This window comes from Papaver somniferum, chromosome 2 (genome assembly GCF_003573695.1).
Source record: "Papaver somniferum cultivar HN1 chromosome 2, ASM357369v1, whole genome shotgun sequence".
Lineage (NCBI taxonomy): Eukaryota > Viridiplantae > Streptophyta > Magnoliopsida > Ranunculales > Papaveraceae > Papaver > Papaver somniferum.
This window is the reverse complement of record NC_039359.1, coordinates 47,594,392-47,666,480: the sequence shown is the minus strand read 5'-3', so window position 1 is coordinate 47,666,480 and position 72,089 is coordinate 47,594,392. Positions and strand designations below refer to the sequence as shown.

Genomic DNA, 72,089 nt, shown 5'->3' with positions numbered 1-72,089 from the left:
TCTATCAAAAGGGTTGAATCTAACAAAGCATTCACCTCATTAATCACATCGCTATCATCAAAATCCATCCCAAAGTAGTCTAGGCATTTCTCTAATGGATCTTCTAACAAAGTGTTTGGTAATGACTCCTCGACTAATGTTCCTATCATGTTCACCTCTTCTATGCTTGAATCATCTAGTTCAGAGGGCAGCTTACTAATATTAAAAATGTTCATCTCAATAGTCATATTACCAAAAGACAAATTCATAATACCATTTCGACCATTAATGATCGCATTGGATGTAGCTAAAAACCGGCGACCTAAAATCACTGGTATTTTGTTTTCTGGGTCAGGGACAGGTTGGGTATCTAGGATAACAAAATCCACTAGATAAATAAACTTTTCGACCTCAATAAGAACGTCCTCGATAACATCACGAGGAATTTTAACGGACCTATCAGCTAACTGAAGTGTCATCTGGGTAGGTTTCATCTCACCAATTTCTAGCTTGAGGTACACATGGGATGGGAGTAAGTTCACACTGGCTCCTAAGTCAAGCAAAGCTTTCTCGACACGGTATTTACCTATTGTGCAAGAAATAGTAGGGGACCCTGGGTCTTTATACTTAGGAGTAGTGGTATTCTGAATAATATAACTCACATGACTAGTTAGGAAGGCTTTCTTCCGGACGCTATGTTTTCGCTTTCTCGTACACATATCCTTAATAAACTTGGCATAAGAGGGAATCTGCTTAATCGCATCTAACAATGGGAGGTTGATAGTAACCTGCTTAAAAACCTCCAATATATCATTAAAGTTGGACTCCCTCTTAGTTGGAACTAGAAGCTGGGGGATCGAGGCTCTGGGAACAAAGCCGTGCTCAGCAGGACCCTCATTGGTCTCTTTGGAGACTCTATCAGTCTCTTCATTTTCTGGATCAGAAGGGTGAACTACAGCATGTTCACTATCAAGCATGGCAACCTTATTGTCAACTTTCTTTCCACTCCTAAGAGTTTTAATAGAATTCACATGATTGTACGATTTCTCTCCTTTAGGGTTAGGATCACTTTGACTAGAGAACCTTCCATCTTCTCTTTCACTAAGAAACTTAGCTATTTGGCTGACTTGAAGTTCTAATTTAGCAAGAGACTAGGAATTATTCTTAAAATTCTGCCTGGTTTCTTCTTGAAAACCATAGTGGTTCTTTGATAACAACTCATGGTTCTTTGCTAACATAGTAAGGGTTTATTCTAAGGTGGAGATATTTTTCTCATTATGAAACTGGGGTTGACCTGAAGAGTTCTTAACATAACCAAAACCTGGGGGAGGCTGAGAATTACTAGACTGTCCTTGATTCTGACCTTTAGACCAAGAAAAGTTAGGATGGTTTCTCCAACCAGGGTTGTAAGTCTCTGAGTATGGGTCAAACTTTTGACGGTTCTCAAACCTATCATTGTTATAGACATCATGGGATTGCTCTTCACTAGCCTGATCTTCCCAAAACGAGTTATTGGGTTCTACTCCACAACTATACAATTGAGAGGCTCTAAACCTATCATCAGGTTCAACAAGAGACCTATGTTTAGGATGATTCAATTCCAAAGCTTTTAACCTTCTAGACAAAGCAGCAAACTTAGCATCTGACCGAAGCTTGTATCTACCACATTGGTGCTACTTATATTGACCAAGAGTCTTTTGGGGGGTTCAACACAAGACTCCCACTGTTGGGATTTTTCAGCGATAGCTCCTAAGAAGGTAAAAACATCATCAACTCTTTTACTAGTGAACTCACCAGCGCACATAGACTCGACCATGGCTTTGGTTGAATAGTCTAAACCATCATACATAATATCTACGAGTTTCATCTTATCAAATCCATGGTGAGGACACTGGAATATGAGATCATTGAATCTTTCTAAAAACCTATAAAGAGACTCTCCCTCTTGTTGCACACTAGCACTAATTTTCTGCCTAACAACTGCAGTTTTATGCTTAGGTTAGAATTTCATATAGAAAGCAGAAATAAGTTCCTGCCATGTTTCAATTGATTCAGATGGTAGGTTGTTCATCCAGGTCTTGGATTTATCTCTCAAGGAAAAGGGAAACATCTTAAGTTTCAAGACTTCATCAGTAAGGTCTTTTATTCTAATTGTCCCACAAATTTCCTCAAAGTCCCTAATATGAAAATAAGGGTTCTCATCATCTTTCCCTAAGAATATAAGGATCATCTGAAGAATACTAGGTTTTATCTCGAAATTAGCCGTAGTGGCTGGCAATTTAATGTATGAGGCTCGGGTGGACCTAGTTGGGAACATGTAATCTTTCAAAGTTCCCATCGCTGGCACAGCTGAAGTACTAGGGGTATTTTCCTCACGAAGAGACATATTCTCAAAACTGAATTCTCCAAAAACAGGGCTCTCAAAAGAAGAGTCTTCGAGCTCCCCGCTTCCACAAGAAGAACTACTAGGTTTTTCACTAATCAAAAATCGACCTAGATTATCTCTTTTCCAAGCCAGTTCTCTAATGACCTCGGGCATACACTAGAAAAACAAATAAAATAATCCTAAATGAAGGGAGGTTCTAAGCAAACACAAAGCAGGCTGACTCCACCAAAGCAAACAAAAAGCATGATGGCTCCACTTAGATTGTTTCTAGACCAGATTATATTATTTCGAAAAGGAACTCGTTACAACCTGAGCAAACCTCTCTGGAATTAATCCGAGTTAAAATAAGTTGAATAGAGACAAGGGAACTTGCGTGGAGTTTTAATACCCAAGGCCTCACCGCGTTACAAGGCGGCGTATTCAACTCACAGAAACCATCATGAACTTCAAAGTATGCTCAAAAGAGTAACCAATATTTTTCGAACGACTTTCCTATTAAGATCGTTACCCTATAAGTCTCGTTCTACTCAAAATATTAGTCTTAGGTTCGCGTTTGGTTTCGTTTTCTTAAGGCGGGCAAGAAGAGAACAGTGATGAAATTCGAACCCTTATCTTGTATGGCCAGTACTTTCCCTTTACTAGAAAATTAAAGCAGCCGTTTTAAACTCCTCATCATATATGCAAACGAAGGATTACAGTAAACCCGCTGACAGGGGATTCGCGGGTGTTTAGATAAACTTACCTCCCGTTCCAGATGGGGGATGAACCGCTGAAGTCGACTCGGGCCACGACTCCTATGTCATATACGAACCCGAGGGGCCGAGGCGATATCGTAATCGTCTTCCTTCTCTGCAAACAATTTATATTTAAACTACCCTTCCGTAGGGTTTAAAAAAAAAGTCCCAAAGTCCAAAGTCCATAGTCCAAAAATATATTGCAAAAGAAAAGGAAAGTCTAAAAAAAAATAAAAAAACAAAAAACTCTAAAGAATAAAAACAAAATAAAATGTCTCTCTCTCTTTTTAATTAATTTTTCTTCTTCTTTTCTTTCGCTCCTTTCGCTTTGCTTTTACTCCAAATCTTTAAGTATTCACCAAAAGCTTTGGCAAATTTTTCTTTCGCTCCGAATTCCAAAATCTGTAAGGAAAAGACAAAAACCCAAAAACGTAAAGAAGAACAAATAAAAACCTAAAAAAAGAAAAATATAAAAACTCTAGCCTAAATACAAGTCCGCGTCGGCGGCGCCAAAAATTGATGTGATTTTCAATTGAGTTGTAGTAATAGGTTCGTTGAGACTTGGGAAAGCAATAGATTCTAGATTTAATAAAAATAAAGAAAACTTAACTCAAAATTTGATTTCAAGATATTAAAGATAACCAAGACACTAGAATCCACTATTACACATGAATGAATGATGTCAAATATTTCATAACTCTAATTAGCCTTTTAATCCTTTATTTCTTAATTCACAAATAATTAAACATATTCTCAATATTAATTGTATTCCCCAAGCATAGACTATCAATTGATTAAACAAAGTATAATCTATCAAATTGAATCACAAGTAATTAAGAAAATTATGTAAACTTTTAAGAACTCTACAAAAGCAGTGATTGAGTGAATTATAATTAAAAATTAGAGAAAATGAAATAGTTACCCATTATTCATGTGTGAATAGCTTCATCCATTTCCTTGGTTATGCGAGAATTTAGTCTCTCATCATGTTGGAAACACGCTCAAAAGTTGATTTCATTTATGCTCAAAGATGGTTTACAAATGATGAAAGTATGAGAATGATTAAAATTACAGAGAATCGATATATGTTAACTGTCGTTGTTACTGTAGAAGATAAGACACTGAACTGTCGATGTCACTGTAGCTTATAAGAATGTCACAGACGCTGTAGCTTTTAAGACTGCTCGGTGAGGGTCTTATGTTCTTCGTGTCTTCGTGCAGCAGCATCAATGGAGTTTCTGCAACTTGATTTTCTCGACTCTCTGATGCTCTACAACTCTCCCAAACTCTCTATATACTTTCTAATCAACTATGTCACCTTATATACTACTCCATGCACCAGAATCACCCGTCATAACTCTCAAAAATTCTTCATTTACTCGGATTTTTTTTTTTGCCGACCACGAGATTCTTCCCTAAATTAACTTCCCTGCAGTGAACTGCATTATTTTCCCGCCAAAACAAACTTCAAATGAGGAAGGAGATGGGTGTCCTTATCCAACATCCATGGTGCCGGATAAAACAGTGGGTGTTATAGACAAATGGTCTACACATAGCCGTTGGTGCTGTTTAGCCAAATCCGGGGGTCCGTATAGCAATCGTCCTCCAGGGTGCTCCGAGCAACATTTCGAGCCGAATTTTCCAAAAATATTTTTTTTCCAAAAAATACCTACAAACACACAAAACACCATAATAAGTACGAAATCGAGTACTAACAATACGAAACATTGAGGACAAATTAGACACATAAATGCGTCTATCAATAGGCTATCAATAGACGTATTTTTATTAGAAATCTTTAAATTCAACAAAGTAAAGACTGAACTATTTACCAAAATAATAAATAGAAACATCTTTCATCTTTATTTAAAAAAAAAACAACAGAACAAAAATAACAACCATGTTTAATAGTTATACATAGACTACTAGCAAAAACATTTTGGAACAAAGATGCATAGTGCCCCTCCACTTATACCCAATCGGTTTATTGTTTTTCAAAATAATTACCATGAAAATATGTTTTTTTATTAGAAATCATTAAATTTAAAAAAGCAAGGACCAAAATTCTTACAAAAAAAAAGACACTGATGTCACAATAATATAGTGGTAAAGTTATTGGATGATGATACTAGTGACTTGAGTTCGAAACTGGTCAGCACCAAATTTTACTGATCAAAGGATATAAATAATACAATTAAGGAAATTACCACGATTATGGCTGGCTTATTTTTATAAAACACAATCAGTTTAACCTCTAGAAAATAATGGGGCCTAATTGAATGGCAAGTGTAACTTAAATTTATATTATAACATGGCAATTCGGAATATGTGTATTTGCGAGAGATCCAAACTAGCAAACGTGGTATCTATAAGGGAAAAACACAATGAGATGGCAAATGAGCACACTACAAGAAAATTTACCTATTGCTACGTCAATATAGGTGCCGCGAAAGCAAATTTCTAGGCACAATACTTTTTAGCTGCAGCTAAAATCAGGGGCGGAGCTAGGAATCTAGGAAAGGGTAGGCAAGAAAAACCCGACGAAATTTTAGGATGGGCAATACTTAAATATTAGGATTAAGGCCCATTAATCAAAAACACAAAAAAAGGCTTGGCAGCTAGCCCAGATGGGTAGGAAACTGCCTACCCTTGCCATAGGCTGCCTCCAACACTGGCTAAAAGATATAATTTACTGCTGCAAAATGAAACTTTTTCCACAAAATTGTAGCAACAATATGAAAAGAATGTGGAAAAAAAGTATAATCTCTTGCTGCAGCGATAAAGATTGGGTACAATAATAGACTTTTTGCTACACAGGTTATCGCGACACTAGTAGGGGTTTATGCCATAACTATTGGGTGTTGGAATAGGTAAAGTTTCTTGTAGTGGCAGATTTCCCATTTTCATCCCATAGTGGGACTGGAAAACAGGTGAATACGGATAAATGCTAAAAGTTTGGAAGTTTGACCACTCCATCTCTAGTTGATATGATGGTCTTAACCTTGGACGAAGGATTCAACCTGAGACACTCGGTCACATCTAGGCCGAGCATCATTTCTAATGGAAACGACATTTGTCTCATGTAGGGTCGATTATCCTAAATTGAGGTTCAATCTAACATCTCTAATAACATATTCTATAAATTCAACTATTTTCACTTTAAAAATCACATCTTCTTCACCTTTTAGACCCAATTACTTTCATGGACTGGCTCCGCTGTATATTAAACCTGTATATGAAGATATATATTTGTATTGAGTTTTTGTAGTATGTTATCTAGCTAGGGGTGAGGAATGACGGAAAAACGATTTAGTGAATTTGAGTTATTGGAACAGAATTTATGAAAACTTCTATACTGACACCGATAACCCGAACAACCTAATGCAACTGGGTTGTTCTGTGATTAACCTTTAAGAAAAAAAGCAGAAGAGTTAATTGTTTTAGTCAGGATGTCACTCGATATCTAGCTAGAGGTGAAACCAATGCTAAATTTATAGTGCGAGCTCAAGAGTAATGAGAAGATATAAGATAACACATTTTTCTTATAAAACTCATTATGCAGTCTTTAAAGATTATTTTAATAACTCAGTATGGAATGTTAAAAAGTATACATACAACTCAAGCAAGATGTTCATGATGTTGTTTTAAATTTCATTTTTTTTCTTTCTAAATAGATTAGAACAATTACATTTGTAATAATTTATATAAATAGGTTAAATCAAATTTCAATTAATTCCATTAGGTATATATAAATAAATTAAATGTCATTAAGTTTACATATGCATAATTACTCAATCTCATTCCAATTCTTGAAACACCTACCCATGCATCATAATTTTAAATCTTTCGTATGATCCTACACCTTGAGTTTCTTCACCTTGATTTCCAAATCATTGATTTAATCCTTCAGGTGAAGCGCCTTCGGAGTTTAATGATCTTCTATCATCTTGATAGTCCCGATGATGTTGTTGAGGGGATTAGTGATATGGAGATTGTTGCACTAGATGATAGCGTTCTCTTTGCATAATATTGACTTGTGAGTCTGGCACTCTATCCTGCGATGTTGGAGTTACAGTAGTGGTTAAAAAACTAGGATTGAAAATTATGATCATGTTGTTTTTCGTAAATCCTATATGTACATACGCCTAGTATTCACATTTCTTAACTCCACTGATTCAATCTCTTTACCAATTTTTCACGACTGGACGATGTCCCTATACACGAATTACGATGGTCAAGACCTAGTGAGACAATTGAAAGTCTCCAAATTTCTACACCCAAAGTAAGAGTGTCTAGCTCCCATCTCAATTCTGGCAATTCAGATCCAGCCGATGAGGATGAAGTTTTTGAAGACACCGCTAAAAATGAAGCACCTGTCGAAGGATGAGTAGTGGAATATGAAATCACTGACGGTGGATATGTTGGACATCAATGTTTGGTAATTATTTACCCACTTTGGCAACATTCGACCCATAAATATGTAGAATATCTTGAGCAATTACCGATCCTACAACCAATTTGTATCCCTGGTCCTATTGGTTTTCGCCATAAGGGGTGAGTAATGTTTCATACCTTTTCCATCCTTTTCTATTCAATGCATTGTATCTCGTTTCAAAGACGGTGGACATAGATAAAGGATTTATTGGCAGTCTAATTACGCTAACTAACTGTCAAGCGTATCTTTCTCCATAATAACAACACCAAGATCCTTTACTGGACTGTAGAACAATATGCATTGGAGTGAATAATCTTTGATTCTTTTTGGAAACATGATAGCTTATCTCAGGAAACTCCTCATACGATTTCCATTTAATAGTATGATTGTTCCTAAGCATGTGTTGGCATCTCCACACATGCATATTATATGCCTCTCATTTATTATTTATTATTTTATTTTATTTTGTTTTGTTAGTTATCATCATATCCCGCATGAGGTTTAATATCACGGGATATCTTTATTGTATTTTTGGAAAGAATGTGGTGAGATAGGAAGAGAATATACTCTGCAAGATTTACTGATATTTTTAAAAGAGTTTGCATCAAACAGAAAGCCGCGTGAGAAGAAAAAAAGGAAATAATAACCAAACTTGTCGGAACTTGGAAAAGAAAAAAAAAAAGGGTGTTCTCGGGATTTAATGACCCTGTGAAGTATATAAAAGGAGTTGGGAGGTTCAAAGGAGGATGTTGGGTAGTTTGGGGCCTTTACGTAGTTTTAGAGGAGGCTCTGGTACGAAGAAATCATGCTGCAGAGAAATTTGCAGCAGCAGGAGGAAGAAGACGAAGCTGAAGAACATTGGACGACCCAAGTCAGTCGCAGAAAAGTGTGGTTTATCCACGACACACATAGTATCGTTCCCAGCAGTCTTACATCTTCTGTATCGTTAGTAACAATCGATCTGCCACGCATATAAACGTTGCAATTGATCTGTTTTGGTGATTTTCCTTGTACTTCCATCTTTAAACTCTCTTTGAGCCATGTTTCTTTCTTTTGAGAGTTTGTACGACATCATGAGCTAAACCCCAACGCTGGGATGACGGAGGAGGCCATTTTTCATGCGTGTGGTAATTATATTTAATTCTTTCATGACTTTTTGCAAGGATTATTAGTTGTTTTATGGTTTTTATTGAACGGTTGTGATTTCAATTGATGGGTTATACTTAGGTTAAGTCTTTTGATATCCCATGCTTTAGATTTTTAGTCGTTGCTTTTCAAAAATCTACCTTGGCAAAGAAATAGATTCAATATTCTATTTGAGCTATAATTGTCTAGAATAACTATATGAATCGCATGAATGGATTTATTGGTGGAATCCTGAGTCCCAGTCTCTCGTAACATTAAGTGAAACCAAAATTAAGTCTGAAATCAAATCTTTACAAGTCTTTGAACGAACTTTTATTTACCACTTGAAAAACTACATCAGGACCTCCTCAACATCACCTGTAGGAAAGGGATCTAAAAAGAGTTTCAATCTCTGACCGTTAACCTTCTAAGAACTACTACCATCCGATGTCTCGATCTCAACAACTCCATGAGGAAAGACAATGCAAACAATAAAAGGACCCGTCCACCGAGAGCGTAACTTCCCTGGGAATAGATGCAAACGGGTATCATACAGAAGAAATTTTTGACCTTGAGAAAATGACTTTCTTAAAATATTTCTATCATGTACAAGTTTCATTTTGTTCTTATACTTCTTAGCACTATCGTATGCATCTCTACGAATCTCTTCCAACTCATTGAGCTGGAGTTTCCTATGGGCTCCTGCCTTGTCAAGCGAAAAATTTAGCTGCTTAACAACCCAATAAGTTCTATGTTCTAACTCAACAGGTAAATGACATGCCTTGCCATACACAAGCCGATAAGGCGACATTCCAATGGGGGTCTTAAACGCAGTACGGTAAGTCCATAAGGCATCAGTAAGCCTAGACGACCAGTCTTTCCGATTATGATTAACTGTTTTCTCTAATATATGTTTTATCTCCCTATTGGAAACCTCTACTTGACCACTAGTCCGTGGATGATACGGGGTAGCTACCTTATGTGTAATACCATATTTCTTCATCAAAAGCCTAAAAGGTCCATTACAAAAGTGCAACCCTACATCACTAATTATAACACGCGGTGTACCAAAACGTGCAAGTATATTATCTTTCAAGAACTCAACCACAACCCTATGGTCATTGGTTTTACACGCAACCTCCTCAATCCACTTAGCGGCATAGTCTACAGTGACAAGGATGTATAAGTTACCAAAAGAATTAGGAAACAGACCCATAAAGTCAATACCACACACATCAAAGACTTCAACAACTAAAATAGGGTTCAAGGGCATCATGTTCCTACAGGAAATGGTTCCTAATTTCTGGCAATGCTCACAAGTAACACAATGACTATGGGAGTCTTTAAACAACGAAGGCCAATAGAATCCACACTGCAATATCTTAGCAGCAGTCTTCTTAGCACTAAAGTGACCCCCACAAGCATGATCATGACAAAAGGAAATAATATTGGACTGGTCATTCTCAGGTATACATCTCCTAATAATCTGGTATGGACAATACTTACACAAATAAGGATCATCCCAAAAGAAGTGCTTCACCTCGGTTAAAAACCTAGAACAATCTTGGTTACCCCAATGTTGGGGTATTCGACCAGTAACAAGATAGTTCACTATGTTTGCATACCAAGGTAATTGGGTAACAAAGAACAGTTGTTCATCAGGAAATCCATCCCTTATATGAAAGGAATCATCAGGGGAATCAACAACTAGCCTAGACAAGTGGTCTGCTACTACATTTTCGGCACGCTTTTTATCTCTAATGTCTGGAGAAAACTCTTGCAACAAAAGGATCCACCTAATCAATCTAAGTTTTGTATCCTTTTTAGACAGAAGATATTTCAAAGCAGCATGATCAGTATATATTACGACCTTCGAACCTAAGAGAAGGGTCTAAACTTGTCTAAGGCAAACACAATGGCTAACAGTTCCTTCTCGGTAGTGGTATAGTGCAACTGGGCATCATTCAGAGTTTTTCTAGCATAGTAAATCACATGAAGTAATTTGTTTTCTCGCTGACCTAGCATCACACATGATCTCAAAAGGTAGGTTCCAGTTGGGTGCCTGGACTATGGGGGCGGTAGTGAGTAAAGTCTTAAGCTTCTCAAAATCCTCTAAATAAGCATCATGAAACACAAAATTAACATCTTTTGCAAGCAAATTTCAAAGAGGTCTATAAATCAAGATAAAATCCTTAATGAATCGACGATAAAAACCTGCATGCCCTAAGAATGACCTAATATCTCTTACGACTTTTGGGACCTGTAAAGTTTTAATAAGTCCAACTTTGTCTCTATCTACCTATATACCCTTCGAAGATACGATATTCCCTAGAACAATTCCTGAACGAACCATGAAGTGACATTTCTCCCAATTAAGCACTGAATTCTTTTCCTTACACCTAGTCAAAACTAATGACAAATGATGCAAGCACTCATCGAAAGAAAAAACAAACACTGAAAACTCATCCATAAAGACCTCTAAGAACCCTTCTACCATGTCAGAAAATATGATCAGCATACAACGCTGAAAGGTCGCAGGGGCATTACATTGCCCGAAAGGCATGCGTATATACGCAAAGGTACCAAAGGGACATGTAAAAGTGGTTTTCTCTTGATATTATGGGGCTATGACAACCTGATTATAACCGCAGTATCCATCTAAAAAGAAATAATGGCTACTTCCATCTAATCTCTCTAGCATTTGGTGTATGAAGGGAAGGGAAAAGTGGTCCTTCCTAGTGACCTTGTTCAATTTCCTATAGTCAATACAGACACGCCAACCCGTGGTCACCCGGCTTGGGATTAACTCATTGTTTCATTCTGGACTACAGTAATACCAGATTTCTTGGGAACGGCCTGAACGGGGCTGACCCACTTATTGTCTGAAATGGGGTAGATAATGCCTGCATCTAACAGCTTAAGAACCTCGGTTCGAACTACTTATTTCATATTAAGGGTTCAGTCGACGTTGCATCTCCCTATAAGGTTTGGTGTCACTATCTAAATAGATATGATGCATACAATCAGTAGGACTTATACACTTAATGTATGCTATGGTCCACCCTAAAGCTTCCTTGCTATTCTGAAGGACGGTCACTAGCCTACTTTCCTGATCACTATCCAAGTCGGATGCTATAATCACAGGTAAAGTTTCAGATGGGCCTAAAAACACATACTTCAGGGTATCTGGTAATGGTTTAAGGTCCAACTTAGGAGGCTTTTCTAACGAAGGAACTAGGGTAGACTTAGAAACGGGTAGAGGTTCGAACTTAGGTTTCCAACCATTACTAGTGTCTATCAAAAGGGTTGAATCTAACAAAGCATTCACCTCATTAATCACATCGCCATCATCAAAATCAATCCCAAAGTGGTCTAGGCATTTCTCTAATGGATCTTCTAACAAAGTGTTTGGTAATGACTCCTCGACTAATGTTCCTATCATGTTCACCTCTTCTATGCTTGAATCATCTAGTTCAGAGGGCAGCTTACTAATATTAAAAATGTTCAGCTCAATAGTCATATTACCAAAAGACAAATTAATAATACCATTTCGACAATTAATGATCGCATTGGATGTAGCTAAAAACTGGCGACCTAAAATCACTGGTATTTTGTTTTCTGGGTCAGGGACAAGTTGGGTATCTAGGATAAGAAAATCCACTCAATAAATAAACTTGTCGACCTCAATAAGAACGTCCTCGATAACATCACGAGGAACTTTAACGGACCTATCAGCTAACTGAAGTGTCATCTGGGTAGGTTTCATCTCACCAATTTCTAGCTTAAGGTACACATGGTATGAGAGTAATTTCACACTGGATCCTAAGTCAAACAAAGCTTTCTCGACACGGTATTTGCCTATTGTGCAAGAAATAGTAGGGGACCCTGGTTTTTTATACTTAGGAGTAGTGGTATTCTGAATAATAAGTCACATGACTAGCTAGGAAAGCTTTCTTCCGGACACTAAGTTTTCGCTTTCTCGTACACATATCCTTAAGAAACTTGGCATAAGAGGGAACCTGCTTAATCGCATCTAACAATGGGAGGTTGATAGTAACCTGCTTAAAAACCTCCAATATATCATTAAATTTGGACTCCCTCTTAGTTGGAACTAGCAGCTGGGGGATCGAGGCTCTGGGAACAAAGCCGGGCTCAGCATGACCCTCATTGGTCTCTTTGGAGACTCTATCAGTCTCCTCATTTTCTGGATTAGAAGGGTGAACTACAGCATGTTCACTATCAGGCATGGCAACCTTATTGTCAACTTTCTTTCTACTCCTAAGAGTTGTAATAGAATTCACATGATTGTACGATTTCTCTCCTTTAGGGTTAGGATCAGTTTGACTAGAGAACCTTCCATCTTCTCTTTCACTAAGAAACTTAGCTATTTGGCCAACTTGAAGTTCTAATTTAGCAAGAGACTGGGAATTATTCTTAAAATTCTGCCTGGTTTCTTCTTGAAAACCATAGTGGTTCTTTGATAACAACTCATGGTTCTTTACAAACATAGTAATGGTTTATTCTAAGGTGGAGATCTTTTTCTCATTATGAAACTGGGGTTGACCTGAAGAGTTCTTAACATAACCAAAACCTGGGGGAGGCTGAGAATTACTAGACTGTCCTTGATTCTGACCTTTAGACCAAGAAAAATTAGGATGGTTTCTCCAACCAGGGTTGTAAGTCTCTGAGTATGGGTCAAACTTTTGACGGTTCTCAAACCTATCATTGTTATAGACAGCATGGGATTGCTCTTCACTAACCTGATCTTCCCAAAACAAGTCATTGGGTTCTACTCCACAACTATACACTTGAGAGGCTCTAAACCTATCATCAAGTTCAACAAGAGACCTATGTTTAGGATGATTCAATTCCAAAGCTTTTAACCTTCTAGACAAAGCAGCAAACTTAGCATCTGACCCGAAGCTTGTATCTACCACATTGGTGCTACTTATATCGACCAAGAGTCTTTTGGTGGGTCAACACAAGACTCCCACTGTTGGGATTTTTCAGCGACAACTCCTAAGAAGGTAAAAACATCATCAACTCTTTTACTAGTGAACTCACCAGCGCACATAGACTCGACCATGGCTTTGGTTGAATAGTCTAAACCATCATAAATAATCTCTACGAGTTTCATCTTATCAAATCCATGGTGAGGACACTGGAATATGAGATCATTGAATCTCTCTAAAAACCTATAAAGAGACTCTCCCTCTTGTTGCACACTAGCACTAATTTTCTGCCTAACAGCTGCAGTTTTATGCTTAGGGTAGAATTTCATATAGAAAGCAGAAATAAGTTCCTGCCATGTTTCAATGGATTCAGATGGTAGGTTGTTCAGCCAGGTCTTGGCTTTATCTCTCAAGGAAAAGGGAAACATCTTAAGTTTCAAGACTTCATCAGTAAGGTCTTTTATTCTAATTGTCCCACAAATTTCCTCAAAGTCCCTAATATGAAAATAAGGGTTCTCATCATCTTTCCCTAAGAATATAAGGATCATCTGAAGAATACTAGGTTTTATCTCGAAATTAGCCGTAGTGGCTGGCAATTTAATGCATGAGGCTCGGGTGGACCTAGTTGGGAACATGTAATCTTTCAAAGTTTCCATCGCTGGCACAGCTGAAGTACTAGGGGTATTTTCCTCACGAAGAGACATATTCTCAAAACTGAAGTTTCCAAAAACAGGGATCTCAAAAGAAGAGTCTTCAAGCTCCCCGCTTCCACAAGAAGAACTACTAGGTTTTTCACTAATCAAAAATCGACCTAGATTATCTCTTTTCCAAGCCCGTTCTCTAATGACCTCGGGCATACACTAGAAAAACAAATAAAATAATCCTAAAGGAAGGGAGGTTCTAAGCAAACACAAAGCAAGCTGACTCAACCAAAGCAAACAAAAAGCATGATAGCTCCACTTAGATTGTTTCTAGACCAGCTTCTATTATTTCGAAAAGGAACTCGTTACAATCTGAGCAAACCTCTCTGGAATCAATCCGAGTTAAAATAAGTTGAATAGAGACAAGGGAAGATGCGTGGAGTTTTGATACCTAAGGCCTCACCGCGTTACAAGGCGGCGTATTCAACTCACAGAAACCATCATGAACTTCAAAGTATGCTCAAAAGAGTAACGAATATTTTTCGAACGACTTTCCTATTAAGATCGTTACCCTATAAGTCTCGTTCTAGTCAAAATATTAGGCTTAGGTTCGCGTTTGGTTTCGTTTTTCTAAGGCGGGCAAGAAGAGAACGGTGATGAAATCCGAACCCTTATCTTGTATGGCTAGTACTTGCCCTTTACTAGAAAATTAAAGCAGCCGTTTTAAATTCCTCATCATATATGCAAACGAAGGAATACAGTAAACCCGCTGACATGGGATTCGCGGGTGTTTAGATAAACTTACCTCCCGTTCCAGATGGGGGATGAACCGCTGAAGTCGACCCGGGCCACGACTCCTATGTCATATACGAACCCGAGGGGCCGAGGCGATATCGTAATCGTCGTCCTTCTCTACAAACAGTTTATATTTAAACTACCCTTCCGTAGGGTTTAAAAAAAATTCCCAAAGTCCACAGTCCACAGTCCAAAAATATAGTGCAAAAGAAAAGGAAAGTCTAAAAAAAATAAAAAAATAAAAAACTCTAAAGAATAAAAACAAAATAAAATGTCTCTCTTTTTTTTTAATTAATTTTTCTTCTTCTTTTCTTTCGCTCCTTTCTCTTTGTTTTTACTCCAAATCTTTAAGTATTCACCAAAAGCTTTGGCAAATTTTTCTTTCGCTCCGAATTCCAAAATCTGTAAGGAAAAGACAAAAACCCAAAAACGTAAAGAAAAACAAATAAAAACCTAAACAAAAAATATCTAAAAACTCTAGCCTAAAGACAAGTCCGCTTCGGCGGCGCCAAAAATTGATGTGATTTTCAATTGAGTTGTAGTAATAGGTTCGTTGAGACTTGTGAAAGCAAAAGATTCTAGATTTAATAAAAATAAAGAAAACTTAACTCAAAATTTGATTTCAAGATATTAAAGATAACCAAGACACTAGAATACACTATTACACATGAATGAATGATGTCAAATATTTCATAATTCTAATTAGCCTTTTAATCCTTTATTTCTTAATTCACAAATAATTAAACATATTCTCAAATATTAATTGTATTCCCTAAGCATGGACTATCAATTGATTAAACAAAGTATAATCTATCAAATTGAATCACAAGTAATTAAGAAAATTATGTAAACTTTTAAGAACTCTGCAAAAGCAGTGATTGAGTGAATTATAATTAAAAATTAGAGAAAATGAAATAGTTACCCATTATTCATGTGTCAATAGCTTCATCCATTGCCTTGGTTATGCGAGAATTTAGTCTCTCATCATGTTGGAAACACGCTCAAAAGTTGATTTCATTTATGCTCAAAGATGGTTTACAAATGATGAAAGTATGAGAATGATTAAAATTACAGAGAATCGATATATGTTAACTGTCGCTGTTACTGTAGCAGATAAGACACTGAACTGTCGATGTCACTGTAGCTTATAAGAGTATCGCAGACGCTGTATCTTTTAAGACTACTCAGTGAGGGTCTTATGTTCTTCGTGTCTTCGTGCAGCAGCAGCAATGGAGTTTCTGCAACTTGATTTCTCGACTCTCTGATGCTCTGCAACTCTCCCAAACTCTCTATATACTTTCTAATCAACTCTGTCACCTTATCACTACAAAAAAACCGACCAAATGCTACTTGACCAGTGGTAGTGGGTTATTCCCTTCTAAAGTTGCTAATCACTTTTTGCAATTAATGTTAGTTGTCCAGCCTTAGTGGCGTAAGGGGTCGTTGTCTTATGTTTAAGGCAACAAGTGCGCACTGGTTAGTTGGTAGGCATATCTTAAGCTACTAGTCTAGGTGGTTGACAAATAGTCGTCTCCTAATAGGTAAAGTCACTAATTCTTTTAGTTGTCATGTTATTAGCGAAAACATTAAAGCAGCTATAATCTTCCAGAGGATTAATAGTTTTTGCATTAGGAGGTCTATGTAGTGGCCAACAACATAAAACCACTCGCCTTTGTAGTAGTTTATTTTATTTGCCTAATCATTTGAGCCACCCAATATTTCTGTCTAATTGATAAATAGTTTACAGACATAGGATTAAAACATATACAACTACTGTTTTAGTGGCTTGACTTTTACAGCCACCAGTGTATCTAGCAGGCTAGTGGTTTAATAGTTAGAGCTACTAATCTAACTACCATATTTTAGTTAATTACCATATTACATCATTTATTTAATTACCATATTTTTTGCCGTAATTTTTGCGGTTAATATTATTTTATATCCAATTTGACAGATCTGTACCGTTATTATTATTAGCTAATTGCCCTATTTTTGGCCGTAACTTTTGCGATTAATAATATTCGTTGCCGTAATTTTTGCGATTAGTATTTTGTTGTCAATTTTACAGATCGGTATTTCATTAGCGAATTCTGCTATTTTTGGTTGTAATTTTTGCGCTTAATAATATATTATTTCCAATTTGATAGATCCAAATAAATGGAATTTATTTTTAATGAAAATTCAATTAAAAAGGAAAGAATATCCCTTTATACAAAGAAGATTCTATGGATTTGGTTCAATCCTTAGAAACTCCGACATACAAAAGAATAAAACATCTAAGAAAAATATAATCATATATTAAAAAAAAAAAATTATTATATGGAAGACATGGAACGATTACACGTACACGTAAAGAGGGAAGAATAAAAAATCATTATAGAACGACTACACACAATATAAATAAATTACATGAGTACATCAAGTGGCAGCACGGCAAACACGTGACAGAAACCTTCTTCAGTTGTAGCCTGTAGGTGGCTTCCTTTGAAAAGCAGGAGGAATGACTGTCCAAAATTTGAATACATAGAGACGCGATGGGGCATCCTTAGTAACTGTGCTATGAAAAACATTACCGAATCAATAGATAAATGAGTGAGGGGGATAGAATTGATAACCTTAATCACTATGACTATTGTACCTTAAAGATCTGATGCATAAAATAGCTAACATATTGCTTAACAGATTTGGTTTGGACAAAGTGTCACATATATCCTGCACCAAGAGATATATGAGCAATCGCTATATTAGCTCTCCACCATGTGCAATTCATTTGCCACATCTTCAATGTGGAAACCCACATCTGCATTGGACATAACCTTTTGGTTGACAACAATATGGATATTGTGTTTTCAAGTCATCTATCCAGGATATGAGAACCATCAAAAAGCGCAGACAATCGTAACATGGAAAAGGGAGACAAATTTAGGGGCACAAGCAGTAGTCACTAATCTTAGCTCATCTCATTACATATAACTTGCATGCTTTCAGGTAACTTCGAACTCCTGATAAAATTGTTGAAGTTCACGACATCCATGAACAACTTTGTTCCTATAACATGAAAAAGAACATTATGTTAAGGTCGAAATTAATCCAGACTCACGTAGAACTACTTGTATATGGTTATGCATAATACAGATAAAATCTTACCAAGAGAATGGTTTGTCATGCACCTTAAATTATCAAAACCCATAAAAGCTTACTTGAAGGTAACGAATCTATATAATTCAATATTAAACCATTGTTTCATGTGGTGTTCAATCAAAAAAAAAAAAAATAGTAGCATACACACAACAAATAACATCTATCCATCTATAACATAACTTTATTTTTCACTTAATACAATTGATCAACTGTATGAAACCCAACCACACCCGGTTACACTATCACAAACAATACGATTCAACAGAAAATTAGATTTAGAGAACTATCAACTATGATTATCAAAATTTAGTATTAGTATCAAACAAAAGTAAGCCTATACACAATTAAGAACTTACATGATCCTCTAATTGAAAAATCAAACAAAGTCCATGACTAAAAATCATCAAAACAAGAACCAGAAACACACAAACAAAAAAAAATCCCTTAACCAACAACAACATGAAAACCCCTCAATTTTCATAAAAATGAAGGAAACATATATGGGATTCCCGGATGCAAAAAATAAAGAATTCATAAAACATTAAATCAAATCAATGCATAATTGGGATTTTTCATACCAAATTATAGGGTTATTAAGAAAACTCACTCATTGATGGTTGTCTGGAAAATAAATTAGGAGGATCCCTCAATAGAATAAGAACATGGTAAGGTCAACCCACTAGCAGTTTCCTTTCCGTCGCCAACCTTTAAACATCATAGGACGAATCAGAATCTAGATCCAAATATAATCTCAGCATTAAAAAAAAACTTCAGAAATGAAAAAAAACTCAGCTGTCATCGGTACAAGTCTTTGGCTCTTCCGTGGAAAGATCTGTGGAAAAAAACACTTAAACAGCTTACAATCATGAAGGGATTATGCAAAATCGTTTCCAAAAAACCATGAAAATAACCAAAACTCACCGCCATTTAAAATTTTAACTATCTCTAAAAATCTTTGTACTGAACAATATCAAGGAACCGAAATTAAGAAATTGATTTTCTCTAAAGAGCATAATTTTGGTATTGTTGGAATTATTGAGATGTGAGTTTTCTTTCTTTTTTTCTTTTCTGGAATGGTGCTTGTCATGGTGGTGAATCGGTGATGGCGGCGTGAACCAGGATAGAAACGTAGAGCGAGACAAAAGGCGTGAGCAGTGTTATGGTTTTGTTCAATATTTCGGTGTACGCCACCCACAAGATTTTGATGATTTTATTACGTAGAGATCAAGATAATTTAGATCTTTTACCATCTAATCTGATCCGTTCAAGTTGCAACTATATGAACAGCCAAGCACCCGCGTAGTACGTGGTCAAACTTTAGCTAAAATTAGTTTTAGCAATTTTGTTTATAACCTTTCCATATGACTTGTACACATTATATTACCGAGGTCATAGGAATAAATAATAATCAAACAACTTTAGGTGGCAAGTGAGAGGGAGGCCATTGATTTTGGGTTGTCAGCGATCCTGGTCAACAAATGCATATTATGAAGTTACTAATTTAATTCGCGAATGTAGCTTCACCTTTGGTTGAAGTGGTCGATTTTGAGTCACCAAACAAATTCAAAATCCCCTTCTGAGAATTTAGATCATGCAATACACATTTTACTTACCGATATACTTGATTTTTTGGTATCCAAAGAGATCTTGGTACAACAATGTATATCGTGCTGATACGAATCTGATTTTGTGGAATAAGCTTGACCTTTGGTTAAAATGGTTGATTTCGAGTCACTGAACAATTTTTGAAATCCTTGTGAGGTTTTGGTTTTGGACCAATGACAATATAAATCGTGGGTTTACGAGATAATTTATGACTATTTTTGTAATTACGGTCCAGGAGATGCATATTGTGCAGATAATTATGTGGTTTTGCTTATGTAGCTTGAGTTTTGGTTAAAATGGTCGATTAGAATCATCAAGCAAATTCCAAAACCCATTATGATATTTCACATCAGGAGTCATAATTTTTTTGATGTGAGCCAATTGGGTTTGGGTTTGGGTTAGGTGGAGATTTTGGTCAGAATATGCATATATATATATATATGTATCGTGCTGACATTAATCTGATTTTTTCTAGGTAAATAAACTTTTGGTTAAAGTGGTAGATTTTGAGTTACCAAGTAAATTCAAAAGTCATGTAAGAAGTTTTAGGTCCCGAATATGGATTTTGATCAATCACAATAACTAAATTTGCTTTATAAAGCCTTTGGTCTGGAAATGCATACTGTATATGCTAATAATAATCATGTTTTTTCTAAATAACTCAACTTTAAGTTAAAATGGTCGAATTTAAGTCACCAAACAATTTCAAAAAATATCTTGTGAGATTTTCGGTATTAATTATCGTTTTTGACTGATCAGAAAAAGAATATTGGATTGCTAGGAAATTAATAATCATTTTGGGTGCTTTTGATCCATTGGATGGAAATAATGTACCAAATTAATAACCTAAACTTGGGTAGCTAACTATATTCATGGTTAAAATGGTCGATTTTAAGTCACGAGCACTTTTTAAAACTTTGTGAGGCTTTCTAAACTTGGGTAGCTAACTATATTCATGGTTAAAATGGTCGATTTTAAGTCACGAGCACTTTTTAAAACTTTGTGAGGCTTTCGGTCTCGATTATAGTTTTACACCAACCAATTAATAAATGTTGATTTATGAGATAACTAATGATCATTTTGTGATTTTAGTTAATAAGATGCATATTATGCAGATAATAATATGATGTTGCCCATGTAGCTCCACTTTTTGTTACATTTGTCGATTTTAAGTCACCGAGCAAGTTCAAAAATCCTCTATGAGATTTCAGGTTACGAGTATGGTTTTTGGTCGCTCACAGCAACAACTTATAGTTCACAAGGAGATTAGTTATGGGCTGTAAAAAAATTTTGTCCTTGAGACGCATATTGTGCAAATAAAAGTAGACTTCAATCTTTGTCATCCCATCTCATTCAAATCTCAAAGATCCCCGTAAATTTATTTGGTTCTGATTTTTTTTTTAATATGTGATTACATATCATGCTCAAACTAACATAAATTCCTTTGTTTCAACATTCGAACTTCTTTTAATTTAAATACTTTCGGATTTACATAAATTCATACCGCGCCCTGGATTTTGGACTTCTTAATCTAATTCCATCTCATCGGATTACAGGAGATTTACATGAACTAGTAAGAATTAAATACTAACTAATTAGTCACATGTACCTAAATTAGCGACCCTTGTCGAATTTACTCCGCCTAGAAATCGACTGTGAATAAGCCGTCGCATGTTTAAAGTAGTCTCCAGTTATCCAATATCATTTGATATAATTAGATTTCTCAGCGATTCCATGAGTTTATATGGTTGCCTAACAATTAAAACCAAATTACCCTCGAGTTCACTTAATTTCTCTCTTGTTATCCGTCAATCTTACTCAATGTCGTCCGATTTTACTCAATTTCTCCAGTTATCTATTTATTTTAACCAAATGTCCATCAAATTTAGTCAATTTCACTGTCAATCTTGTCCGATACAACTTGACCTCACTTAATTTCTCATAGATTCCATGGGTTTATGATTATCAATCAATTCAAATAAAATTTCGTCTAATTTCACTTGTCATCCATTTTACCTGATATCGGCGGCCTCACTCATATATCACTGACGGACCTACAGTTGGGCTAACCTGGGCTTTAGCCCAAGTAGCCATCACAGTCCAACAGCCTAAAGAAGTGAAATGTTTTGGTCGACCAAGGCTATTTGTCCGGACTGGAAAAAGAATTAAGACTTGTCCGTCCCTGTCATATATACTCACACGTGTTAAACGATATGTACGATTTTAATCCGGCCAATGGAAAATCAAAGACTTTAGTCATGCGGATTGCCACCTTGTCCGATGGAGGTAAAATTGCCGGGTAAATTTTTGTGCCGGGTAAATTTTTGGGGGAAAAGAAATTTGCGGGAATTTTGGCGCGTTAGTTATTTTATTGGCACGCAAAATATTTTGAAAACCAAAGTTCTCACTTTATAACTCAAAACTCGAAACCATACAACTTTACTCGGTTATTTTCTTTTTCAGAAAACCAGATCTCTCACCGCCATGCTTCTCCTCTTCCAGTTATGATGCTGGACTTCATAGTCTCAGAGATATTGTTAATTGACTCCTAAACTTTTTCGATCCATTTGATCAAATACCATTAAAATCTCCAAAATCCAGGTTATGATGCTGGGCTTCGTAGCCTTAGAGAGATCGTTAATTGAGACTTTAAATTGGAAATTAGGGGTCTGACTGTATATGGTTTTCTCTACTGACAATTGGGTTCCACTTAAAGTTAATTTTCTGACATTCCATATCTGTATTGACATTCGCTTAAAACTTGTTTGACAAAACTACTCTGAGAGTTTTCTCTCAGATTTGGTTAATTCAATATTGATGAACTCGATTTATGTTTATGTTTCAGATGGAGTTTGGATTCTTAATGAGGCTGCTTGAAAGAGGGTAAGACGATGAACTGGAGAATTTTCTGAGGTAATAATTGCTATATCGAGTCATGATGTAGCTAATCAATAAAAGTAAAATAGTAAACACAAAGCTTGAGGTGAAATTGCATTATGTAGAGTCACTCTTTGCTTAGAAAAGAAGTAATTCTTGCTTCAGGTAGTCGTTTTTGTAATTGGGTTCATCTTTTTGGGCATATAATATCAAAAAAACAAACGGTAAGAGCACTGTTTAAGTACAAATTCTGTTATATTTGCCTTGTTGCCTGGTCTTTATCTCACTTCACTAACTTATGAGTCTGTAGTTTTCCGTACCAAATCATCCTAAATTGACTTCCCAAAAGTAAAGGAGGTTACTACAAGGACCGAAGGTTTTGCTTATTTTGCCAAACTCCCTCTTAGTCTGATATGAGAAGGCTAAAAACAAACTTCGTTACCAACCCGTTGTGTATCGATTTTTTTTTTTAGTGCCGGTTCCCTATATCTGTCTATTGATTAACCAAGACCTATATTGGCATGTTTGTGCCTCTTACTTTTCTTATAGTTGAAGTGAAATTGACACTCTCTTTTCTGCAGAACAATGATCGGTCACAGAAAATAATTGGAGACAGTTTGAAAAATGTCTACAAGTCTTTCTTGGCTGATTACCCAATTGTATCCATTGAAGACCCATTTGATCAGGATGACTGGGAACACTATGCTCAGATGACCAGTAAGGTCGGATAACAAGTGCAGATCGCCGCGGATGATCTCCTTGTCACTAATCCTATTGTATTATATCCGAATAGTGAATACTTCAAATTATTGTTTGAATACCAGGATTTTGATTTAATTATTATATGTGTGGTCACAGTGTGTCGCAAAACCAATCAAAGAAAAGTCCTGCAATGCCCTTCTATTGATGGCTTGTTGTTCTATATGAGGATCATATGTTTTAATCATGAATCTTTTTGTTCAGCATTCCAAAACATTCTTAACATGAGAATTTTCTAAATAGGTCTTTTGTTTTTCTGCTAGGTTAACCAAATTGGTTCTATGACTGAGAGCATTGAAGCGGTGAGAGTGTCTAAGCATGCTGGATGGGGTGTTATGGCTAACCACCGAAGGTAGTTCTCAATACTTTATTGGTTATTTAATATATTCATTTTATTAGATGCTGAACTAACATCTACTATATGGGGTGCAGTGGTGAAACCGAGGATACCTGTATTGCTGATCTCTCTATTGGTTTGGCCACGGTGAGCTTTCTTGTTTATTTATCAGTAATAGTTGTTATCTTTTGCCTTTGTTTTCTGTTTATATGCTCCCTTTGTACTATGTATGTGTGATAAATGAACTCTTTTGTGAAGTACATATACTAGTAACTGATAAATGATAAAGTTCTCAGTAAAGATCAATGTTCGAGGTACTTGGCCGAGCCTTATTTTGTTTGATCTGAATATGTTTTAGTGATGTGAGAGAGGGTATGAATGAGTCTTACTTAATTGTCATCACTGGGGTTCCGTTATCTCCTCTTAACTTAATTGCCGATGGCTTTTAAAATTTCAGTGCAATGAAGTTTTATCTTCAAATTCATACAACTGGACTCATGCTTCAAGTTGGTGAAACTAAGATTGGTTAATTGATCCCTTGTATTTGCTTATTAAATTTTTTTCTAGTCTCACAGATAATTGCTTAATTTTGCGAAGTATTCTCTTATTAAGGGATCAATACCTAGCTGAAGTGAATGTTGTCAGCACATCCAAAACAATGTTATACTTGATCATGTCAAGTTGATGTCGAACTTCCAAGGTCCTTGAGCTCTAGTGACCCCGGCTCAATAATTCCTTGATCTCAAGCAATTTTTCTCAAGGTTTAAACTTGCCGCAGAGCTATCCTAGTCGTATACTTCACCCTTGAATGTGGATATATGGTTATAATGTGGTATTTTTGCAGGCATCTAATATGGATGGGTCTTATTTAAATGAGGAGTTGACTACCTATCTAGCTAGTGCTACTCGTTCTAATCTGCATATGGCAAATGAGTTTGCTTAATTTGTCTTCCTGTTTGCATACAATTCTTGTATGTTCAAATTTATTTGTGAACAATAAAGTTCAATTAATTGTCTTGGTTGCACTTATTTTATAGGAAATAGACAGGGATTTTTATTGTTGTTTCTATCTTAAATGTGATTCAGATGGAAGTGGAACAGAGTCTCACAAGGAATTTGCTGGAAGTATTGAAAATTCCCTTGGAGCCAGAAGATGAAGTAAAAGGTTTTCTTGGAGAACATTAGAAATGATTAATAATGTGTCGCAGGTTTGTTCACATTCTAGGGTTTTTTTTTTGCTAGAATCGTTTATGCTTGTGTTTCAATATTTTCTGATTAGGAAATCCGCATTCCAATGGTTTCTGACTCATTTAATTTTTCTTTTGTGGCTCAAAAGGTTTGTTGTTACTTTTGACCAGGGAACTAAAAAGTAAGGCTATACTTTATTTTTGTGCCCGTAGTATACTTTTGTTTGGGGTAGGACTGACGTTCAACCCAAAACCATCAGCCATGGAGAACTAAAAGCAGCCATCCAAAGACAAGATGAGAAGGAAGCTGATAATGACGCGGTTTACACCACTGACGAAGACCTTAACATTGAATTTGACTATGATATGACATTCTAATAGCCTGCAATTGGGCAAGCTGCAGTTTGTGCATGCTGTTCACCTGTATACAGTAGTCATTTTTTTTCTTTTTCTTATGAGGAATTTAACCCTTTTCTGTCTTGTTTTGGTTGTATGGAACTTTGGAACCATATATGAAAACTGAAAGTGATGCCCAGACTCTGGGAAGTACAGAACTTTTCTTTTCTTTTTGAGCAAATTTTTACCACTTCAGTATAAAACTACAGCTTATTTTGTTTATTAAGCTAAAGTTAGAAAGGAGCATCTTTGTTAACTTCTGATGATGGAGATTTTGGCCTTAGCCTTCATTATTCTTAAAACAAACAGAGATTTCTTACAATTGGCTTCGTAACTGTTAAGAAACTGATTTTGCATAGACGCGGAGTGTTCTATATGTAGTCGATATACTTTTTAACACAACTTCATTACTAATTTACTCTGCAACAACCTTGTGTACAAAATTAAACTGTGATCACACTATCATGTCTAGAGTATAAAGAATAGGAGCTTAGTGACAAGGCTTTGATACACCAACAGCTTAGTCACTCCCTCATTAAATTAATTACTCCTCTTAAGTTAGGCTACTAAGATGCTTAAGTTGGTTTCCAAAAGTAGCTCAATGAATATGCCTACTGTAGTTGACATGATTAGCTCCCAAAGATCTAATCAACTAGGCTTTCTGGTAGTTGTATTACTTTAGTGGCTAAATAGAGGGTTAGGCAACTAATACCCCGCAGTTGTTTTTTTCCCAAGTGGTTTAATATCTCAAGCTACTAGTGCATTTGTTTAGTTGGCACATACTTATTTCCAATGGGTTTTAGAAACTGTAGTTGCTTACCGTTTAGTGGCTTAAATAAATACACACCCCCAGTTGATGTTCCTAGTGGCTTAAACTGTTAAGGCAACTAAAATTTTTATGTTGTTGAACAATTTTAGTAGCGTTTGGTCAGTTTTTTTGTAGTGTATATACTACTCCATGCACCAGAATAACCCGTCATAACTCTCAAAATTCTTCATTTACTCGGAATTTTTTTTTTATTTTTGCCGGCCACGAGATTCTTCCCTGAATTAACTTCCCACGTTGTCAAAGAGTGCCTAATAGTTCTAAATCTTCCTTATTTGACTACTTCTCACTTCTGCGGCGGCCAATATCTATCCAAACACACGTATCCACGCTGTAATACCGTGAATATCTCCTTTGAACCGTGCTTGCTCTGTTTTCTTCTCGCGGAGAATCTGGCCACGCTGGACTGAAACGAACACCTATACTACGCCTGTTAAGCCAAATACAACCTCCCACACGATTTCAGATGTTGAGTCTCATTGAAACTCCTCAAAAAAAATCCAACAGAAAATAACGCAGTGAACTGCATTATTTTCCCGCCAAAACAAACTTCAAACGAGGAAGGAGATGGGTGCCCTTATCCAACATCCAGGGTGCCGGATAAAACAGTGGGTGCTATAGACAAATGGGCTACACATAGCCGTTGGTGCTGTTTAGCCAAATTCGGGGGTCCGTATAGCAATCGTCCTCCGGGGTGCTCCGAGCAACTTTTCGAGCCGAATTTTCCAACAATATTTTTTTCCAAAAAATACCTACAAACACACAAAACACCATAATAAGTACGAAATTCGAGTACTAACAACACGAAATATTGAGGACAAATTAGACACATAAATGCGTCTATCAATAGGCTATCAATAGACGTATTTTTATTAGAAATCTTTAAATTCAATAAAGTAAAGACTGAACTATTTACTCAAATAATAAATAGAAACATCTTTCATCTTTATTTAAAAAAAAACAAAAAAATAACAGAACAAAAACAACAACCATGTTTAATAGTTATACATAGACTACTAGCAAAAACATTTTGGAACAAAGATGCATAGTGCCCCTCCACTTATACACAATCGGTTTTTTGTTTTTCAAAATAATTACCATGAAAATATGTTTTTTTATTAGAAATCACTAAATTTAAAAAAGCAAGGACCAAAATTCTTACAAACAAAAAAAATGATGTCACAATAATATAGTGGCAAAGTTACTGGGTGATGATACTAGTGACTTGAGTTCGATACTGGTCAGCACTAACTTTTACTGATCAAAGGATATAAATAATATAATTAAGGAAATTACCATGATTATGGCGGGTCCAGATCGTCTGTGCCACTGCTTGTGTGTGCCCTATGTGCCACACCAATAGAAACACGGTATTTTCTCTTGGATTTGTAATATCTTCTTTAACTAATTAATTATCTTTCCTAATCGATTAGTGTTGTATAAATAGAAAATCTATTTAGTTAGTCATGGTTAATGAGAGGAATGATGTGGCGTGTTTCTATTGGTGTGGCACATAGGGCACACACAAGCAGTGGCACAGACGATCTCGACCCTGGCTTAATTTTATAAAACACAATCAGTTTCTATATAACCTCTAGAAAATAACGGGGCCTAATGGAATGGCAAGTGTAACTAAAATTTATATTATAACATGGCAGTTCGGAATATGTGTATTTGCAAGAGATCCAAACTAGCAAACGTGGTATCTATAAGGGAGAAACACAATGCGATGGCAAATGAGTACACTACAAGAAAATTTTCCTATTGCTACGTCAATATAGGTGCTGCAAAAGCAAATTTCTAGGCACAATACTTTTTAGCTGCAGCTAAAATCAGGGGCAGAGCTAGAAATCTAGGAAATGGTAGGCAAGAAAAACCCGACGAAATTTTAGGATGGGCAAAACTTAAATATTAGGCTTAAGGCCCATTACTCAGAAACACAAAAAAATGCTTGGCAGCTAGCCTAGCTGGGTAGGAAACTGCCTACCCTTGCCATAGGCTGCCTCCGACAGTGGCTAAAAGATATAATTTACTGCTGTAAAATGAAACTTTTTCCATAAAACTGTAGCAAAAATATGAAAAGAATGTGGCAAAAAAATATAATCTCTTGCTGCAACGATAAAAATTGGGTACAACAATAAACTTCTTGCTACACAGGTTATCGCGACACTAATAGGGATTTATGCCATAACCATTGGGTGTTGGAATAGGTAAAGTTTCTTGTAGTGGCATATTTCCCATTTTCATCCCATAATGGGACTGGAAAACAGGTGAATACGGATAAATGCTAAAAATTTGGGAGTTTGACCACTCCATCTCTAGTTCATATGATGGTCTTAACCTTGGACGAAGGATTCAACCTGAGACACTCGGTCACATGTAGGCCGAGCTCATTTCTAATGGAAACGACATTTGTCTCGTGTAGGGTCGATTATCCTAAATTGAGGTTCAATCTAACATCTCTAATAACATATTCTATAAATTCAACTATTTTCACTTCAAAAATCACATCTTCTTCACCTTTTAGACCCAATTACTTTCGTGGACTGGCTCCGCTGTATATTAAACCTGCAGATTTTACTGTAGATGAAGATATATATTTGTATTGAGTTTTTGTAGTATGTTATCTAGCTAGGGAGTGAGGAACGATGGAAAAACGATTTAGTGAATTTGAGTTATTGGAGCAGAATTTATGAAAACTTCTATACTGACACCGATAACCCGAACAACCTAATGCAGCTGGGTTGTTATGTGATTAAACTTTAAGAAAAAAAGCAGAAGAGTTAATTGTTTTAGTCAGGCTGTCACTCGATATCTACTTAGAAGTGAAACCAATGCTTAACTTATAGTGCGAGCTCAAAAGTAATGACGAAGATATAAGGTAAAACATTTTTCTTATAAAACTCATTATGCAGTCCTTAAAGATTTTTTTAATAACCCGTATGGGATGTTAAAAAGTATACATACAACTCGAGCAAGATGTTGATGATGTTGTTTTAAATTTCATTTTTTTTTCTTTCTAAATAGATTAGAACAATTAAATGTGTAATAATTTATATAAATAGGTTAAATCAAATTTCAATTAAATTCCATTAGGTATATATAAATAAATTAAATGTCATTAAGTTTACATATTCATAATTACTCAATCTCATTCCAATTCTTGAAACACCTACCCCTGTATCATAATTTTAAATCTTTCATATAATCTTACACCTTAAGTTTCTTCACCTTGATTTCCAAATCATTGATTTAATCCTTCAGGTGAAGCGCCTTCGGAGTTTAATGATCTTCTATCATCTTGATAGTCCCGATGATGTTGTTGAGGGGATTAGCGATATGGAGATTGTTGCACTAGATGATAGCGTTCTCTTTGCATAATATTGACTTGTGAGTCTGGCACTCTATCCTGCGATGTTGGAGTTACAGTAGTGGTTAAAAAACTAGGATTGAAAATTATGATCATGTTGTTTTGCGTAAATCCTATATGTACATACGCCTAGTATTCACATTTCTTAACTCCATTGATTCAATCTCTTTACCAATTTTTCACGACTGGACGATGTCCCTATATACGAATTACGATGGTCGAGACCTAGTGAGACAATTGAAAGTCTCCGAATTTCTACACCCAAAGTAAGAGTGTCTAGCTCCCATCTTAATTCTGTCAATTCAGATCCAACCGATGAGGATGAAGTTTTTGAAGACACCGCTAAAAATGAAGCACATGTCGAAGGGTAAGTAGTGGAATATGAAATCATTGATGGTGGATGTGCTGGACATCAATGTTTGGTAATTATTTACCCACTATGGCAACATCCGGCCCATAAATATGGAGAATATCTTGAGTAATTACCGATCCTACAACCAATTTGTATCCCTGGTCCTATTGGTCTTCGCCATAAGGGGTGAATAATGTTTCGTACCTTTTCCATCCTTTTCTATTCAATGCAGTGTATCTCGTTTCAAAGACGGTGGACATAGATAAAGGCTTTATTGGCAGTTTAATTACGGTAACTAACTGTCAAGCGTATCTTTCTCCATAATAACAACACCAAGATCCTTTACTGGACTGTAGAACAATATGCATTGGAGTAAACAATCTTTGATTCTTTTTGGAAACATGATAGCTTATCTCAGGAAACTCCTCATACGATTTCCATTTAATAATATGTTTGTCCCTAAGCATGTGTTGGCATCTCCACACATGCATATTATATGCCTCTCATTTTTTATTTTTTTTTTGTCAGTTATCTTCATATCCCGCACTACAATTGCAAAAAAAAATTGTGTAGCTTAAAAGTCCTGGTACACCAAGGTCAATATTTGTATACCACTGAAGTTGAAAGTAAACATCATACATTAGTTACTTGCTAAATTTATTTCTAACTAATATAAAGCCAAAGGATATGTTGTCATATTTACCTCAAGGAGGCCTCATAAACCCTCGATGCTTGACGATCCCAAGCATGTGATATCAAGAGAAATTTACAACTCAGCAATTTCGCAACATCTCTAGCCATCCTACTTGAATATTTGCGCTTGATTCGGGAAAAAACGTGAACCAAGTAATGATAAAAATAAAAACCTTGGCAATTTTTGTATCTGCTTCAGGTTCATCTGTTTTCAAATCAGAATTGTGTTTGTCATGTGATTTTGTATTAGAAATTATTTTAAACCGGAGTTAGGAATTCCACCACTTCTTAAGTTGTAGTGTTTCGACTTGATTGTTACGGAAGTTCATCTTTATAACTATCTTTTTCCAACCAACTTTTTGTGCAAATAGAACACCACATTACACAAATGAATGTATCCCAAGTAGGAAATACAAATCTATTGGAATTTATTCCTATAAAAGCATTAAAATTTTTAACTTGATACTTATCTTTGTATTGATTGCCTTATCAAACTATAAATAAAAATATTTGACATCCTTGTTTCGAAGCCAATAAAACCGAACGTGTGTTTGTAGTACACCAATAACGCTCCACCGATACAAACATCAATTTGGGATATTTTTCTACGGATCAATAAGGTACAAAGTATTCCAAAAAAATCTATCGACAATAAGTTTTAACACTAGGATGTAGATTTGAAAAATCTTTGCTAATTTCGTACCAACCACCTTTTGGTTTTTGAGCATCGTTATCTCGCTCAACTTTTGTAGAAAAAATACCTTGAACGTTGACTAATTCTTAACTAGAAAGTAGATTGTCATTTTTTTCCTTTGTTAGAGGTTGATTGTGTTACCGACATAGCTTGACTTGTTTTATCAGGAGGTGGTTTTCTATTTCTTTAATATTTTGGGATTGAGGTTGATTGTGTTACCGACATAGCTTGCCCTTTGTACTCTCTTACACTACCTTAGCGTAGGTATGAAATGATTAAACGAGTCATTTTCAGAATGAAAAAAATGATCGTCAACAGCAGGGTTCGAACCTGTCTCCTTAACCACTCGGACATATTGAGTGTTTGCTGAGTTCTTGTCCGATTTCTTCCTAATCCGATATCTCAGTCAGATGGTTTGTTTTGCGTTCCCAGAGATGTGCCTGACTCAAAAAACGTCCTCGTAATCAAATGACACAAAATGTAGTAGTACTATAATTTTAATCTATCCTTTTCAAACCAAGCTGTTTAAATATCTTACACCAACTAATAAATGAGATATTGACTCATAAATGAGAAAGAAAAGAAAAGATTTTAGTCAATTCTTTATTCCAAAATAAAAATATATTTTAACTTAGGATTCTAGTCTTCGTTTGTCTTTCCATTACAGTTCCAACAACACAAAGTTAATGGGATTTTATATGTACATTGGAAAATCCTAATTGTCTGTCTTTTGATTGGCAACTAGAAAGTGAAGAAGATCATCATCATCATTTCCCACTACTAGCTAGTCCTTTGCACACACAAGAAAGCGCAAAAAAAAACCAATCAAGTCTTTGCATAAATCATTCCAAGCAAGACCCCGGATAGTTTCAGCAGATATTTTCATTTTTTTTTTCTTTTGTTTTTGCGTGTTAATATTACCAAAATCCTAAAGATGGAAGGAATTTTAAGAACAATGAATTCAGAGCTTTGATCAATTTCCTGATGACCTCCCATCCGTAGTCGCTGATATTAAGCTAAACTGAAAAAGGTCATGGAAGTTGGATGAATAGAGTTCTACAAACAAATGATGGAAAACCCCCCATTTGCAGATCTCAACCTCTTTCTGTTGATTAAAAGGTCATAAAGATGAAACTTCAATTAAGAATTGTCCTAATTAAACATGGTTTAATGATGAATCAAATGTAAAATTCAACAACAACACACTCAAGAACAATAAACGGGAGGGACAACAAAATGTCAAATTTTTCTTCTTCCATCCATTAAAATAGAACATATAGACTATAGAGACCGACTGAATTTGCTACCCTGAAAATCAAATTATTTGTTACCCGGGTCGAACCCGTTTTTGACCGGAATGAGACGATTTCAAAGAAGCAGCACCATTAGCATTATTACTAGTAGTAGCAGCAGAATCAGCTTCTTGAGAAGAGACTTCCATGGATTTAGCAAAACAAGTAGATAGCTGATCATAAAGATGAACCACGGTACTAATGTTGTTATTAAGTTCTCTAATTAACCCAACATTTCTACTCAGATTATGAGGCAATTTAGATTCATGATTAGCGTTAATCTCATTGATTAACAATCTGTTTTGATCTAAAATATTCTGTACTTGTGTAAAACTCTTCTGAAATGTTGCTATCACCTTGTTATTATTTTCTTCTTCTCCTCCACCACCACCACCGCCAAGGCCTGATAATATTGAATCTCTTCCTCCTTCCATTTTCCTCTCAGGCCTGCACATTTACAAAACCACAAACATTTAAATACCACAATTAAAAGATCTGGAATCTAGAAAGCTAGATTTTGTGAATTAATACACCAAAATCTATAACCAGATCCAATTTCTACAAAGTTTTTGTGACTTCAATAAAGATCCAAACTTTTCCACCCAAATCTTATCCTAATTTTGAACCCCAGATTTTTTAAGAAGAAAAAAAACAAGTTTGTTGTTTGAAATTGATGTTACATTCGGAGGAGAAGGAGAAGATCTCCTTGGGAATCAAAAACAATATATTTTTTTTCTCTAAATTTTCACCAAAGAATTTTAATTTAAAAAAAAATAACTGAATTTTTTTAAAAGAATTTCTTGTAATTTTCTTACCTTGAAGAAGAAACTGAAGAACAAACGGAGGTGATGATGATTTGAAGTATGAAACGAGAAACTCGGGGAAAGAAAGAATGAGAAGAAATCTGTCTGTTTTCACCCAGGTGGTGTATAAGGGATTTATTTTCCTTCTTCTGATTTCAATCCAATTAGTCGGCTACACGTGTAGGTTTGGTTCGGAGACGAAGCTGGGAGTTTGCAGTCACAGGTTATTTTGTCTTGTTGGGACAGAGTCAGGCTATCCCAAGGGTGGTCTGAGTCTGATTCTCTGTGTTTCTTCAGTTGAGGAAGATATTCTTCTTTGTGGTTTGGTAAACGAAATGCCCTTGGGGATTTGAGTTAATTACGAAAAGGTTTTCATTTCGAGAAAACGTTGACTTGCATTGAGATTTGTGTTATGATTTGTGATTTTCAACGGTGTCAGCCCCAACTTGGTTGCCTGGTCCGTGACTATTCCACGAACTTCTGACCCCATGATATGTTATGTTAGACCTTTTGAGGCTTGAGTTGTCTTTTCATATGCAGCATAAATAACGATTATTTGTGAAACACAGTATAAGATAGATATGACTAAGAACAATAATTTTGGGCATACCAAAAGGCATACTGAATGAAGACAAAAAAGGTTGTGAAATAGCAAAATCAGATAACCCCTTAACCCAAAATTTTTTTAATGGCAAATATGTCCTTTACGTATTAGTGTTAATAATCTTGATTAGTGATTAAATATTTTGTTTAGTGATTAAAATAATTTTCAGAATTATAAGAGTTGTTTAGATGAAAAATTTGAGGAAAAAAAATCAAAGTTTTGGTTTGGTTAAGAAGGAGAGAAAGAGAAGGAGAAAGTGAGAAAATTCTAATTTTTGATTCAATGGAGGATGAGGAGAGTCATCATTCATCTAAAAAACCTAGGAAAATACATATCAACTACAACAATGATCCAGAAATGGCTGATTTCTTAGATTATGAGAATGATTTTACACCCACTCAAACTCAAGCTCAAACTCAAACACAAACTCAAGATGATGATTTTTATGAGCCAAATCCTGATGATGAATACATTGATGAGGAACCCAATGCTTCTAATACACAGGTACACTTATATCCTATACTTAATCTCACTTCTATAACCCTCAATTATCAAAAGTTAGGTTTTTTGAATCATGGTTCGGCGAAACAGGTTGAGGTTCGGCTCACATCTATGAGCCGAATCTACCAATTGATGAACGGTTCGGCTTACTGAATCTGTTTATTGCATGCGCCGAACCTATAATTTTCAATTCCAACCCTTTTGCTAGACACTAGTTCGGCTTATATGAAAGTTTCATAGTAAGCCGAACAACATCCTGAATAGCCCGGAATAGAATCATTACTAATTCGGCTTACATATCCAAAATCGTATGTGCCGAACATAATTTTTTAATTTCTGGGTTGAAATATTGTTACTGGTTCGGCACATATGGAGAATATCGTATCAGCCGAAACCTCTTATGTTCAAGGTTCGGCACATAATATGATTATCGTCTGAGCCGAACATGAATTTGTAAATTTTTGGGTTAAAATATTGTTCGTGGTTCGGCACATATTGAGGATATCGTATAAGCCGAAACCTCTTATGTTCAAGGTTCGGCATATAATATGATTATCGTCTGAGCCGAACATGAATTTGTTAATTTTTGGGTTAAAATATTGTTCGTGGTTCGGCACATATTGAGGATATCGTATAAGACGAAACCTGTAAATGTTTATAGTTCGGCACATAATGTGATTATCGAATGCGCCGAACCTTGTTATTATATTCCCTTTCTAGTGTTTAACCTTGTGATATTCTTTGTAGATCGTGCTTGGACCCATGGAAAATCAACCTGAACCAGTAGATATAATTCACGAGGATACCAAGGATCATTAAAACATGAAATTGAGGAACATCAACCTGATCGTGCTTGAGGAACACCAATACTGGATTACACCAATAATGATTTTTAAGGCTCGGCTTATAACTCAAATTATAGAAAAAGCCGAACCTGAAGGACAAATGATTCGACGCGTAACTAACATTAGAGTATAAGCCGAACTCTATAAATTCGGCGCATAACTGTTAAGATATTCTTCTTATTCTTCTTTGTGTTCTCAACAAAACTTGTGTGACTCTTTCCTTTGTGTTCTCAAACTCCTTTTTCAAGTTAGTCAACTTGATCTTCTTATTCTTCTTATTTCTGCCACCTGGTATGCAAACGGTATCGACATCTTTAACTGATCGACAAAACTCCAACTCAGTTTTCTGTGAACCCCAACCAAGGCATTCCAGGTTCAAATTGTATAGCTCATCCCAACTCATGTCATAAAAACCAGCATCCACACTTACACCCCTTGCTTTAAGGCCTGTAATCTTACTAGCCTCATCAGGAGTGATTGCCATCTCTCCAAAAGGTAATTGAAATGTGTAAGTTTCTGGACAAAAGCGCTCGGTAAATGCAGAGGCCGACACACTATCATATTCCTTATGTCCATAATTGATGATAGGCCATAAAGCACTGCGTTGTACGTAAGCAATCACCTCAGGAACCTCTTCATCAAGACTCCATTCCGCTGACCTCTGGTGTCTCAATACTCGGACTGCACGGTTGTGATCAGGAGTCTCATAAATTTTCTTCGCCCAAGAATCGGCATAACCAATCAACACATTTCTTCCATCTTCCGGAAGACCATGAGGCAAACTATCTGATCGAGGTGTAATTACGTCATCTTCATCAGGAATGTGTAAACCAGTGATCCGTCGATCATCATCGTCCTTCTCTTTCTCGGGTTCTGCCACCTTCTTACCTTTCTTGTCTTTATTGGGTTTTCCTTGGGGTTGTGTTTCTTGATGAACTTCTTGATTATCATCAACTTCTTCATCTTCAGCTATTCCTTCTTCTTGTCTTTCAATTCTTACTTTTTCAGCTTCTTCTTCTAAAATTCCTCCTCTACCTCCCGCTCCCAATTTTTTCTTACCTCCTCCTCTAGGATCGGGAGTTTTAGAAGTAGAAGGTGTCACCTCCATCTTCTTCCTCTTTGTAGCTGCATTGGTCCTGACACAAGTATGAAAGTTATAAGACTAATTCGAACAACAAAGAGATTTGGAAAGCCAAAAACTTGTAAGAAAATAAGAAGGCTCGGCTTACCCGAAATAACACATATGAGCCGATCATGTCTTGAAATTTTTATTAGCTCACACAGAGAGTGGATCGGCTCATACCACAAAACAATTATAAGCCGATCATATATATTCGGCTCACAACCGATACCGTCGAATAAGCCGAGTCTATGGTTATGAACTCAAACATGTCTTCGGCGCAACATGATATCATATAAATAAGTCGATCCTATACACTTGTAAAATTTATGAAATTTTAACAATGATATTCGGCGCAACCCTAATACTATCGAATAAGCCGAATATAGACTTATGAATTGAAACCTTTATTCGGCGCAAAACTAATACAACCATACAAGCCGATCCTAAGCACATGCAAAAATTCTGAAATTCAAACAACAATTATTCGGCACAAAACTAATACTACCATACAAGCCGATCCTACGCACATGCAAAATTTCTGAAATTCACAAAACATATTCGGCACAAAACTAACACCATCGAATAAACCGATCCTAAATATAAGTCTCTGTGTCACTAAGTTCGGCTCAAAACGGATTTCAGATATACGCTGAGCCGTTCATATGCACTTTCAGGGTTCAGTTTCAAGAACAGCTCGGCGCACATCTAAGATTTGTTTTGCGCCGAACCATACCCTGTAACCGCCGCAGAAACATGATTTTGATGAATTAAATCAATCAAACCAATCAAAAACATCAAATACGAGATGGGTTTGTAAAACTAACCTTCTTATTCTCATTTCTGGAGTTGGTTGTTCTTCAATCTCTTCTTACGGTTGATTTTGTGGTTGATTTTGAGTTTCTTCTTCACTTTCTAAATCTTCTTCTTCTTCAATGGGTTGTTCAATCGCTCGATTAGAACGAGATACCGGCTTACGGCGAACCATTATATAGATGAGTTTAATCGTCGACTAAATTTTCACGAATCGACGATTAAATTTCGGCGATGATACGATGAAAAAAAAAGGAGAAGGTGGGTTCGGCTGTGGAGGATGAGGAGGAAGAAGAAGGGGTTGAAACTGATTTTAGGTTTATGATTATAGATTTTTGTATTAATGTTAGAGATAGATTAGTAATTTATAGGATTTAAGGGCATATAGGTAATCAAACCACCCATAGGATACCCCTTATAAGGTCACCCAAGTTAGGACTAGTCCTTTGTATGCCTTGAAAGTTTTTGGTATGCCCAATATCATGGTTCATGATGAACAACTGCATCGTGAGCAAAAGTTTATTGTAGTCACTTTGAGAAATATCTATAACTATATGGCCATGCAGCCCACTGGATAATTATTTACAATTTTGTATCAAAACTACATTTCCTACTGGTGGAATACAGCTTACCAAAAAAATGTTGCACAGCCTTTACAACCATCGGAAATTGTCTCTATTACCGAAAACCGAGGATTGATGATAATGATGAGTTCGGAACGAGCTTCTGTTGTGAGACCATTTCTTTTTCCGTTTATATATCTATCTTTTCCGATATGTCAAGACCATGATGAAATTTTGAACGTCTGAACTCTTTATTCGGATGTGCCCATTAGTATTCTTTACCCACATTTCAGTTACACTATCTAGAGTTGCAATTGGATCCAATGGCTGACCGCAACACATTACTTCAACCTGCACAAGAGATGATTCTACATTTTATCATTCTGACACCAAACAAACAGTAACAAAAGATAAAATAAGGCCATATCGACATCTCCGGGGGATAAGTGGCCCACACATGAGTGTTTCTCCTTGAACTTACAAAGGAATTTCGCGTTTGTGAAGCAATGACTGGGCGTGCTTTGACATTCTATGAATCACGGGTAGATTTCACTACAGGTGGGAAGCGTAAAGGGTCATTCAAGAACCACATCCTAGACTTCCTACAAGCTCTTACAGTTGATATTATTGGGTACCAGCATGGTTTAAACTTCTACTTATGATGGTATTTGTTGACAGAGGATACTAAAATGAAACAACTGTTACCTCGGATTCATGTATGAGATTGAGCTTCTGCACAAGGTATTTTTTGACTGTGGATACTGGCATATTTCCATCACTGCACGCAGACGTACCATATAAAATGTCATAAATAATTCATTGAACTTCATATAGATGAAAGCATACTTATTAGAATACTTCGAGAACTATCTATAATGATAAGAAAATTGCAGGACAGAAGGAGCGAGCTTTTTCTCATGTTTCATAGCTAAATGGAATTATGAAAGGTTTACCTATAGTACTCTAGGCTAAACTGTCACTTATAATCTGGATAACAAATTTATGTAGTTGTATTGCACCAACTTTAAAGATAAATTGTTCAGGGGATGTTGTATATTCAGTACTGATCCAACTTACTTGATCTTGATATAAGGTTTTGGAATTTGCGGGTACGATTCACCTCTCCTGCAAGCATATAAACATTTGCTAAATTATGTTCATAAGGAGAAGTGACTACAAACAAAGAGAAACCGAATTGCTTTAGTTCACTTACTTATTTCCACAACCATGGAGTGTAAACCAGACAGGATATGATCTTGTCACAGATTCTTCTTCAAATCCTCTTGAAGTTGAAGCTCCAAATCTTTGTTCTCTTGGGTTCTTTAACTCACGGACATCACTTGTATTAGGCTGTGATCTTTCTTTTGGTTTTATTTCTGTTTCTGATTCAAGCTTCTCGTTAAGATCCACCAAGCCGGGACTTTTGAAAGGTATGGATTTACGGCTTCTTATTTTTTCCCTTGTTGGAATTTTCTTGTTTGGTTCTTCTTTGTCTAAGCATACTTCCGGAAGAGATAACAAAGGACCATTTATGTCGTCTCGTCCATTTGAAGTTTCCGCAGGAACAGATAACTTGTCAGCCTTAGCTTGCTTATGCGTTGATCTCTTACCAATTCTAGAGGGATCTTCCGCACTCTTAACTCTCTGAAACCATACATAAATATTACATGCGTTATTAATAAACCATAGAACAGAATTTTCATGTCAACACTTGTGCATATACTCAATAGTAATATTATTATGCGTACAAGTACCTGCTTGTTGTAAACAACTGGGGTCTTGGTTGAGCTTTCGAGCTCTGAGGCCGCACCATGATGATTTTTTTCTGGAATCTTGTCTAATTTGTCATTCTTGGCAGAAACCTTTGTTGTTTTTACACTTTCTTTTGTTCTTCTTGCCTTTGGAGCATTAGGAAGTGATGCTAAAGTCGCCTTTCTTTGTGTTGCAGGGGTCTCATTACTTTTAACGTCTCTTGCCTTCTTTGATGGAAATATCTTGTTTTTAAGTTCTTGTAAATTATTGTCAGGCCTGAAGCAAAACTAATTCTTATAAGTTCAACAAGTTTCTTGTGGAAAAAAATGAACATAAAAACCTGCATTCTTTAGGATAGTTTGGACCTAATCGAGGGGCACAAGAGAATAATGAATTGGAAGATTTACCTCAGTTTCTCTTTGGGACAAGAACCCAGGTATTCATTACACAATGGACAGCAATTTGTTAGACTTTCCTCGAGTTTTTGATATATGCATTTCTTGCAAACTGCAAGACAAAAAACACACTAAGTAATTACACCAGTTGAAGATATGATACTCCCTAAACACACAAAGAGAATCCTCAAAAATAATATAAAAACATCCGAGAAAAAAGAATCCGAAAAGGATAAGAATGTGTTAGGTGCTTACATGTATGAAGGCATAAACAACTTGTTGTAGCCTCCTCAAATAGATTAAAACATAACGGGCAAGTCAAGCAGCCTTCGAGTGTGCCCTTTTTCGCTTTTACATAATCATTTATCGTCATCACCAGGCGTTACGTACTTGTAATGCAACCCGAATCCTTTACTATAGAGAAAACCAATTCCATCAAGCTGACAAGATGACACTGGAAATCAATCAGTGTCAAGCATACATAGTACATTACTAAGACATATATGCTCTAAATTGTGGGGATCGACAAAAACACTCGAATTTGTAGTGGCATTGTCAAGTTACTAAAAAAATTCTAATCAGGGTTTTTCGAGTACTATAGACCACTCACCCGGAGATTTTAATGAGTAATCACATTGTATTACATCTCATTAGCAATTCTTATTCTTGAATCATTTACTTGAACCTACTTCATTGCAAATACAAAACCAATAGTTGCATACTGAATTAGGAGAGTGCATCTAGCACTACAACATTTATGAGCTCATTAAATCCCCAAAATCGTCTTTCGTTTTCAATGCGCATAATTTCTATTCAACGACAATGGAGCGAATACCAAACAGGCGATTTGCTCGAAGTTGAATCCGCAATACGAACTAATTCCTGCACAATTGCCTTCTACAAGAGTTGCTAAATCCTTGATCAACCAATAACATTACCAACCCACATTGATCTCAAGTCTCAACCTGACAACCTAAATGAAACTAGACTAAGATATACACAATTTGGGTAATTACTTAACACATCAATCCATAGAGCAGAACATATATGAACAAGTTTGATATCCATTAATTAAACCCAGAACTTAAATCGATTGAAACACAAAACCAGACAATATCAAACCCATATTTGTTTATCATCCTTAAGAGTAAAATAAATCAAAAAACTTAACCAGAACATATATCAAACCCATATTTGTTCTTGAACAACTCAAACTCCATTACTATCGAGAATTAAATAGAAAAGAACAAAGAACGAACCTTGTTTCAGGAAAGATTGAAGATGAAGAGATACGCAACTACACCAGATGGAATTCCGCCACGATTTAGTTTGAAGATACTCAGATACGTAAAGCTCCCATTTACATGCAGACTGAGAAAGAGATGGCCGAGGAGATTTTTAAGTGCACAGAAGACTCATGCGGCAAGAAAAAGATATAGATCTAGACGAGAAGGGCATATATAGGCTTGTCTTTTTTGATGCAAGATATTTTGCAAATCTTAATTATGGAAAGCCTATTTAACTGCGTTATGTACAATGTATCTCATATCTGCATTTGAATTTCTTTAATGCGGCTTTGAATTAACTTTTTTGACCTCTTTTGGATTATTTTTCTATTACGTCCGGTTCAACCGTGCCCCATTTTTTTTTAGAAAATTGTGCCTTTCTTCTGTTACCCAAAATCCACCCTTACCTGACGTGCATGGTTTTATGAGCTAGCAAATTGCAATTGTCTAATATGGAAAATAAATGTAATTTTGAAACAAGATCCCAGTTTCTAATAATGAAGGCGAGTGTCTCGATTGACAATCCCAAATTCCTCGATATGGAGTATGGCATTGTGGCTTGATTAGTAGTACGTTTAGCATGCATGATGTCGTATGATCACCTTGGTAAACATGGTAACTATTAAATTCACCAAGATGTGTAATTAAGCCGTTTTGATATAGAGATCACGCACATCCAGTAAATCTAAGATGAGGAAAACAAGCATGTGACAGACTCCTAGTGCGACTACCTTGCTGACTGCTGCTATGTTGTTGAGGCCTTAAATACGGAAGAAGTTGTATGCACCTTTAGCAAAGAAGAAACTGAAAAATATTTCTCACTTTCAGGATCCTCAAAACATATAGATATCTTTGAATATTAGGGTTTTTTAGTTTGGGATACACGGCAAGTTAATTTTTACTAGAAACATCGAAAAAAAACAACTCACCGTTAAATCTTTTTTACTATGGTTGGAGTACTAATTTTTACAACTAAATAACCACTTTGACGGCTACGTCTAAAGACTGAAACCCTACATCTAGCAGATTGTGCATCTTTTGACGGTGAATATGAACATACTAGGCTGAATCATTTAGCAAGTCTCATAGAACGACCTACGTGACCATGTCAATGGGAATATTAATATTCGTGGAACTTAAAGCATGTGCCCCTATACATGAGGCTGACTAGGTGGAGTAGTATACTCCAAACCAAACCCAAAATAATGTGCGTTAAGTGCATTCTTCTTCCTCTAAGTTCTTATCTACGATTTTTTTTTTCTTTTTTTGATAAAATTATCTACGAATATTCAGTAAGTGTATGAGAAGAATACTTATTCATCCATGAAAAAAATCATGCAAAAAGATGTAACAGAAGATATTTGGTTTGAAATCTTTATTCATCTTCCTCAAAAACCAATCTTCAAGTTTAAGTGTGTTTCCAAGGTATGGTTATCTATTCTCTCAAACCCTTATTTCATTAACAAATGGAATAAACTCAACTGCGCTTCATTACTTCCATGGACATTTGTTCATCCTGTTGATTCAATGAAAGACCATTCTTCCCAAGATAATCAATTGAGAATACGAAGAAAGTTTACAATTGCATATCCTAAGTTGTATTCAACATTTATATCGCATCATCAAAGTGGGTTGTCGTTTAGTTTCTTGAATAATCATGTGCCGGACAAAATATACCTTATAGGCTCGAGTAATGGTTTGGTTTTGTGCACAACAACCTTATTTAATCAGGTAACCTATTATGTTTGTAATCCACTCACCCAGAAATGGGTTTTACTCCCTCAACCACCACCCAGTGGATTTGATTTGGTTGTGACTGGTTTCATATCTAATGAATGTTTTTAGTCTGCGAGTTATAAGGTTATCCGTATACCGAAGTTTGAAGCTGCAACGAAAGAGTTTAAAGTTGTGATATTTTCTTCTGATATAGGTGAATGGAATATATGCGAAGTTTCATGTCCTCAAGACATTACTTGGGAATACTCCCCTTATAACAATGTTGTCACCCATAATGGTGTTTTGTACTGGTTTCAAAAGGAAAGGAGCAAAATTATATCTTTCAGTGTCAATACAACCACAAAAGGTGATGCGTACAGCAATGAATGTAGATTGATCGGTTTTCCTGACCCAGAGATAGGTGGTGATTACATGAGTCAATGTCTTGGGGAATCAGAAGGATTGATCTGCTACACTAGAATCAAAGATACGGAGAGGAGTTTAAGTGTTTGGGTGCTCCAGGAGGACTGGTACCTGTTGCGCAAGGATGTAAAATTTCAGGATATGTTAGCGGAGATAGAATCTTGGTTAATTGGTGTGGCAGGTACGGCTGATTCGATACCAGAAGTTCAGGTTTTAGGTTTCAGTCCAGTTGACAAAAATGTGGTTATACTCGGCTACAAGAAACACATTTTGGCCTTTAACACAAGTACCAGGGGATATGAACTGCTCTGTCATCCTTCTTCCCTTGGAAGCAATCTTCCATCTGTTCCTCACCTGAGTGTTTTAGCATTTGCCTTAAAGCCAAGACCAACTATACTTCCACCCATCTATTGGAGAGAATGAAATAGGACCGTTGCTCTATTTAGTATTGTTCAAGTTTTAAGTGTTGTTCCACTTTAATTACTTATTCCAAACTTGTTTGCTATGCTTTGATTAGAAGTTGAAATCAGGTGGTCCGTGGTTTTCTTCGCATATTAAAAACATATCTAGATGCCGATGTCATTATCGTCCAGTGGGAAAACCTCTGGGTACCAATGATCTTAGTGTGCAATTCCTCCGGACCTCGGCACTACATTTATTGCAATTTAAATTTTAAAGCACACTTCTCTAAATAGAAGAAAAAAACACAAACTTGAGCCTTCATAACGTAAATGGAAGGACTAAGGAGTATGAAATGTGCCATAGTAAATTTTATTTACTTGTTTATCGAAAGGAAAAATGTCCCTTATGAGTGGGGTAGCCCGATGCATCGATCTAGAGAATTTCTCCAGTAGTCTAGTCTTCATATAGGTACCCAAAGCTAATTGGCAATGTTAATCATCATTATGTATCCAAGTATTCAACTGTTGAGTTGATTTTGTTTTTGTGAAGCTATTCATCATGCCGCAATTAATGTCAAATCTTGGTTTATATATTTTTGTACACAAATGAACAGGAATCCAGAACTTCTTCAGAGCATCCTAGTAGTGCAAAGAGCCTTAGGAGCCTTAGGGGACCGCTACAAATAGCTGCAATTGTCAGAAATGAACAACAGTCAATATGTCCGAGTGGTTAAGGAGACAGACTTGAAATCTGTTGGGCTTCGCCCGCGCAGGTTCGAACCCTGCTGTTGACGAGTACATTATCCATTTTGAAGCTAGATGATAGCTTGCTAGGCTCCAACACCTTTTTGAATTGCAAAACCTTCTATGGAAAAAAAGATGATGCACTCTCTCATTGGTGTTGTTTCGACAGCCTAAGCAGTTCCTTAATATCTTCAAGACGATGCACTCTCTCATTGGTGTTTCGACAACCTAAGCAGTTCCTTAATATCTTCAAAACGGTAATGGTGTCGTCACTGAGCTCACCCAAAGTAGTAAAGACAAGAATACCAAAGCCATGACCATGATAAGTGAACTTATCGGCTAAACAGAGGTTTAGAAAAAACATGATAGAAACACTAAAAGACAAAAATGATGTATGCGTTAATAGGAAAACCCTTGTTTGAACCAATACATGATTGATACGATTCATGTTAGCATTGATTCTGTTGATAATGATAGCATTGATTCTGTTGATAATGATAGGCTTTGCACTATTTCCTTTTTGGTTGAAATAAAACAAACCCTTTTCTGGATGGAGCACGATGGATTCCCATCAATATTCTTTCAACAGAATTGGGAGATTATAAGCTCTAACGTAACTAAAATGGTCCAAGCTTTTTTTACACAGATATTATATCTAAGTTTCAGCCAATAGCTTTAGCTCAAACTTTAAACCATTTTCTTATCCCTAAAACTTTAAACCTGACTACCCCAGCTGAATTTTGACCAATAGCTTTAGCTAATACAATTTAAAAAATTATTTCTAAACTATTGGCTAACAGAATGAAAGGCATTCTTAGCAAAATTATATCTCCATTTCAGTGTGCCTTTATTCCTGGAAGGCAGATATCTGAAAGTATTATTTTATCCCATGAATTAATTCAAAAAATGAGAAACAACAAAAGTAAGAAAGGATTTACGGGCCTAAAAATTGACATGTTGAAAGCTTTAGAAAGAGTGGAATGGGATCCTAATCCGAATCATGCCGAGAATGAGAATTAATGAACAATGATGTACTCTTGATTATCAGTGTATTTCAGCCAGTACTCTAGCAATTCTCATAAATGGATCCCCACAAAAAAATTAAACAAATTAAAGGATTGAGATAGGGAGATCCTATATCTGCATACCTATTTTTGTTTTGCATGGTGAGGTTCTTTCGAGAATCCTTATACATGCTGAAGACCAAGGCTCAATAAAAGGATTAAAGGTAACCAACAATTCCCCTTCAATTAGTCATTTAATGTTTGTAGATGAGTGTATTATATTTTGTGAATTTGATACTCTCTCTAGCAAAAACCTAGTTAAATTGTTTAAGGATTTTGGGGAAACCTCTGGTCTTGTTAATCAATCTGACCAAATCAGGGGTCTTCTTAGCTCTAACTGATCCTACTCTCAGGATTAGTGTGAAGAAAATACTAGGAATAAACGAAATACCTATAAATGAAAGTACCTAGGATATCCTTTATTTACTTACGCTTCGAAAATAAAATGTATTGAAACCCTAGTGGAAAAAATGATAAACATATTGATTGGATGGAAAGGCATTGTAGCTCCCCCTAAGCTAGCAGCTGACTAATCTAAGAGATTGACTAAATAAAGAGGCACAACAAATCTAAATCAAATACTTAAACATTCAATTAAGAAATCTTCTACAAAATATCCCAATCCAAATCCCGGTCAGAATATATATACATGAACTTCTCTCAAATGATACATATACAATAGTCAATTGGTTTACAGATACAATAAACAACATAATAAACATAGCAGAAGTTAACTAATTAACGGAGTCAATACTTGTGGCTTTCGCTGCGCAACTCTGATCTGTCTCTGAAAACTGAAAGTGGAAAAGGGTGAGCACAGAGTGCTCAGTAGGAATAACATTAACTTTCAAGTAATCATTGGAATGATTTGGAAAACAATGAATATATCGAATGTCGACCAATTCCTTACACATCCAATAACAAATCATGTTTTTCCCAAAACACTAAAAGGCATCCAAAATACAGAAACAACAATCATGGTATATGGAACTAACTCCTTCGACAAAACAACGTATTATTGGATGTCGACTAATTCCTTACACATCCAATTGTATACATTGACAATGAAATATATTGGATGTCGACCAATTCCTTACACATCCAAATATTATGCATTGATGTCGACCAATTCCTTACACATCAATGTTGGTATCGACCAATTCCTTACACACCAAAATGAAGGAGCATATTCTATATACTTCCGGAATTTAAATAAAACAATGCACAATCAGATAATGCATGAATTTGTTAAACATAAACTTTTGTAAAAGAAAACAATAATAATTACAAAAGAGTTAAATATAAATTCACACCTCTTTTGATAACAAGCCACGCCAACTTCGAGATCCACGATCCACTGGTTCATCCTTTGAATCGATCGTTGTTAATAGGCTAACTGTTAATCACACAAGCACTCTAAGAATTTACCCAAAAGGCTCATACAAGGCTCATACAAGTCTATCTAATGGTTCTAAGCCCATTTATGACTTTACACCTTTTTATTATCTATCTTTAACATATCTAAGGTTTACTTATTCAATTAGTTTAGTTCTATAGTCTATTAGCTAAGTCTTATGAATATCTACAACTTTGTAAAAGAAGCCAAAGTCTAATTCGGACCAGAAGAGGTCCAAACCATCGAACTAGTAAAACTAGCTCTAAGCCCAAGTCCACTAAACGAAGGTCCAGTCCATCTAAGTCAGCTAACGGTCAACGTCTGGTCAGAGAGGTCAACCAACATTCAACGTCTAAGGTCAGGTCAAAGTCAAAGTCTGGTCTGGTCAAAGGAGTCAAAATCCACCGAGTCAAGTCAGGTCAAAGGTCAAACTGACTAAAGTCAAAAGTCAAGAGACTCAAGGTTCACTGAGTCAAACCGATTTAACTCAGTTAGACACTGAGTCAGTTAAGCTGACTAACAGGCCTATTCTCAAGAACATGAATTCATACAATCAACTATACATTCCATTCATTCTTAAACAACTTCAAACTTCATTTACAATAACCAAGCTTACCTGCAATTGCAGCTCTAAGCAACTCAGATTATCTCATCACATTCACCTAGCTTTCTTTCCAAAACTTCAGTCACAACATCTCATTCAACTTGAATTATTTTATCTTACTCTAGTACATACAACCCTCACCAGAAAATAACTATAACTCCACCAAAACCACAGACACTTCATAGCTGCATTGTACCTACAACATCTCATCTCTGCAACTATCACCAACATTAACAACTCCCTGTATTTCAAATACCCCAACACCAAGTCTACTCCAGCTACAACCAACCTAACATTCCTTTACACTGCGATTTCAAACCACCAACACCAAGTCTACTCCAGCTACAACCAACCTAACATTCCTTTACACTGCGATTTCAAACCACCAACACATACACACAGTCTATAGCCTCACCACTGATCAATTCCAGCTACAATAACACAACATCAAAAAATCTGCAATATTCATTCTCTCTGCAATAAACTATGCATTCATCTGAACCTAAACCCATTCAATTCAACATTAAAAACATCTGTAACTCCAACTCAGACAATCCAACCCTGCCTTAATCACATTTCCATTACATGATCAGTTCTTAACTTCATAAACAACCTCATCTACTCATACATCCACAACAATTCAATTCAAACAACAGTCATTCAATAATTCTAGTTCTATACTCAGCACTGCACTAGCAACAATGCATATCATACATATCCACCAGTTCAATATCACCACCACCAAATTCCCTCAACACCAATTCTCTTAACTGAAAACCCTAATTCTCCAATTCTTCCTCTGAACAGCTCCACAATATCTAATTAACTCCAACCCTTTCCTCAATTGATCAAACCCAGTCCTTAATTCTTCTTGTTCATCACCAAATCAAACTTAAAAACCCTAATTATTTGATTCACCACCAAACAACTCTACAGCTTCAATCAATCATAAATTAAGAACAAACCCATCTTCAAACCATCCTCTTGAGCATTAATTTCATCTTCCCATTCTCTGCTGCAATTCCTATGAAACCCTAATTCAATCTCTGAGAAGGCTTTAATTCTTGATTCATCTACCTGAACGACTCTACCGGTTCAATTAAACATCAACCCTCTTAATATTCATCTAACAGCAACCCGATTAACCCATCGATTTACCGGTGAACTCAAAATTAATCTCAAATACCTAACTTCCTGATTCACTTCATCCTTCGAGTATGAATCAACAACAGACACCAACACCATCACTATCAGTAACTCTTCGATCTTCTACACCTCTTACCGATGACCAAGCTCTCGATTAATCTCTCAAAAAGAGGAACAGGAGAAGAATGAAAGAGAAGAAGAAAGAAGAATGAAGAAGAAGAAGAAGAAAGAGAAAGAATAAGAGAAAATGAATTTCTCTTTCAATTTGGTGATGATAAGGTTGACCGAATTTACTAAGGCACCCACTCTTGATAAGGGCTGCCAAGTTGGTTGTCTATAAAATGACTAATATTCCCTTCATACTCATCCAGTGATATCTTCTTCGTCCAGTGTCCGGATGACACGTGCGAGTAGTCCATTTCGCATAACTTTTTGAGATCTAACGAGTGGTACTAATTTCGTATCTAGACCGTTGTTAGATTAATTTTTAATAATTAACGTTTATGTTAAACTAGGAGAGTTATTATCTGCTAAAACGTCGTTTGACTAGTCTAATCGCGTTGACGAGCTCGAGAGTCCTTACAGACATACTTCTAAGCCATGCAGGTAGAGGTGCAATGATTAGAATGTTACTTCTTCTATTTGTGTTTACCAAATAAATTATTTTAAGATACCTATTAAGATTTGTACTGACATAACTAAATTGCAAAGAAATTATTGAGGGCGGGGTTGGGGGGATAATAATGGATTGGATGAGAAAGGTAAAAAAAGATGGTTTAGGCTTCCGAAACATGAAAACTTTTAATATAGGAATGTTGGCTAAGATGGGATGAAAACTGCATGAAAATCCTCATTCTCTAATGTCTAAAAGTCTTAAAGCTAGGTAATACCTTAAGTGTGATACTCTTCATATAAACATTGTTCCAAATCAAAGTGATAGTTGGATATGAAAAGGTTTATTATTATGAGTATCTTACTTAAATAAATATTATTTTTGGATATGGAAAAAATATAGATATATGGGATGATTACTGGATTCCAGATGTTAAACCAACCGGAAACAATATTAGGACAGGGAAGCCAGGTACCATTAAAGTATGGCATTTGATAAAAGCAAATAAAACTTGGGATATAATAAAACTTGCAGGTTTTTTTGACAGATTACAGTAGACAAGATAAGGAAGATACAAATTCCTAACAATGGTTTATTAGTTGTCCCTCACTGGACGCTTAGAACCAAAGGTATTTTTATTATTAAATATTTATATAAAAAAATAATAGTACATGAAAACCTAACATGCAATGGAAAAAAAATATGAGAAATGAAAATAATTCCTTCAGTCAACTGGAAGGAAGCACACTTTATACTTCCAAATAGTGTGAGAGTTGCTATCATAATACCAGAAATAGATGTTTGCTGCAAACTCTGCAATGTAGAAGAGGAATCTCTTACTCACTTGTTTATGAAATGCAACATCACAACACAGGTATGGATGCATCTTAACTTTGATATTGACAATGTGATGCAAAGTAGCAACACTTTTCATTATTGGTTAAATGGGTGGTTTACTCAAACATATAGAGGAAACAATGTTATTGAATGAAACGTTTTCTATAGCATTATAACATGGCATGTTTGGAAGGAAAGACGTATTAGGGTGTTTAAAAAGAAATTCAAAATAACACTGCAACAACAAGGAAGATAGTGAAATTCATAAACTTTTGTATGTCGGTTAACTGAAAAGAATGCGATATGATGCACACTTTGTATTAGAAACCACTGAATGATGAGTTATTAATTGTTACTAACAACCAACATCAGAATATATACTTCAGGATACATGGCAATAACGATAAATATATATTTATCTATGTATACTCCGATGACTAGTTCAGGAGTTGGACTAATAATGATTGATTTTGCAGGAAAAACTGTTGAATCTACGGGTAGCTTGAGAAATCGTACCACCAGAGAACAATTATAAGTAGCGGAAGCCGAGGCACCCTTTCAACAGGAAATTGAAATGAGTGGCTACCATATCATTTTCCAAAGTGATCCGCAACTCACTCACAAGCTACTAATCGGAATGTATACTAAAACTAAAGAAAGAAGATTCAAGCAAAACTAGGACTTTAGAAACAATTCAGACTTTGACATAAATTTTAAGTCCATGGATTTTGTATTAACTAGTGGATACAATATCATTTGGGAAGCAAATCTATTAGTTTTTTGTAGTAGATTCACTATCCAAAACAATTGGAAAGATGAAAGTCAGTTAGCCATTATGAACTATATTTAGATATCCAAAATTGGAAGGTACAAGTTATGAACATAGACGACTTTATTAGAAAGAATTTCTTATCTATGTAAGTTTGATGCGCTTTCCTCTTTTATGAAAAGCAAAATTCATCGTCCCAAGAAAATCATTATTAATAAAAGTAGTAATATTATCGAGGAAATTATTGAGAACGAGTCCGTCTAACTTTCTTCTTCTACTAGGTTTGCTAGACCATCCGCTGTCTGGTTACCTTTTATGTACATGTGCTCTATCACTGTATGTTTGTATTATCCTATTTTGGATTTCCATTATAATGCCTGATAAGTGTCTGGATGGTTAATTATTTTCTTGATGAAACAAACTACATTTTTAGAAGATTCGAAACAAATTTTGTTCTGTTGTCTATCAGTCTATATTCTAGTCGCCGTCATCAGTGCCCATATTTTCTCCACTAGACCATGATCCCTGGAGGCTGAGATAATGCTAGTAAGGTTCTTTGCATTGTATCTTTGTAAATTAAACCTATGCCGACATGACCCGAGTATCATCTAGACGCCTCGTCTCCGTTATATTCACCTAATCCAAATCTTCGGAGGTTTCCAAACTACTATTATTATTGTTTTCGTTCTAATTATGTGGTTTGGGTTTAGCAATGGTGGTACATATAGTAAGTTTCACCTTCTTAAGTAAGTTCTTGGCTTAGCCGGATCTCTATTTGGATAATATTTTTATTAGATGTTAATGTTTTTGTATATACATCAATTCATTCATGACCATCCTTCACGAACATAGAATGAAGCAGAAAGAGGTGAGGATATTAGTTGATCCTTTGGATTGTAGTATTTGTAGAAGTGAGGCTTGTATGTTATTCAAGAAGGATATATTATGAAATGTGTTTTCTTTGATAGCTAATCTGGTGAGATATATGTTCCAAGTTTCCCTTGAGAGTTGGCATTGGAAAAAAAATATGGATAGCCGCTTCCGGAGCCGAGTTGCACATTGGGCATACATTTGAACTGGTAAGATTGATCCTATTAAGAATTTTGAATGTTGGTCAACCTTCATTCATTGTTTGAAAAAAGAGATATTTTGTAAAAAATATAGTATGTTTTTGGCCATATTAGGGTCTGGGTCCTAAAACATGCCGTTGATATGTTTGGATCGTAGACTAACCTAAGACCATTAGAAGATCGTTAGTTGACCTTTTTTATTTTGCCACACACCTTGACCAGTTAGTTGACAATGCTGACCGTTTAAATATTATCAAAAGTATCATATTTTCCGTCCTTTTCCATTCTTCTTACTACTCCTGTCATTTTCATCTTTTTTCCCTACCGCCGTCCATGAATGACTATAAATCAATGGAGTTCTGCGAGAAAATTTAGACATGATAACATCATTAAAATCAAACAAATTTAGCTTTTCCAAAAACCCCATCTTAACATCTTACAGTCTGAAATCATTCCATAGTTCCATATAAACACAATTGATAACCTACTAATAAATACCTACCCCACCAGTTAAAATTAGAGATGCCTTTGTGCAATAATTCAAGCAAAGACCTCATTCTTTAAAAAAATTAATCAAAACCCATGAAAGTAATGAAAATGGAAGCAAGGGGGCAAGTTAAAGAAATAATTAATTTTATAAATTCACTGTTATTTACCCTGAATTTCAGGAACAAGTATGTGAAATAATTAGGACAATTTTAAACCAATTGGCTATGAGTGGAGAGACGTTTTTTTTAAAGAACAACCGATTCGTTACGGAACAAGCGCATTTGCTGATAGCCTATGTAAGACTATTTTTGTGGGCATCCAACTCAAAGCCAATTGGCGATGTTAGTTGCACAAAAATATCATTATATTTTTAATCCATGTAGTTGATTCGTTGATGTGGGACTATTTAATTTCCAAATACACTAATTCTAGGATCTAGGAATCCAATAGGTACTATTATAGTGATACTAGTTAGTGGCAGGTCCACCCACTAAAGCCCAGTAACTAGAGGTCCATAATAAAAAGAAAATATAAAAATGGACCCAATTTTTTAATCCCAGGTTTTGTACACGTGCGGGACAAATCATGTGGAATTTTCAAATACCTAAACTACCCTTCCAATCCCATATTTAAGCAGCCTATTTCAAAGTTTCTAAAAAAAGATACCAGCGAATTCACATCCGGGTTTCTGCTCTCTTTCTTCTTCTCGCGTTTGGACTAGGGTTTTTGAAGATTTCTTTAGTGATTTTAACAGGTATGTTGCTTAATCTTTTCTATTTTCTTCTTTCTGCTACAGTTTCATGGAGATCGGTTGTGTTCTTTTTGTTTTTTTATGAATCTTGTTCGTATTTATTCAGTTATTTGGTTAGATTGTTAAGTTTTTAGCTTATTTTAGCTTTCGATTTGATTATCTTTATGTTTTCTTTTCAAAATCATGTTTGTTTTCACTTTCAGATCGTATTATCCAGCAGTACATATATGACATACTCATTGTTTCTTCTACAGTTTTTGAATCATGTTTAAGATTTGAATTTTGGATCATGGAGATCGGTTGTGTTCTGTTTGTTTTTTATGAATCTTGTTCGTATTTATTCAGTTATTTGGTTAGATTGTTAAGTTTTTAGCTTATTTTAGCTTTCGATTTGATTATATTTCTGTTTTCTTTTCAAAATCAGGTTTGTTTTCACTTTCAGATCGTATTATCCAGCAGTACATATATGACATACTCATTGTTTATGCTCTTGGATTTTGTTTCTTGCGTAGATCTCTCACTTTTTTTAGTTTGACCCATCAGTATGTATGTGAAATACCGTATTACGTGCTTCAATTCTGCTGTTTCTCCTAGATTCTTAATTATTCTTTGTCATGCAGTTGATTTTGTAGTTCATGAATCTGCAGTACATATATGGCATACTCATAGAAACTGCTCTTAGAATCTGTTTCTTGCATAGATCTCTCACTTTTTTTAGTTTGACCCATCAGTACGTATGTGAAATACTGTATTTTAATACTGTTACATCTTTGTCACATTTGCAGGTTCAAAACATGTCTGATGCAGAGTGTTCCAATCCAAATACCTACTGCTATGCATACATTTATTATAATCATCATCATTTTGCTCACCTGGTTACTTTTAAGTCTAGTATTGATGACCTGAAATTTCTTATTTGTGAAAACTGGAGAACCTTGAACCCTTCTGAGATTATCATCACTTATATTGAGAATGGTGTCAAAGTGCCTGTGATTGCTGACTTTCAACTTCATGGTCTCGCTGCCTTGCATTTTTCAAAGAAATCGGCATTCTTTGAGCTGCATGTGGATTTTCTTTCTGCTGGTGGATGTAGTTCCTCTACATTCAGCGACGTCGACAATAATTCAGAACTGATTAGGGCAGATAGAGATAGTTATGAAACTGATGGAAAATAAATTGTTAAACCTCTTCTGTCCGATGGGTGGGAGAATGTTTTTGATGATCCGAACAAGCTTTTTCGTGGTGGTGTTGATGATGTTCGGTTGGCATGTCAAAAGTATTGTTTGAAGACTGGGTATCGCGTAACAAAGGTGAAGAATGATCGTGAAAGGTTCACAATGAAATGCAGTAAAGTCCCATGCACTTGGATGATCCATCAGTTGCTATTGATTCTACTTGCGATGTTTTTAGGATAAAAAAGTATGTTGGGAGGCACACTTGTGGAGCTGGTGTGAAGTTGAGAAGTCCTAAAGTATCGAAGAAGCTGGTACACAACCTTATTCATGATCGTGTGATGCACAACCCACTTATCAAGCCTCGCGAAATTGAAGATTATATAAAAGTTGGTGCTGGTGTTAATATCAAATATCACCATGCATATCATGGATTGGAACGGTGACACCATGAAACTTTTGGGAATGATGTAAAGTCTTACTCTGATTTGGTTTGGTGGGTGAATTCATTGAAAGAAACAAATCCTGGATCTTTTGTGGATTTTCAGTTTAACCATGCAACTCAGATATTTGAAAGGTTATTCATTGCAATAGGCGCTTGTATTGAAGGTTATAGACTTTGTCGACCAATGATTTTTGTTGATGCAACTTTTCTGACCGGGAGATTTAGAGGTACCCTTATGGCTGCTACTTGTCTGAATGGGAATCAAGGCAAGTGCTCTTTGTTACGTTTTAATTGTTATTGTTTACAAGTTATTCACTGCTTTTAATCATTGGAACTTTTTGAGTATACCATTTATGTACTGAAAAGTTATTGTGTCTAACACACACTAATTCATATATGTAAGCATAAGACCTTTTTTTGAGTACAATATGTCTATTATGTACTGGAAATCCTTAGTCTATTTTCCAGTACATAATATATGTTATATCTATTAATATATCAACATATTTAGTGACAGTATATAATATATGTATTGTTTGTTTTTTGCAGGTTTTTATCCGCTAGCCTTTGCATTGGTCCCAGGAGAGAATGTTGACAATTGGGATTGGTTTATGTGCAATCTTAGCAACGTTGTTGATGACCGTCCTATCACCTTTATGTATGATCGTCATGAGGGATTGTTGAGGGATATTCCTAAACACTTTCCTACTTCCCATCATGGCTATTGTTACTACCACTTGCAAGGAAACTTACCAATCAGGAAATCGGACGAGAAGTACAAAGAAGTTATGGCTTGTTTCAAAAAAGCAACTTATGCTCTCACACCAGCAAGATATGAAGAAGCACTAATGGAAATGGAGTTAATGGGAAGGCATGGGGTTGCTGAGTATTGCCGCAATATGCCTAGGGAATATTGGTCCAGTGCGTTCTTCACTGGCTGTAGATTTGGTCAGACTACATCAAGCATTGCTGAGTCCTTCAATAATTGGATTCGCAAAGACAAGAGGTTGCCTTCCTGCGCCCTCATTGACATGATCAGGTTTGTGTGTTTTTTTTGTTGTTGGTGTTTTCTTTGTTTTTGGTTCATTTTTTTTTGTTCAAAATTTATTACAGGTGTTTTTTTTGTTCCATTCATAGGTTACGCGTTATGGAGTTGATGAATGAACGTCGCGAAATGAGTCTTTTGATGGACCCAGAGAAGCTCACTCCTACCTACGAGGCGTTACTTAAAGAACATATTCAAATTGGTCGAGCTTGGAATGTTACTCAGTCATATGCGTATGAGTATGAGATTCATTCACCTAGGTTAGCTTTATCCCATAAAACAACTTTTACTATACTATAGCATACATGTAGGAGTGAATCATATGTTTTGTTTTTTTTATATTTGTTTGCAGTGCTGCATATATGTATTGCTTTTAAGTTATTTGTGCTGAAAAGCTTTTTACGCATCTGCAGGTCTCACACTGTTGATCTGCTGAACAAGACTTGCACCTGCCAAAGATGGCGTGTTTATGGTTTTCCATGCTCTCATGCTACAACATCTATTTCTGCCAAGGGTGATCGATACGTAGATTATATCGAAGACTACTTCAAAGTTACAAATTTTCAGCAGCTGTATTCAATTGCTATCAGACCAATCCCCAACTACAACAGGCCAGAGCAGTATCTTCCAGAGGATACTATTTTTCCACCCCATCCACGAGTTCCACCAGGTAGGCCAAAGGGAAATCGTATCAAGAATGCATGGTAGAAAGCTAGGATGTCCTCGGGAGTGTTGTAGTTCTGATTGATTTTCTTCTCTAAGAAACTATGTATCAGGTCAGGCCAAGATACATTCTTTGACTTCTCAAGATCATCAACTAAACCAAAGTACTTTTCTTTGAGTTTATGAGCATCTTTTGTTGTAAAAAACAAAGTAATACACATAAACATGCATAATAGCTTAACCATATCTTCAATTGTTTGTTCAGTTTCTACTCTTGGTATCCTGTACTCCATATCTTCATCATCTTCACTATCGGGTACTTGTTCATCATTGTCATCATCACTGTCTTCGCCACCTTCAGATTTACAATTCTTGATTCCAGTACGCTTGAGCAGTTTCAAGATGGCATTTTGTAGCATTGGTCTTGTAACCGTGTTGCTATCACCAAAGTGTCTAATGTAGAATGGTTTTTGCCTCCATCCACCACCTCCCATCAAAAAGGTGTCATCAGTTCTTCTTCCTGCCATTCTTGGCATTCCAAACATTACACCCAATTTCTCTGGTGTCGACGTGCTAATGTGTGTTTCACCTCTTCTAACAAACTCAAATGTGAGATCATTCTTGACTCGACCCCTTTTGTAACACTTCAAGTACTTTTTCACTGCACCTTCCAACTTTTCCCAATGACTTTCTGAGTACTTAGTGTGCCAGAACATCAAAAACATCTGTCCATAAAAATATTCGGCTATCTTTTCCAATGTGGCTTCACTCAAAGTATATTTACTCGCCTTCATTCCGGCAACCAGGCTATGTAATGCTGTGAAACCAGACCTATACAAGTTCCTAACAGATTTTGGCACAACCTTACCTGCAAAATTTAATAGGTTTTATTTCAGTACAACATTTATGGACTACACATTCATCATCTCAGAAACACAATCAATCACTATTGGCCTTATGTACTTCATATCCAAAGCTCATTATCACATAAACAAAGAAAATGATGAATTTAGAGTACATAAACACTACAATGTCTCAGTTTTTTAGTTATGTACTGCCAATTATGTGCCAGAAACACAAACAGTGGTAAATAGACACATAAACAATGTTACCCATTCACTACTGGACTTACGTACTGCCAAAAAACAACCTAATTAAGAAAAAACCTCAGTATTTGATATATGTACTGCTGGCTCTATGTATCAGAAATAAAATGAAACAAATTTCATATCACTTTTGATTCTTATTCTACAGTTTTATAGTTATGTACTGCCAATTCTAAGTGCTAGAAACACAAAGTAGAAGTTGCATGTAAACTCTGATAGGTTTTCATAAATTTTAATCAGTACTTCTAATATGTACTGGTGGATCTATGTCCCAGAAACACAAACAATATACTGAAAGTGTTAGAAATAATACCTTTTTTCTGAATTGGTGCGTTGTTACTCGGTTTTCTTCGTTTTCTTTTTAGTACATCTGGATATTCATCGTCCGATGAACTTTTTGAAGTTTTTTTCTTCGATTTCGGTGTTTCAAGCTTTTTACTCTTTTTCCTCTTTGATTTTCGTCTTGAAATTCTTGAATCGTCTTCTGATGTTCTAGGAGAAGTGCTATCATCCATTATTGTTTCTTCTTCTTGGATAGTTCTTGTGATTTTTCTTGTTTTAACCATTATCGGAAGAGAATATAGGTTTTAGGGTTTTTCTCTATTCTTGTGAATCAGAATCGTTGTTTGCATACTATTCTCTGAATGAATTTTCTTGTAGGGAAACTATTCTCTAAATGAATTTTGGGTTTCTATTCTCTGTGTGAAGAGAAAATTTTTTCTCTTTGAAAATCTCTGAATGTGAAGTCTAAAAACCCCAAGAAGGTGGTTGTACGGGAAAGAGAAACCGCAAGAAGGTGGTTGATTTCACACGTGTTTAGTTCTAGGGTAAACCGGTCATTTTGCTTGTTTCAAATAACTATGGACCTAATGATAAGTCTAAAACCCGGTTGGACCCTACTATAACTAACTTAATGGGCTTAGGACCAAACAACAAATTTTTCTTTTAGGATTACGGCAATTATGCACATAAAACTGGTCTTTCCCGGTGGCCCATATATATTTAAGCCCAGGAAAGTAAGTCAACCAAGTCTAAGACAAGCATAGACGAGGGTTCTTTGGCACGAAGGACTCTGTTTGCCCATTGCTCGCTCCCAATTCTTTGCCGAGAATTGAACACGGACTTTATCAAGAAAATGTCTGTTGAGAAATGCTTCAGGGATGCCGAGATGTGGACAAGAGCAGCATTCATGACATCGTCCTCATTGTTGGGGCCACCGGAATTCCAAAGGTTGAATCTCTTCTGCGTGAATTCTTAAAATGAGAAGGAACCAAGCAAGTGTCTCCTCTACCCTGATGAGGCTGTGGTTTATGGTGCTGCTATTTTGATTGGTGATCAAGGTAATGAGGAGATAATTGTGGCAAGCTAAATAAAACATAATTGTGGGGCATGGAGATGTATGCCTCCCACGCATAATCATCCTGATGGACATCTGAACACCGCCTAGTTGCTTCTTAGAAAATAGCAACTCGAGATTCTAAAATTATCAAAATCAACCAATATGCAAATCCTCATCGGCTTGTGTTCCATTAGGTCGTCTTTGATTCAAATAATTAATTTTGTTGGTAATCGACAGCAGTCAATATGTCCGAGTGGTTAAGGAGACAGACTTGAAATCTGTTGGGCTTCGCCCGCGCAGGTTCGTACCCTGCTGTTGACGATTCCCATTTTTGAAACTGATTTTACCTTGTCATTTTGAAACCGGTATGATCTTTATTCCTTTTTTCTCATTTTGAAACCGGTTTTATCTTGCCTTGTCATTTTGAAACCGATATGATCTTTATTCCTTTTTTCTCATTTTGAAAACTAGGGTTACGGCACGGGTTTTGGTTTGTTTATGTTATGGTCAACTGTTGGTTTAATTTACTTATTTTTTTTAGATATTGGGGTTCAACTGATGAATATTTATGTATCCTAGGTGCTTGCGTCCTTACGCCATGGGTCAATGGTGTTTTTTCATTTGGACGGATATCTATATTTTTGTTAGATAGAGAAGGGTCAGGATTTATCTACGTGATTGATTAAATTTGCATCTTTTTCCTCTTAGCCTGCCAAACCCTAGTTAGCAATTCGGAGTTTGGCATACGTTCGGAACGGCAATCGTACGGATCTACAAAAATTAAATTCGATCAAAAATCCGGTCAACAGTTCGCGAGTCGGGAGTAATTCGGAATGCCATACGTACGTGTATAATTCGTTTTACTAATCTGTGTTCGGTATTGAAAATTCGGTATGTATTAATTAATAAATAAATATATTTCCGGTGTGGGGGAGTATCATTTGGGATTTAAAAGAGTATATACGTAATATATTTAGAATTGACACCAACACACACCCAGTGCACTGGCTTGAGGTGTAGTATTGGAAGCAAGAGAACGAAGTTCGAATCCCATCTTTCACATTTTTGAAAAAAAAAACATTAATATCTTGAAATCAGTGGATTATAGAGTAGATAACATTAATATCTTGAAATCAGTGGGTTATAAAATAGATATGGACTTTGAATAGTATTGGATCGGGTGGACTTTGGGCAAAAGTTAGAAAGTCCGTAACAACAGCTGCCGAATCAAACGGACGAATGATTCGGAAATTCGTAAAATTCACGAATTATTCACCAAGGCCACAATGCGTACCTGATTCGGAGTTATGGTAGTTCGGGCGTCTTATTCGGGAACGACCGATATGAAAAAATTCGCGAACCATTCGCGAATAATACGCCGAATTGCTAACTAGGTGCCAAACACATAACTACGCGTGCAATCCTTGAAAATGAAACCGTCGGTTAACATACTGCCTTCATTTTTAGGTTTTTTTTCCTTTGAATTCTGAACGTCCGGATAGAAGAGGAATAATTAAAGGTCATTAGTGCGTAACATATCCGTTAAAATTCTTTTGAGAGCCAGAGATAAGTGTTAAGAATTCAAACCGACTGGCCGATATTGTTGGCAGGACAGGTCATATAATATTTTGTTGCCCAATCGTAAAACACATGAATATACATACAGTTTTTTTTTTTTGATCGGAAAAGAGAAAATATATTAGAAATGAAGAATGTACAAAAGTCTACCCAAGTAGACTGAAGGTGTCTATAACCTAAAACAAGACAAGATGACTCAAAACAAGACGAGAGGAATGATTCAATTGTGTGTTTTCATTGATAACAAAGACTCCTATATAAAGGAGTTAGGGTTACAAAAATACTCTAAAGATATTCTAAAGGAGGTGAATATCTTCTCAAAACAAGTAAGTGAATATGTACAAACATACAAGAATATACCCAATATCCCCCCTCAAGTTGGAGCACGAAGAGTCGAAATGCCCATCTTGAGAAGAAGATTTTGAAATTGCTGACGACCGAAGGCTTTAGTCAGAATATCAGCTAGTTGAGAGGTAGTATGAATATAAGATGGACGGATAATACCTCGAAGTATTTCGTCACGCACAAAGTGACAGTCAATCTCGATATGCTTCGTTCGTTCATGAAAGACAGGATTATTAGCAATATGTAACGCAGCTTGACTATCACAATGAATCGAAACTGGTTTTGTATGTCCTATACCAAAATTCCGTAATAATCCTTTTAACCATATAATTTCACAAGTTGTGGAATCCAAAGCACGATATTCTGCTTCGGCTGAAGAACGAGAAACTGTGGTTTGTTTCTTCGTTTTCCAAGATATAGGAGAACCCCAGAGAAAAATAAAGTGTGCCGTGAGTGAACGTCGACTAAGTGGACAGCTAGCCCAATCTGCATCACAATAAGCGTCAAGAACTAACTTGGAATCAGCACGAAGTAAAATACCTTGCCCCGGGCTAGATTTCAAATAGCGCACAACTCGAAGTGCAGCATCCCAACGTGATTGAGTTGGATGTTGCAAAAACTGGGAAAGAATATGAACAGAGTAACACAGATCCGGCCGTGTGAGATTGAGATAAATCAGTTTCCCCACCAACCTTCTATAACGAGCAGGATCAGGCATAGGTGAATCTGATGCAAGAGCCAGCCGATGATTTTCTTCCATGGGAATATTAGCTGGTTTTGAACCGAGAAGGCCTGTTTCTGTCAAGATATCTAGAGCATATTTCCGCTGACAAAGGAAAATTCCTTTGGAACTTCTAGATACCTCAATGCCAAGAAAATATTTTAATTTTCCCAAATTCTTCATATGAAAACATCTGCCTAGATATTCCTGAAATTCGCGAATAGCAGCTGTGTTGTTACCAGCAATAACAAGATCATCCACATACACAAGAATATACATGATAATATTTCCATGACGATAAAGAAATAACGAGTGATCAGAATCACTGGTAGAAAAACCATATGTACGCGAAGCAGTTGCTAGCTTAGCATACCAACACCGGGGAGCCTGGCGTAAACCATACAAGGACTTACGAAGTTTACAGACTTTTCCAGATAATCCATTACTGAAACCAGGAGGAAGTCGCATATAAACTTCTTCATTTAAATCACCATGAAGAAACGCATTGTGTACATCCATCTGAACTAACTCCCAGTTGTTTATTGCAGCAACCGCAAGAAGAGTTCGTACAGTCACCATTTTTATTGTGGGAGAAAAAGTTTCAGTGAAATTAATTCCTTCCTGTTGATGATTTCCAAAAACAACTAATCTGGATTTGTAACGCTCAACTGAGCCATCAGATTTTCGCTTAATGCGAAAAACCCACATGCAACCAATTGCAGACTTGTTGGCAAGCAAATCTTCAATTTTCCATGTACCATTGGAGATTAGTGCAGCAATTTCATCCTGCATTTCCTGACGCCATCGTGGATCAGCCATTGCTTCTTTAAATGATTTGGGTTCAACATCATTTGAAATAGCTGCAACAAAAAAACGATGTGCAGTAGAGAACGCATCACAATTCACAAAATGAGTTATAGGATAGGGAGTACCTGAGGACTTGACTGGTATAGGTGAAGCTGCAGGGGAAACCAAGGTTGTGTTAGACTGTTTTGAAACACCCTGCCAGTGAACAAAATCCTTATGCCTGACGTTCTCAAATTTTGTACGTTTACCCCGGCCAAGTTCCTCGTCAGAAACTATATTATGATGATCTCGACTATCTGCATTTTCTGTGGGAGAACGAGTAACAAATTCTGTACCAGACGCAGGTACAGCAGAAGAAGAAGCAGGTGCTGAATCAATATCCTTATTAGCAGAACATGTATCATTTACAACAGGTGCTGTCTGAGAAAATGGCTGTGCATCATTCTCAGCAATATGTGCTGTGTGCTGTACATCATCAAGGAAGACTGACGGAATACTGGAACTAGTCTGTGGAGGTGCAGTGTCATCAGGCGACAGAATAGAAGCGGAAGAAGAACCACCAGATACATGTGGATTATTGTATTCAGCTTCAAAATGATCTTCAGACAAACTTCTAATAGCTGATTCAGTGACCGTATCAGAATACAAGGAGTGCAGTTTCAGAAGCTCATCATTATCTGCCAACGGGAAAGTATCTTCAATAAAATATACGTCTCGAGACTGAAAGTAATGACCTGTGTCGAGATCAAATAGATGCCAGGCCTTCTTTCCAAATGGATAGCCGAGAAATATGCAACGACGACTGCGACTGTCAAATTTATCACAAGGGTTGAGGTTTTTCGCGTAACATAGACATCCAAAGACTTTGAGAGAGTGAATAGATGGAGCTGAACCATAAAGAAGATCATAAGGCGTCTTGAAGTGAAGAACACGAGAAGGGGTTCGATTAATCAAATAAGCAGCAGTAAGAACACATTCTCCCCAAAAGTCGATTGGTAAGGATGCTTGAAAACGTAGTGCACGAGCGACATTAAGAATGTGACGATGCTTTCTTTCCACCCTAGCATTTTTCTGTGGTGTCTTAACGACAGAGGTTTGATGAATAATTCCATTGTTTCGAAAATAAGAAACGATACCTTTGAACTCAGTTCCATTATCACTGCGTAAAGTCTTAACCTTTCGAGTAAACTGTCGGTCAACCAGTGCAAAGAAGTTTGTTAACAAGGTAGGTACCTCATCTTTGGTTTTCATCAAATACACCCAAACACATCTAGAAAAATCATCAACAATGGTTAAGAAATATCTCGAGTTACAGGCACAATTTGGATGATAAGGCCCCCAAACGTCGCAATGAATTAATTCAAATAAATCAACTGCCCTACTATTACTCAATGGAAAAGAAGTACGAGTTTGCTTGGCTCTATGACAGACATCACAAGCATGAAAATCTAACTGACTATCAACACAACCAATTTGAGGTAGAGACTTCAAAGCTTGGATAAAAGGATGACCAAGCCGTTTGTGCCATAATTCTGTAGTAATCTTCTCTAACACAACGTTGACACGAGTTGGTTTCCCCTCCATCAAGCAATACAGCCCATCCATGAGCTTACCCATACCAATCCTCGCCCTCAAAGCATGGTCCTGTATAACACATTCAGAGTTAGTGAATTGAACACTTATAATGTTCTTCTGTGCATGATTAGCATGCGATGAGGATAAGAGTTGAGAAACGGAGAGAAGATTGCATGTGAATTGAGGAACGAATAGCACATTGTGCAATATAATAAAATCATTTAACTGCACAGTTCCAAGTTTGGTTGCTTGTATGCTGACACCATTAGGCAGGCCAACTTGAAGAGGAATAATATTATGACAAGAATCAAACAAAGTGTCATTGCAACAAACATGATTGGAAGCTCCTGTGTCAACAATCCAGATGTGACCACGCTTACCAGAGAGACGAACATGATTTGTAGTTGGCATCTCACCAACGACAGCGTTTGCCTTAGCTGCTGGTTGGTTACGGTGAGCTGGTGACTCGGTTTTGAGATTAGCTGCAGGTGGACGTCTGGGCTGGCGACCATATGGATATCCATGCTTCTCCCAACAGCGATCCTCAAGATGTCCATTATGACCACAATAGGTGCACTTCAACAAAGTTTTGACAGCTCCTGATTTCGATCCTTGTGGCTTATTGCCGTGAGTGAGAAAAGCCATTGGAGAAACGATATCCTCCTTTGGCTGAGTATAAGATCGGACCTCTTCCTCTTGGATGAGACGAGAGTACACAGTGTGCAGAAATGGAAGTGGTTCGGTGCCCAAAATACTAGAACGAACATTAGCATAATAGGGTATGAGACCCATTAAAAATTCACGTACCTGATCATTGTTACGTCGAGTACGTAGAGTCATATTAAGATCACAGGTACAACCTGAGCACTTGCAAGAAGGTAAGGCATCAAAGTCATTGATGTCATCCCAGAGTTTCTTCAGCTTCCCGTAATAGTCTTGTATAGACTCTCCATCTTTTTTTTTGCAACCGACGACGTCAGATTTAAGCTGAAATTTTTTTATTCCATTCCCAAGAGAAAAACGAAGCCTGATGTCTTCCCATAAATCGAATGCGGTATCACGATAAGAAATTGAGGAACGAAGAACTGGATCAATTGTGTTAAAAATCCAGGCAACAATCATGTAGTTTATAGTCCACCAGTCATCCAGGTCAGAAGAATCATCAGTAGGTTTTGAGATTTTACCGTTAATGAAGCCCAGTTTTCGTTTCGCACCCAAAGAAATACGAAACCCTTTAGCCCATTCTTCATAGTTTGATCCTTTGAGAACTACATGTGTGATGATAGTTCCTGGTCCATCATTGGAAGCTAGAGCATATGGAGGACTGTTTGTTTGGTGAAGAGGAAGTTGAAGTTAAAACACTATACATTGCTACCGGACTCAAGATACCATGAAGGTTTCTATAACCTAAAACAAGACAAGATGACTCAAAACAAGACGAGAGGAATGATTCAATTCTGTGTTTTCATTGATAACAAAGACTCCTATATAAAGGAGTTAGGGTTACAAAAATATTCTAAAGATATTCTAAAGGAGGTGAATATCTTCTCAAAACAAGTAAGTGAATATATACAAATATACAAGAATATACCCAATATAGACTAAAAGAAAAGGAGTAACAGACTGGACGAAACACAAAAAAAGAAAAACCAAGACTAGTTACAAGAATAAATTTTCCCAATCCGTCGTCACTGAACTTGAGAACCCATGCAGTGGAATGAGGATCCTTATCTCCTGTCAAGAAATGTACAGAAGTAGGACAATACATTCACCTGCATAGTTTGGAGTGAGAATTATAATATAATACAATAGGATATAGGGAAGCGTCACGTCTCCATTTGTTTTAGATTATTGGATATTATTAAAAGAGAAACAACCACCATCATCTTCTATAGTTAGGTTACTGGGAATGCCTTAATGGTCCAAATTCCTTTGCGTACTGTGCCACTACATGTCCAGACCCTGCTGAATTCACCATAGTGTGCTCAAGATAGAAATCATTAATCTTTTCTTTTTCCTTGTCCATGCAATATAATATAGAGAAAAACAAAGAGTTAAATATAACGATTTCATTACTCTCATTTTCAAAAAACTTTCAGAACTAAAGATGATTGAACACAATGAATAAAATGAAAAAATAAAAATGGAGCAGTTTCAATGTTATTACTTGTAAGCTTCATCCACCTTGGTGAGCATCCGTATAGCTATCTCCACAACCTATACGGCTATACCCCTCCAATGAGTCAAGAAGTTGGTTATAGTCATAACCATCAAACGTGCCACTTGAACTCTTTGAAACAGGGATCAGTCTTGAACTGCAAGGTAAATAATAAAAACTTAATTTAGAAGAAGATTTCTTGACATCCCACTGATCTGGTTTAGTGTAGGAATAAATCAAAATTTCTTACCTCCCCATTTTCTATATCCTTACACAATTTATGGACATCATCAGTCATGGTGCCAAAGAGGAAAAACTTATCTACTCTAATTTCCTCTTTTATCTGTACATCAACCCATCTAGTATTATGACTATGAGACAACCATTTAGTGTAAAATTCATGTTGCTCGTACCACTTGCCTCCATGCTTGTTGTACTATAATGATGTTATAGTTCACTCCCTCTAATGTGCATTTATATATCTAAGTTTGTGTTGGAAAACGATTAATAAAAAATAATTTTTTAAAATTTTAATAAAAATTATGATTTATTGTTTTATTTTGTGAATGAAACTTATTAGTCCCATATTGTGGAGTTTCCAATTTTTAGTAGTTTTAAGAATCTATATAAACCTTTTAATTCCACATCGGGGAGTTTTTCTTCTTAAGTTGTATTTGTCAATTATATAAACAAATTCACTACTTTTGTAAAATCTATGGGAAAGGGGTTGCTCTATATTTAGAGGGACCCCTGAGGGAAAAAACATTTTACATTGTTTTCTCAAGTGTTCGAGATTTTCCTTTATGGTTTTTTCGGAGTTGCCAAGCTCAAGTTGAGCATCTACTACATATGCTAGTAGTAGGTGTAGTAAGGTGTTTTATCCTGGAGATATCCGTCCTGTGAGGGCTATATCATCACTCTTGAGTGTATCCGGGCGCTAATGTCTTAAGGGCAACGTGTTGAACATGTGACTCACTCTGTTTTTCCAAAGTTTTGCCTTGTTGCTGTTGCGGAGATATGGGGAGCTCGTCCGTTTCATCAAATCGATCACTTCCATTATAAAGGAGCTAAATATCAATAACTTTTGCTTATTTGATTTTTCCTTGTTTTTGATTATTGCACCCAACAATCTTAAGACATTATAATTTGTAATAATCGAAAATGGTTGGTTGGTTTGTGAATCATGGATGTTAATTGTGGAGTGAAAAACAAAAAACGAATTTTTGGTCAGCTGTACAATTTCGAGTTTATCTCTTAACATAGAAGGAATTTCGATGAACCCTTTTGACACAACGTAGTAGAAGTTTCAGAATTTTTGGAGTTGTAAAAGTATTTTTTTTGATATTTTACAAAACAGAGAAGCGTTCTTGAAAAATTCTGACGGGCAGAATTTTGTTGTTAACTAAAGTAGTTTTTATGGAGTAACCATGAGTTTTTTGATACGGTGGTTCAAACGAAGTTTATAAATCTTGATATTATCTTCAAACCTCGTATTTTATCTGAACTAAGGTTTGTGAGATGTGGTGTATTAGGTGATTGGGAAATTACCGTATCCGTGGTCAGAGTATAAACGAAGTTTGTGACATGAAATTGAAAAGGAACATGGCTACCAGGCGCATGTGGATGAACACAAGTCTTCCAAAGCTGACAAAGGCGAGAACATCAAACACAACTCTAAGCGTAGTCTTCATAAGAAAGGTATGTTTCGTAAAACCGAATCCGGCATTACTTTAATTAAGGGTGATTATTATGTTTGTAAAATTCCTGGCCATACGACAGTAAAGTGTAGACAACATAAAACCTTAATAAGTAGAAAGTTAATGCTAATTTAGTTGAAACAAATTAGAACGAGTTCATTGACATGATGTCGGAAGTTATTTTAATAACCAATATGAGAGACTGGTGGGTGGACTCTGGAGCCACTAAGTATGTTTGTTGAAACAGAGACCTGTTCACCTCTTATCAGATGATAAGGGATGTCGAGAAACTCTATATGAGTAACTCATCTGCGACAGAGGTTGCATAAAAGGGAAAGGTCGAGCATAAGCTCATATCTGTAATATTCTCACGCTGAATGAAGTTTTCATGTTCCGAGCATATGAAAGAATCTTGTATCTTGTTCTCTTGAAGATGGTAAAAGATTGAAAATCTTAATTAAATATGGAAAACTTGTTATAACTAAGGGCATTGATTTTTTAGGCAACAGTTAGAGGACTTAGGGTCTATATATAAGTTTAAAGGAAAATCTGATGAAGTGAACATAATTGATTCTTATGTTTTCTTTTGTGTGTCTTTGAATGTTTTGCATGGTATACTTGGAACCGTAAAATTATAAGTCAATGCATAAACTGCCTAGCATAGGCTACGTACCGAAATTTAGTTTGGATCTTGAACACAAAAGTGAAATGAATATGCTATAAAATATTTCAGAGTAACTCTAAGCCCTTAGAATTAATTCAGTTAGGCCTAGTTGACATGAGTTCAACCCAAAACCACTATGGTAAAAGATGGTTTATAACTTTCATGGATGATTGTACGAGGTACTATCTTGTATACTTTCTTAGGGATAAGGATGATGCCTTAGAAGCCTTAAGATGTATAAACTTGAAGTTCAAAACCAATTAGAAGCCTTGAACATAACAATTGTATCCTTAAGAAGATGATAATTTCCATGTTGATTAGTTCAGGACTACCTGCGGGCTTGTGGGGGGAGGCAGTCCTCTTAACTAGTATATCCTGAATATAGTACCCTTAAGGATCAGATGAAACTCCATATGATTTATGGAAAGGTAGATGACCTTCTTAAGAATGCGTCAAAGTGTGGGGGTGTTTGACTAAGATTGTCATTACTCTTCCTAAAAGAACTGGATAAAAACCAAAAATGTTGATTGTGTCTTGATATAGGGTATGCTGAGTATACTTCTACACATAGATTTTTGGTTGTGTATTCTGATTTTTCATACTTTGGTGTGATTTTTCTGATTTTGTTGTGAATACTATTACATAATCTAGGGATGCTGAGTTCTTTGAACATGTTTATTCTTAAACCCGTACCTCATTAGAGATGTGTTGTTGATCCCCTAGATTTATTTTCAAATAGTCAGAACTTATCTTAAAGGAAGATGAAGTCAAGGTTGAGCCTAAGAGAAGTAAAACAATTAGACTTGAGACTTCTTATGAAGCCGACTTCATAACATGCCTAGCTTAGTCTAAGCCCTGGACTTGTAAAGAAGCCTTGATATCTACTGAAACCCCATTATGGCAAGAAGCTTCATTTAGTGAAATGGACTCAGTCCGTCGGAACCTAACTTGGGAGGTTTCTAGTTTACCTCCAGAGAGTAAGACCATGAGATGTAAATGAGTCTTTAAGAGGAAACATTAGATATATGGAACTGTGAAAAAATATTAGGCTAAGTTGGTAGCTAAAGGCTATTAACTAAAAGAATATAAATATTTCCTTGATTCTTATTCACATGTGACGAGATTTACTTCCGTTGAGATGCTAATTGTTATTGCTGTCATAAAAAAATTAGAGATACATCAGATGGATGTTAAGACAATTTTTTTTAAAATTGTGAATTAGATAAAGAAATTTACATAGACCAACCTGAGGACTTTGTAGTGAAAGGTTATGATTACAAAGTTTGTAAGTTGAACAAAATTTTGTATGGTTTATAAAATAAGCACGTTAACAGAGATATTGAAAATTTAATCATGTGATAATGTGTAGTGGATTTAAGTTAATGAATCTGATAAGTATTTTTACAAGTAACTTGTTAAGGATGCCTGTGTGATTGTATGCTTGCATGTTGATGATATGCTTTTACTTGATACAAAACATAGATGTGATTAATTCCACTAAAAACATGCGCTGAATAAGAACGTTGACTTGAAAGACTTAAGCCATGTTAATATAATCTTAGGGATGAGGGTTAGAAAATAATCTAACATATGTAGTCTTAGTCATTCTCATTATGTTGAATTTGTGCTTAAGAGATACAATTAGTGTGATTGTAAGCCTGCTTGACTCCGTATGATTATTCTTGTAGACTCAATAAAAAAAGGGTAACAGAGTATCTTAACTTGAATACTCAAGAGTTATAAGATGTCTGATGAATTTAATGAACTGTAAGAGTCCAGACATTGCCTATATTGTGAGTAAGTTAAGTAGATATAATTATAGTCCAGAGCAATAGAATTCATATGCACTGAATAGAGTATTATGGTACTTAAATCTAAAATACTCTATTACCTTTTATTTGATTTACGAAAAGTATCGTGCTGTCCTTGAGGGACTTTGTGATGTAAACTGGATAGTTGACTCAGAGGAGTCTAAGTCTACGAGTGGATATGTTTCACTCTAGCATGAGGGTTTGTTGTTGGAAGATTTACAAACAAACATATATTGCTCAATTCATTATGGAATCTGAGAGTATTGAGTTAGATAAAGCGCGAGAGGGGGACGAGTGCCTAAGATGCTTTTTAGAAGACATTCCTCTCTGGCATAGGTCTGTGCCAGCTATATCTATTCATTGTGTTAGCCAAGCTATAATAGCTAAAACTGAAAATAACTAATCTCAATCGGCGTTATTTTCATTGATTGGATAAAGTCCAAGGAGAATATCGCGAAACCTTTGACGAAAGGTTTATCCCAAGAGACAGTTAGAAATGCATCGAGGGGAAGGGGCTTAAGCTCATAAATTGAATTTTCCATGAAGGATACTCAACCTTGCTGACTAGAGATCCCAAGATCAAGGTTTCGAATGAGACAACTAATTTTTGGTGGGTAAAGGTAAACACTATCAGAGAATTTTATTCTCTGTCCCTTCCCTATGGTGTAGACGTGATAGTGTGACTGCATGTGAAGGATGACTTTTAAGAAGTCTTAATGGGTTCTATAGTTTCAATTTAAGATTGAAGTGGGGTGTAGCAGTAACACTCTTTATGGAAACTCACCAATCTGAATGAGGAAGTGGGCCGCTTCCTATGAGAATATGAGCTTTGATTCTCTAGAGCATTCTGAGAAACAGGATATGTCCAGGGCCAAATTGGACAAAACGGCACGAGCCTTGCAGCAACCTTGGAGATATCACCCGTGGTTGTTATCGCGAATTACATCAAATGCTAGCAGTTCAAGACATAGTTCACTGTCTCTAGCAAGTAATTCCGGTAATATCTCACTAAGCAAAGGTTCAAGACCTCATGGACACCTCTGCCTAAAATGGTATTTCCTGTGCTTTTTATGTGATTTTCGTTTTGATAATTTTGGTATTACTGGAACTTAGGACCTAAAGGTCACTAAGGGTTCACTAGTTCATGCTTTTTCACTTTGGTGAAAGATACCTATAGTCTCACCATGTGAGAACTAAAGATGAAAGCTCTCAATATTATTATGATTTGTGCAATCCACAGTATGACCCAGGGGTCAACACACTTTTGTGTGAGGGAGAGGACGTAGAAATGACTTGTATGATTTCAACACTTGCACGATCAGTCTGTTTGGATCGTGAGATTGGGATATTGATTTACCAAGATCTGTCTGTGTTTTCATGTTTTATTGAGTTTTCATTCATGTGGGGGATTGTTGGAAAACGATTAATAAAAACTAATTTTTTAAAATTTTAATAAAAATTATAATTTATTGTTTTCTTTTGTGAATGAAACTTATTAGTCCCACATTGTGGAGTTTCCAATTTTTAGTAGTTTTAAGAAACTATATAAACCTTTTACTCCCACATCGGGGAGTTTTTCTTCTTAAGTTGTATTTTTCAATTATATAAACAAATTCACTACTATTGTAAAATCTATGGGAAAGGGGTTGCTCTATATTTAGAGGGACCCCTAAGGGAAAAAA

At 36.1% G+C, this 72,089-nt stretch overlaps 2 protein-coding genes, 3 long non-coding RNA genes and 2 other non-coding genes across 8 annotated transcripts; 4 read left to right on the top strand and 3 right to left on the bottom strand.

The window, feature by feature from the left end:
• Positions 1-17,347: 17,347 nt before the first annotated feature.
• Positions 17,348-19,362, bottom strand: LOC113353204. Its single transcript, XR_003361142.1, has 3 exons — positions 19,110-19,362; positions 18,796-19,020; positions 17,348-18,095 (listed from the first exon to the last, which is right to left on the bottom strand). It is a non-coding gene; the product is annotated as an uncharacterized LOC113353204 (long non-coding RNA).
• Positions 19,363-23,270: 3,908 nt separating this feature from the next.
• LOC113353203 lies at positions 23,271-25,482 on the top strand. 2 transcript variants are annotated; one of them, XR_003361141.1, is made up of 5 exons: positions 23,271-23,392; positions 23,693-23,781; positions 23,862-23,913; positions 24,853-24,974; positions 25,103-25,482. It is a non-coding gene; the product is annotated as an uncharacterized LOC113353203 (long non-coding RNA). The 2 variants fall into 2 exon arrangements; XR_003361140.1 differs by lacking the exons at positions 23,271-23,392; positions 23,693-23,781; positions 23,862-23,913 and adding exons at positions 24,302-24,527; positions 24,611-24,737.
• Positions 25,483-32,368: 6,886 nt separating this feature from the next.
• LOC113347560 lies at positions 32,369-33,615 on the bottom strand. Its single transcript, XR_003359090.1, has 2 exons — positions 33,392-33,615; positions 32,369-33,023 (listed from the first exon to the last, which is right to left on the bottom strand). It is a non-coding gene; the product is annotated as an uncharacterized LOC113347560 (long non-coding RNA).
• Positions 33,616-38,023: 4,408 nt separating this feature from the next.
• Positions 38,024-40,345, bottom strand: LOC113350941 (E3 ubiquitin protein ligase DRIP2-like). Its single transcript, XM_026595039.1, has 7 exons — positions 40,228-40,345; positions 39,985-40,084; positions 39,580-39,853; positions 39,039-39,469; positions 38,903-38,950; positions 38,531-38,603; positions 38,024-38,176 (listed from the first exon to the last, which is right to left on the bottom strand). The coding sequence occupies exons 1-7, from the start codon at positions 40,343-40,345 to the stop codon at positions 38,024-38,026; spliced, it is 1,197 nt and encodes a 398-aa protein (XP_026450824.1).
• Positions 40,346-44,510: 4,165 nt separating this feature from the next.
• Positions 44,511-44,592, top strand: TRNAS-UGA. The gene has a single exon. It is a non-coding gene; the product is annotated as a tRNA-Ser (tRNA).
• Positions 44,593-54,638: 10,046 nt separating this feature from the next.
• Positions 54,639-56,651, top strand: LOC113350940. The gene is made up of 5 exons (XM_026595038.1): positions 54,639-54,767; positions 55,002-55,164; positions 55,448-55,937; positions 56,036-56,203; positions 56,357-56,651. The coding sequence occupies exons 1-5, from the start codon at positions 54,639-54,641 to the stop codon at positions 56,649-56,651; spliced, it is 1,245 nt and encodes a 414-aa protein (XP_026450823.1).
• Positions 56,652-59,290: 2,639 nt separating this feature from the next.
• TRNAS-UGA lies at positions 59,291-59,372 on the top strand. The gene has a single exon. It is a non-coding gene; the product is annotated as a tRNA-Ser (tRNA).
• Positions 59,373-72,089: the final 12,717 nt, after the last annotated feature.

Bases quoted from the DNA above. Each gene is read 5' to 3' on its own strand.
- LOC113350940 (XM_026595038.1), top strand. From the start codon at position 54,639: ATGCACTTGGATGATCCATCAGTTGCTATTGATTCTACTTGCGATGTT. The intron at 54,768-55,001 runs GTACACAACCTT...GTGGATTTTCAG, and splicing joins CTAAAGTATCGAAGAAGCTG to TTTAACCATGCAACTCAGAT. The intron at 55,165-55,447 runs GCAAGTGCTCTT...TGTTTTTTGCAG, and splicing joins TTGTCTGAATGGGAATCAAG to GTTTTTATCCGCTAGCCTTT.
- LOC113350941 (XM_026595039.1), bottom strand. From the start codon at position 40,345: ATGACGATAAATGATTATGTAAAAGCGAAAAAGGGCACACTCGAAGGC. The intron at 39,854-39,984 runs GTAAATCTTCCA...GTTTTGCTTCAG, and splicing joins TGTCCCAAAGAGAAACTGAG to GCCTGACAATAATTTACAAG. The intron at 38,951-39,038 runs GTAAGTGAACTA...ATATGCTTGCAG, and splicing joins CTCCATGGTTGTGGAAATAA to GAGAGGTGAATCGTACCCGC.